The 67,033-nt window shown below is 50.1% G+C and overlaps 3 protein-coding genes across 8 annotated transcripts in view; all 3 read left to right on the forward strand.

Annotated features, from left to right (window-relative positions):
• PDGFB (platelet derived growth factor subunit B) overlaps window positions 1-1,718 on the forward strand; it is a 20,466-nt gene extending 18,748 nt beyond the window's left edge. The window contains exons 7-8 of the mRNA XM_054813075.1: window positions 195-364; window positions 1,542-1,718. Coding sequence (XP_054669050.1) covers window positions 195-331 — 137 coding nt within the window. The 3' untranslated portion in view covers window positions 332-364; window positions 1,542-1,718. The remainder of the gene's footprint in view (window positions 1-194; window positions 365-1,541) is intronic.
• A 23,882-nt stretch (window positions 1,719-25,600) lies between these two features.
• On the forward strand, window positions 25,601-47,437 carry CBX7 (chromobox 7). 5 transcript variants are annotated; one of them, XR_008577951.1, is made up of 9 exons: window positions 25,602-25,941; window positions 27,352-27,395; window positions 31,960-32,025; window positions 32,550-32,616; window positions 33,225-33,564; window positions 35,596-35,730; window positions 36,195-36,314; window positions 44,713-44,861; window positions 46,972-47,437. XR_008577951.1 is itself a non-coding variant. In XM_054832678.1 (7 exons), exons 1-7 carry the CDS (start codon window positions 25,873-25,875, stop codon window positions 36,227-36,229), a joined length of 753 nt encoding a protein of 250 aa, XP_054688653.1. In that variant the 5' UTR covers window positions 25,601-25,872; the 3' UTR covers window positions 36,230-42,662. The 5 variants fall into 5 exon arrangements, 4 of the variants coding, with proteins under 4 accessions (XP_054688653.1, XP_054688642.1, XP_054688668.1 ...); XM_054832678.1 differs by lacking the exons at window positions 44,713-44,861; window positions 46,972-47,437 and having other exon boundaries at window positions 25,601-25,941; window positions 35,599-35,730; window positions 36,195-42,662; XM_054832667.1 differs by lacking the exons at window positions 44,713-44,861; window positions 46,972-47,437 and having other exon boundaries at window positions 36,195-42,662.
• Window positions 47,438-47,536: 99 nt separating this feature from the next.
• On the forward strand, window positions 47,537-60,719 carry CBX6 (chromobox 6). 2 transcript variants are annotated; one of them, XM_054827068.1, is made up of 5 exons: window positions 47,537-47,651; window positions 47,787-47,830; window positions 47,991-48,056; window positions 48,261-48,327; window positions 56,371-60,719. In XM_054827068.1, exons 1-5 carry the CDS (start codon window positions 47,583-47,585, stop codon window positions 57,286-57,288), a joined length of 1,164 nt encoding a protein of 387 aa, XP_054683043.1. In that variant the 5' UTR covers window positions 47,537-47,582; the 3' UTR covers window positions 57,289-60,719. The 2 variants fall into 2 exon arrangements, with proteins under 2 accessions (XP_054683043.1, XP_054683034.1); XM_054827059.1 differs by having other exon boundaries at window positions 47,539-47,651; window positions 56,317-60,719.
• The last annotated feature ends 6,314 nt before the right edge of the window (window positions 60,720-67,033 follow it).

Here is a 67,033-nt window from a genome sequence, read left to right on the forward strand (position 1 = left end):
GAGAGGAAGGGCATCGTGGGAAAAGGGAAGGCAGAGATTGTGGAGAACAGAGGACAAGGGGCAGAAGAACAGGAGACTGAGGCCTTGTGGCCCTCCTGTTGCAGAGGTTTTTGTTGACAGTGTGCGGAGAAAGATATTTCAATGTGACCCGGCTGCCCCTTGCTGTACAGACACTCTCCCCTCTGTTTTGGCAGGCTTGTCACCATCGTTCACCACAGCCGCTGTCTCACAGAGGCAGCGAGTACGCCGGCCGCCGGCGCAGAAGAGGAAACATAAGAAGTACAAGCATGTCAACGATAAGAAAGTGCTGAAAGAAATCCTCATAGCATAGAAGTGCTGGCAGGGGAGAGAGAGCACAAAGCAGGTAACAGCAAGCTGCTTTTCCAGTCAGGAGAAATGCTCTTCCAGAACATGGTTCTGCCCGTGCACCTCAGACGCTTCCTACAGCACCAGCTGCGCATTTGATGTGGGGCTACTGCAGGGCCTGGGCGTGATAAAACCTGGGTTGAAGGCGAGGGAAGGACTAGGCTGGGACCCAATATGTGCGTCCTATTTATGGCTTTATGCCTCTTTGCAGGGGTGGAAGGATCATGCTGCAACCCCACTAGCTCTCGGGCCCTGCCTTCTCCTTTCTCTGCCTCCCTGACAGGCAGAGAATGAGCCTGACTTCTCTCGACACCTAAATCCCCTCAGGGTCCATGTAATTCATCTCTTCTGTGGAGCAACTCCTGTTCTCCTTTCTCTATTGATTCTCCGTTGAAAGCAGAGAATTAATATTGCTCTGGGGATCCCTTTTCCTTTTATTTCATTAGTTGAGTTGGCAGAAAGACTGAAAAGCAGCAAGACTTTTGGTTCATCTCTCTCCTAGCGGGAAGCCTGCGTGCATAAGAAAGGTCATACCAGGGGAAAGGAGAACTGGAATCTCTGGCAAGAGATCTGGACTTTGTCAGTCCAGGGTCTGATTCTTCTCTCCCTGACTTGTGTAAACAGGCGTAATTCCCTCGTCATCAGAAGAATTTCACTGGAGAATAAGCCCTGGTTCCCCATGAGAGAGGGAAAGGTGCAGAAAAGGAAGAGCAGCCAGGGCGCAGAGCTGGGGGGCAGAATTTGCAGAGAGGCGGCACAGGCTAACAGGGAAAGCCCTGGCCCATGACTCAGCAGTTCCAGCTCTGCTGCGGTCCCTTGAACAAGCCTGGGCCAGGCTTCTGCCGTGCGGCGTTTCAGGAATTGGGGACGAGGGGCACCAGGCAGTGTCTTGGGATCGGTATTCCCACGGTTAGCACTACGAGGGCTCTGATTATCCCAGGATCCTCCTGGCCAGCCCAAGGTTCCCAGGGTATAAATGATGCAAATGCATGCAAATCTCAGCTCTGGCTCGAGCCGTCCAGGGGAAAAAATAGAGAAGGTCAAAAGCCCTCCTGGGCTTCTAATCTGGTGCTTTGACACAAACATTTCCAGAGGAGAAAACGGGAGAGGAGGGGAGTTGCAGGGGCAGAGGGTTACATATTCTAATGCCGTGTCTGTTTTTGTTTCACTCCCAGGTTTATTTAATATATTTGCTGTATTGCCCCCATGGGGTCCTTGGAGTGATAACTTTTCCTTTTCGTCCGTCTGCCTCGACGTCTGATTCAGACGGCAATTGGTGCTTCCCTTTCCATCAGCGGACCTTCTCCCACCAAAGCCTCTCCCTTCTTTCATTTATTAGCATCATTTTAAAGTTTTACACACACAAAAAAAGGACAAAGATGACCTATATATATATATCTATGAGAAAAGAACAAAGTACAAATAAAACCGTGAACCCCGACAGCCACGACATGCAAGGAGGGCAGGACAATGCCTTCCCTGCTCCAGACGACAGGATGGAAAATGCGAAAAGGAAAGTGGGTCCAATCTCTTCTGAGAGGAGGAGAAAAACAAATGGACAGAGGGCGGAAGGGGAATATTCTCCCTTCCCTTCGTGTTTCTGGTAAGGCTGGGGGGCCCAGCTGAGATCAACACTTGCACTGGACCTAACATTTTGAAAACAGGCGTATCTCAGATTGTGAGCGGCAACCAATGATGGAAAATGCACTAAGGACTTTTATCGCCCTACCTGGACAGTTATATATTTTTAACGTGCGTGTGTATATTTTATTTTTAAAAAGAAAAACCAAAACCACTAAGATATACAACATCTCGGGGAACAGAACAAAAAAAAAAAAGAAACAAAACAAAGAAGCCAAATGCATTCCCCCCCTCCCTTTCCCCTCCTGCTCCTGGTGCTGACTGGAAGGTGTTTGGATCGTGGGGAAGGAGCAGATGGTGGCAGAATCGTCCCCACGCCCCTGGCCCCCACCAAGGGGAGCCATCTTTGCACATGCTGGTGGAGAATTCAACTTTCCAGGCTCGGACTCAAATTATTTTTTAAATTTGCTCCGTATGTGTGCGCGTGTATATCTGTGTGTGTATATATATATATATACGTGTGTGCGTGTGCGTGTGTGTGTATGTGTATTTATACATACATATATAAATATATATATATATGTTCTTAAATGGATTTCATTCCCCAGCGGCAGGAAGCTCGGAGGCACGTGCGTGCATCAGCTTCATTGGGCTGGCAGAAAAGCGCACTGTTGCTGCAGCGTGCCTGCGAGGTCCGGGCCGGGACAGGCGGAGACATCATCTGATCTCTCTCTGTCTTGTTGCCCTTTTCTCTCGCAACCCCCCCAGCACAACTTCCTTGCAGGAGGCGAAGTGACACTGCAACAAGACCAACAACAGCCAAACTTAGGAGCATGACTTAATCTTGGTGAGCTGTCCTTGCCTGCTTTGTGGTCCTGAAAGCAGAATCATGTCATTCCCCTGAGGTTTTTAACCCCTTCATGGTGTCCTGCACACCATGCCTTCACTGCTCTCTCCCTGCCAATATCCTCGCATCTCCCATCTGTTTTCCTCATTTTTTCTCTCTCAAATTCCTTCCGGATTTTGCCCATTAGATGTTCCAAGCCCACCTAGCTTGGTAGTTGGTCCAAGATGTCGGCAGCTCTGTGTAGGTATAGAGAAAGAAATGAGGATGGTCTTTGCAGGTGGCAGTGGCTGTCTTAGACACAAGCCTTTCTAAGTGAGGAGGACTCAGAGAACAACTGGAATGTCAGTTGCAGAGTCCCTACCGGGCCACTGCCTGCTCCGGAGGAGGGAGGAGAGGACTCTGCGGGCAGGGGCTATTTCTGCACATCCAATACTGTCACCATTAGCAGAAAGGTTACGTATGATGGGAATTTTCAGAGTCATCTCGGAGTCCTGAGCTCAGATCTTGCCTTGCTGGGTGCTGCAGAGTTACACATGAAGAAAACTCCAGCCCAGAACTAGTACAGCAGACCCCCCCTGCCCCTCCTGCCTCCAGCCGCTTCTCCCCTTGCACACACACGCACCCCTATTGCAGGGCAAAGGCCCGGAGGGAGCCAGGGAAGGAGGCGAAGCCACAGCCTGGGAGCTGTTACAGGTTGTGGAGGGACCCAGCCCTCACCTCCTGTAAACCCAGAGCACTTCTCGTACCACTGCCAAGGTGGCACATTGCTCCCTTCCTCCATCCCCAAGCACTTGAGTCTTAAGACACTTTGTTTTCCTGTTCCAAAATCTGTTTCCTTTGGTTTGTAAAGATGGTGAGGTTTTATTTTATTTTAATGGCTTTTTTTTTTAAATGTAAGATTAATTTATACTCAATACTGTATTTAAAGTTGTAAAAAAAAAAAAAGAAAAAAAGGAAACCAAACTTCTGAAACAACATTTTCTCTTTCTTTTGTGAGCTGAATGAAATGCGGAGACCAGACCAGCTCACCGTCTGGTGGGCAGAGCGAGATTCTCAGGGCCTCTAGTTTTGTTTTCAGGACACTTATTCTGAGATTGCAGAGAGAAGTGACCAATGCTGGGAAAGTCCTGGGAGCACAAGCACAGCCCTGTCCATGGCTGGCAGTGCCATGCTCCTCCTTCCCACCGGTCGCCCGGCGCTCGGGCTGGTTTGAAATGACTGAGGTGCTGGGGATTTCATCTCAAAGAGGTGCCCTTCTCCTTAGCTGCTCTGTTCGGACACCCTGTGCTTTCATCTGATCTCCAGATTCCTCTGCTTTGAAGGGCTTGGGACAGTCGGCACTGTTTACACTCCCCAAAGCTGTACAAACAGTCGGCCCCTTCCCTCCTTAGTCACATCGTCTAGACGACGGCGGTCCTTCCCTCTGTCGGAAAGGCCGTTGCGTTTCCCTTTCCTCCCAGCAAGGGAGGTATCGCACATCTGGCACTCGGGCACGAGGCTACGGGGAGTGAGGGCAGCTGCTGCCCTGTGCCTCAATTTTGGGTTCCCTGCCTGGTACATGCAGAGCACCTCCAGTCCGTGGCTCGTAGACCTGAGTTGGGGACTTGTGCTGTGACGGTGAACCCGGGGAGCTCGGTGTCTGAGTGTGCTCCAGGCTCGAAGGACAAGCCTGGCACTCCTGGGTGTGTACCTCGCTCCAATGTGGCTCATTTTGGGGTAAGGACACATTTTCCCTGATTCTCCAAAGGGAGCTGGAGTAGGGGTGAGCTCTATCTGCCCCCGAGGGTGGAAAGCACAGGCAAAATTACAGCAAGGATAATAATCACATCCCTGCTCTGATTTCCTTGGGATAATCCAGAGAAAAGAAAGATTTTGGGTGTGAGACTCCTTTTGGCTTGAGGGTCTGTCTGCAGGGAATTCGGGAAGCAAGGGGTGCAAAGAGGGTTATGAGGCACAGGAGGTGTGGGTGCATCAGCCTGGATGGGGGCGGGTGGGTGGAAGGAAGGGCTTGGGCGTCCCAGGGGGCCGGTACGCTGCCTGGCCACGAGAGTCCCGGGGGAGGCATGCAACCCCGTCCGCAAGTGTGCGCCTGCTTTTAACAGCTCAAAATGAATAGGTGCTGAAAGAAGCCGCAGGCCCAGGCGCCTGCAGCTAACACCTCCGCAGCGCCTGGCGTCCGCTCGCGGCAGCTGCTCGGGCGTTCGCTCGAACACCGTTTGCTTGCAGCGCCTTGGCGCGCATTCAGCACAGGTCAGCGTGGGGCGCAGGAAGGTGGGATCCCGCGCCGCTTCTCAAGGCTGGAGCAGGTGGTTTACATACACACCCTGTAAAGCCAAGCTCAGGAAATAAATCCTGAAATAAGCCCCGGGAGGGCTGCAGCATGCCGCTGGAAAGCATCTCCTCTGCGCAGGGGTGCCAGCTGGGCTCGCCCAGTGCTACAGGTGATCTCGGAGGAGCCGGGGAGCCTTGGCAACTCTCCCCAGCTTGATTGCTCGACTGCTGCTTTACCTAAAGGCCCAGCCTTGGGATATGTCATTCAACGGGAGGTTCAGCTTTTGTTGGAGGAAATGCATCCAGCCTTTGAGGCGGCAGAGAGGCTTTGACAATGGGTCCTCCTGCGAGAACACGGCTCCCAAAAGTGGTAGGCACACAAGAGAGCAAGCTGAATGGCACATTCAGGTGTAAAAAGCAAACCTCCATGCTTTAAAGCCAGGCTTCAGGCTTTTTAGCATTGAGGGTTTGCAAAGCTGAAGCTGTTGCATGACCAAATGAAGTGAAAAATCAGTTTGCAAGCATTTCTTCACCGAGCCCAGGAAAACCCTTGTCTGTTTGCTTATTTTATTGGCACTCAGGAATGCAAATGGCTTAAGCTCACCCCCACACCTGGCTGTGGCTCAAAGCAAGAGCCTTCTTCAGCCCAGCCATGTGGCACAAAGCCCACACAGGCATTCCCTTCCCCGTGGCTCGGCTTGTGGCTCCATGGCATAAGCTGTGCCCCCCACGACAGCCGCCCCGTTCTGTTGTCCAACCTGCCTGTCCTCCGGACATGGCTGGGAGAGGGCTTGATGGGAGATGTTGCCATCCCACGGGATCCTGAGGTGGGACGGGGATGTGTCAGAGGGTGGCCCCATCCCGCTGTCCATGCACATGTGCTTGGTGGGCCCTGGGGGCGGAGAAGCCGGCTGTGCCAAAGGAAAAGCCCGGTACAAAGAGGGAGGAAAATATGAAGAATTAAAAGCTATTTAGGAAAAAAAACCAACAAAACCCCCTTGTCCAAGCATGCAGCTGTTCCCCACTTGCTTTCACGCAGCCCGTGACCAAAGAATGCTGCCCACCCCCTGCAGCCGTGATCTGCCCGTGACCAAGTGAACTTGTTGCAGGCTTGGGAATTTCCCATCTTAAAAGACATTGCGAGGAAGCCAGGCAGCCTCGGCTGTTTTCGGCTTTCATCGCAGGGTTAAAAGAACAACAGAGCCCCCAAAAAATGAGCAGAAGAGGGTAGGAATTGGAGGGAACCCAAACGCTGGGGCCTCCCTCCAGGTAGTGCAGGCACTGGGTTAACACAAGAGCCCCAGTCACAGCGATGGGTCCACGGGGATCTCGGCAGAGGAGCCAGGAGGGCAAAGAGACCAAAAATATAAAATTATGGCAGGGTTCACCTACCATTTTTGCCCCTACAGCCAGGCAGATACCAAATGGGACTCTCCAATGCGATGGACTGCCTTGGGTTCACAGCAAAGGTCGTGGCAAAGCCGGGAGGAAAGCAGCCTCGAGGGCAACAACCCACTTGTAATTACTAACTCAATAAAAGGAGCTGTTTGCAAGTGATTAAGCAGTAATGGAAACATGGTGGGACCCAGGCAGCGGGGAGGTTTGTGGCTTGACAGTCGATAGCGTTTCGAAATGTTTGCTGTGATTTTTTTTTTGCATGCGTTGCAAAAACAAGGGATGGACGGTGCAGAGATGCCGGGCAAGCAGCTCCACTGCAGGTCTTGCCCTGGCAGCTTTGGAAACTCCCAAGTTCCCAAATAGCCCGACCTTCGGCCCTGGCCACTGCTGGCTGATGCAGTCAGTGAAGGCCAGCTCTGCTCCCCAAACCCAGGCCCTGCTCGGGTGTTTTCTGCGTGGGGAGAAACTATTTTTCAGGATAAATCCTGGTGCAGACCTGGGGAAAAGCAGAGAAGATGTTAGCTACTGTTGGTCCCTGCAGCCCAGAGTCGACTGCAAGTGATGGCATCAGAGACAAAAGCGAGTGAGGTCAGTGCAGAAAAAGCAGTGATTAATCAACCAAGGTGTGCTCCAAGAGAGAAGCCCTTATTCAGACACGCACACCTAGTCGCAGCCCAGGGCACCCAGGAGATGGCTGCCCAGACCACTCTGGATGTCCCATACGTGATCTTCTCCCCCAGCAACATCAGGCATCGCCCCGTGACGCGTGGGTGTACACGCGTGGGGCCATATGTGAACCACACCTCCCAGAAAGGAGGGCAGCGAGGTTTGCTGTGACCCGGCGCACGCTGGCTTGATGTGTGAGAAGGAAAGCCCCAGGAGGTGCCTGCGCTCCTGCCAGGTGCCTGCCATGTCCCAAGCCCTGGGCTGGCTGCACGTGTCCGGGTAAAGCAGGACGGGGAACAGCCACCGCCGTCCCGCTCCGGTGTGGCCCCGAGAGGACATCTCTCATGCCGGGGGGGCTGTGCAAAGGGACCTGCACCTTTAAAGCCTGCAGAGGTATTATTTAGGTGGAAAAAGTGTTTCACCATGATGATGGAAATTGTTTGTATTTCACTAATTGACCGAGGAGAGAGAAAGAGAGAGAGAGAGAGAGAGAGAGAAGACCTTCCTTCCCTCTGACAGGTTCAGGAATTTTTTCCACTAATCAAGAAGAAAAACAAAACGCTTGTGCCGGGAGGGGGAGGGGAGGAAAAGAGGGGTCTCCCTGGTGTCCCATAAACCCGGTGGCCATGGACAAAACACCGCAATTGCAGCATAGCCTTGCCCTGGAAAGTTTGAGGCAGCATTGGCCGGCAGACCAAAGGGGGGAGAACACCTCTCGCTTGCGGGGGACCCCACGTCAGAGCATCCCAGGCTGGGCAAGGGGCAGCTCCCTCCCAGAAGGATGCACAAATCCAAATGAGGCTCTTGGTCCGTGAAGGGCAGGACCGGCATCTGCTGCGGCAGGGCGGACAGCCGGTGGTGCCGCTTTCTCCCCTGGGAGGGACGGGGGATGGCTCTACCCATCAGAGCATCCCGCCGGCTTTGTCAGCCGGCTGTAAAAGGGCTGAAATGGGCGCGCTTTGCCTTCAGGTTTGGCAGGGATGAGGCTCTCCTGGCTCAGCTGAGGCTGGTGTGAACAGCCTGGTAATCGAATAAAGCATTTTCTCATCACAGCCGCCTTCAAGTGCGTTAAATGAAACAGAAAGGAGCAGCTGAACAGGATTTGCAGTTTTTTCCCCATGATATGTATTTTCCCTTTTCCATGGATAGTCCCACCGGGTACACTCCGACCTATTGTTGTACTTATTTATTTACTCAGGTTTTGTAGATGGTTTCAAATCTTGTGGCCAGGAAGGAGCAACCAGATGCTGCTACTGTGCAGGATAGAAAACCTGCCCTGGTTTCCCGCTCTGAACGCAGACGCAGAGCCAGGTGCAGCCCCCAAACCCAGGGCTGAACCCCGTTCCCTTCCCTCCCTGCTCTAACCCAGCTCACAGAGAGAAAGCGGGATATTTGATTGCAAGTTCATCCTGTGTGGTTTTTTTTCCAAACAAGAGGTTAGCTGGTTGGAGTGGTTTGGGTTAAGGAGCTTCTCTTCCTTTTGGAGAGAGGGCTGGGTTGGATGGAGGGTGTAGGAAAAGCTCTGGGAGCTTGGAGGCTTCCCACTGCCACGGGGAGGAAGAGCAGGGTCTGATACAGCACTGGTCCCCGAGGAAGGCCAGCCAGCAACAGGGGAATTTTTGCCAGCTGGAAAACATGAATATTTATGAACCTGGATTAAAAAAACCTCTAAGGAATCTGGGTGCATGTGAACACCCAACTGGGAAGCGGAGGCCCTCGGGCAGCAAACGGCAGGAGCTGGCACGGTGTTGCTGTGCCCACCGTGCTGCTTCGCCTGCGCGGCGAGTGCGGCTGGGGAAGGACGTCATCACTGCTGGCAGCGTCCATGATGTTTGGGGTGCCCGTGGCCACAAAGCCAAAGTTGTCACAAGCTTGACAAGCAGCCACCTTACACCTCCAAGCCCAGGGTCTCGTTCTTGGGTCACAACAATTGAGTGTGGCAGAAACAGCCATTTTAGTCAGATATGGTGCAAATGCCAGGGTCTGGAGGAGACCTCAACTGGTTGGGTTTTTCACAAGCAGAAACGTTTATGTGTAGGTCACTCTACCTGCACAACCAGGGCCAGAAGAACCCAGCTGGGTCTACAGCACCTGGGAAAGATGCTCCACTGCAAGCTCCCCACCTGTGTTCAGTGGGCTGGTGTCCCCTGAAGACCAGAAAGTGACAACTTCTCTGCCAGGCCTCCTGCCGAGCCCTGGGTAAGGCAGGCGTCCCCAAACCTCAAATGTGATGAGTCCTTATTGAATTGGACCGGAGGGAAACAAGACTGTGGTGAGACCTGGATGCCTATGCTCAGCTGGAGCTGGTACCATCTGGGACTTTCTGAGGGCTAAGGAAGGGTGGAAGCGGTCACTGCAATGCTTGAATTTGGGAAAGCAACAAGCTCTGCTGCTTCCCAGTGCTGGTAGGACCTGGCTGCCTGGGCCGTGTGTTGCTGGATGGGAGAGGCCACAGTGCCAGTATCAGAGGTGCTCTGGGTACGGGCATCTGCATCTCAGGTCTCCATCACTCGTATGGGGTGGCAACAGTTCCCATCCACAGGTTTGAAAATGGACCTGAGAAGTTTGTGAGGAGCTGCAAGAACCAGCTACCGAGAAGCAGAGTGAACTTGTAAAGGAGTAGGAGGGTGAAGCTAAGCCCAAGAAAGGCAGGAGGTGTTTTTGGGGAGCTTTTTCTTTCACTCCTTTCCACCCCTCACACAAAGACCCCCCCTCCTGCTTGCCAGGAAGCTTGGTCAGGGCAAGCATTTTGCCACCTGGTTTATGCACGCACCAGTCAAGGAAACAATTCTGCAATTGAAAGAGGAAATCTCGGTCCTGGCTATTTCCAACCTCTATTGTTTGTTACTCAACTCATACAGGCCTGTAAGCAAAGCAAGATTGCAACACTATGCATGTGCTTTTAGACATTTAATTTTAGCATTATCGTATCGAGAAAGCCCAGTTCTAAGGAAAGAGGAAACTTGTGATTCTGATTTGGACCATAAAAGGAAGCAGATCATTTGAGTGACCTAACAGGTTTAGTCATTTGGTCTGTAATCCTCTGGGAGTCCTGAGGATCCCTGCTGGGGTTTTCCCATTCCCAAAGGCCTGGGTTGCTTGGGACCCCTGGGAAGGGCTGAAGTCCTGAAGTGACTGGAGCTTTGTGCCTCGGATTAAGCTCCTGATCTTTGGACCTTTGCTCTGGGCAGCAGAGGACTCACGCACACCCCTTCCTAAGCAATCTCGGTCCAGGCTTTGCCAACAAGACCTCGATGCCTTTCCTCCTACAGACCCAGATGTGTCAACATGTTGTCCAAAATCCTCCCACCTGTCCCCAATACCAGGGCTCTCCTCAGCTGCATGCGTAAAAAGCTGTTTGAAAAGAAGTTGAATTTAAGGGATTTAGGAATAAATGGAGCTCCCTCAGGAGCTCCTGCACAGCAATGGGGGCTGAGTTCAAAGTGCAGAAGCCCCCTTTACCTTGTCCTTTACCCAGCGCTCTTCTGCAGTGTGGCTCAGTCGCCTTCCAGTGGAGGGTAAAAAGGCCCTCCACGCTGGGAAGAAAATTGGGACTGATGCAGGGTAGCTCTTCTCTGCAGAGACAGGCCCTGAGACAGCGAGGATCTGTGTCCATGCTGAGTGAAGGCAGCTTATCTGGTGGTGACTGCAGTCCCGCAGATACCCTGACTCTGTGTTTAGGGGATTCACCACCAGAAATACAGCAAACAAATACACAAATCTACCTAAATCGCAATGGTTTGGTGGCAGTTTCCCCCCGCAAAGAGACAAGTACCAAAGAAACCCCAAACCTCACCAGCTCCTCACCCCGCCGCTGCCAGGGCAAAGGCACCAGGCGCTGGGATGAGGCTGAGGTCCCTGCTGCACCCCCAGCTGCAGGCTGAACCTGTGCCCAGCGTACCCCAATTTTCTCCCTGATGGCCGTGGGGAGGGCTATCGCTGGGACTCCCTCGAGAGCTTCCCGCAAGCCTGCCTAGGCCTCGGGGGTATGGCTGTGCTGGCCGTTTCCTAAAATGCAGAAGCACCCTTGGGGTTTTTTTGAAATCTTGCAGATATAACATGCTTTCAATTCCTCAAACCCAGGGTTCTGCATGTGACCAGAGGCACCGTTCTCTTTCCTCCCCATCCCTTCCCCTTCCACCAACACATGTGTGTGCAGCTGGTGTGATGGGAGCCGGGGAGTCTCTTTCTCCTTCTTTTTAGCAGTCGGTGGGGCTATGGTGTGTGCCTGTTTCATTGAGTAAGTTACCAAAGCCCAGCAGGTCGTGAAAGGAGAAAGCGGGAAGCTGGAGAGGGCGGAACAGGGGTGCGTTTTAAAGAAAGAAAAGTGGTTGTGCAAGACCCTGAGGATCTTGATTTGACCATGAGACAAAACCATCATGACGTAGTGCTGGCCTAGGTTCATTGGTGGCCCTGTTTGCTTTGCCGTGTCAATGAAAAAAGGGGAAAAAAAACAAGAAGAAATGAAAGAGCTCATCTTGCTGCAGCACTTGAAATAGCTGCATTGGAGAGCCTGGCTCACCTCTGCAAGGGTGGAGGGGTTGGGACCAGGTCCTGGCAGCCAGCTGAGAGGCACCCCCAGGCTCTGCACTTTATCTGGGGTTGAAGCAGGGCTGTGAGTGCTTTCCTGCACCTCTGAGAGCTGAAGCAGTGCCGATGGAAGGAGGGTGTCCCGCAGGCTCCTCCATTACCATGCTGGTTCCTGACAGCACCTTGAGAGCAGGGGAAGCGCTGAGCATCCTTCGCTTCTCTGGACCCAACGAGAAGCCCAGTCTTGGGGCTGGGAGTCAGGGACTGTGGAAGAGGAAGGGGCAGGAGAAACGTGCTTATTGAGAGCTAAGTTCAACTGCGCAACCCAAGATAACTTCTACTCCTGTATATGCCTGTCCTCCCCATGCACAGCACCCCAGCGGGGAAGAGAGCGGGGCTTTCACATCCAGTGAAATCCCGGACTGTGAGACCTGGGCATGAAGTCCTTGCAGTATGCCTTTGCCGGTCAGCCAGGGCAGGACACAGGGACTCGGCGAAACCCCGCAGCCTTTCATCCTGAAGCAGGTGCCCCTGATACCCCGGTGCGGGTTCACACCGGTGTGCCCTGCTGTAGGGCTGGAGCGTGGGGGCCGTGCCGAAAAGGCACTCCCAGGACACAGCCGGGAAGGTCAAACTGAGGGACAGGTGCCGGAAAAGGGGCCAGGACCGCCAGGGAAAGAGGAGACGCTGAGGGGGCCAGGCTGCTTCCATCTAGGGACCTAGTGGCCACAGAGGGGTGGCCTGGGCTGACCCCTCACCCCCATGCTGCGGCCAGGCTCGCCGGGGAGGCAGCAATGGAGGAAAAGCGTGGGTGCGCAGGTGGCCAGGGTGGCCACCCGTGGGTGCCCTGTCCCCCCCGCTGGGCTGTTTTGCAGTCCACGGCCAAGGCAGGAATGCCAGGAATGCGAAATCCCGGCACACTGCCCCGTCACCCCCCCGCCGGCTGCCCCTCGCTTCTCCGGCCGTCGCAAGAACAGGATATTCACCCAAGCGATGTACACTCACACACGTCTTGTTATCAGGAAAAAACACTCAGTCAGCGTCTGGAATGGGCTCTGATTAACCGTGTGGCCACCGGGGCTTCCTCATGGGGCCGTGGGGAAAGCACCCGCTTGCGACGGGGTATGGGCAGGCTCACCAGTGGGTCAGAGTCGCCAGGGTTGCCGGCATGGAGGAGGGCTGGAGGCGAGTGTTGAGCACCGGCACAGCCCTGCCATCGCCCAGTGGTCCCTTGCCCCCTGCTCTCCCTCCTGGCAGAGCTGCAGGGCAGCAGGGCAGTGCTCTGCAGAGGGGAGCGTCTGGCCCCATGGTGGGGGTTCACCCCCCTCCTCGCCACAGTGAAGCCAGGATCCCCAGGCCAAGAGGTGCCCCCAGCCCTGTCTCCCCACATCAGTCGCCCTGAGTCGTGTCAACACGTTCCCGCTTCCAGCACGGGCTCTGCAAAGACGTCCTGTCTCAGGTAAACAGGATCTCGCCGCGCTGCGTGACCTTGTTTACCTCTCTGAAAGAATTTGGCTGGAATTTTTTTTATTATTTTTTTTCTTCCTAAGGGCTGGTGAGTCACCCTGCAGAAATGTGCGCTGCCTTTGCACAGTGACTCACCCCCGCTGTCCAAGCTCCCGCTTCTCCCTGCTGCCCCCTGGCTCCAGGGCAGGCGAGAAGCCCCCGCTCGTCCAGTGATGCAACCTGCACGCCGGTGCCCGTGCCGGTGGCCGTGGTGGTGGCATCTCTGCTGCAGCAAGCACGGCCGAGCACTTGGGCAGCCCCTGTGCCAAAACACAGGAAGAGCAACAAGAAATTACCCTGTGCATTGTCAACTCTAAAAACACCAAAGAAAACAAAACAAAGCAAAAAAACAACCAAAAAAAAAAATTGACCTCACTAGAACAATTGCCCAGAAGAAAAGAGAAAAAAAAAAAAAAAAAAAGAGGCCAATGGACCTGGCCCTGTGCCAGGACCCTTGTTTTCCTTTCCCAACACAATGCACGTTAAATAATACTTCCTTCTCGCAACAAGGCCCTCCTGGACTGGTTTTTTTTTCCTCCCCCACCACGCAGGGGTCGGTCAGTGCAGATGGCTCCCATCACGGCAGCATCGGCACTTTGGGGCTGCTGCTCGTCCATGCCGCTGTGAATCACCCCGTTCCCAGCCCTGCAGTTGGGGTGCCCACCACCCCCTGGCTTTCCTGCCAGGAGCAGGGGGCTCCTCAGCGCTTCTCCTGACCTCACTCACCCGCTGGCAGGATCCAGGTTTAGCCGCTTTGCAGGACAATATCTCTTCAAGGTAAGCTAGGTAGCCATCCCAAGCCACCCCCATGTAGCCATACCCAAGCTGCGAAGGCATCCATGCAAGCTAATCATGGCAGTCATATCATATATGTTGATTTATCGCCATATTCAATAAAACAGAATAACAAAAAATATACGTCATGCGTGGGATGAATGGTTTCATGACATTTCTGGCCAGGCTTCCAGGCTGGGATGAGGGGAACCCCTGTTATTTGCACCTTGGCTCTTCAGTTCCCATTTGGCTTGAGCTCAGCTTGCTTTTCTTCAGGATTTCTCTTCCCAATGACAGTGTCACTGGCACCCAACCGACTGTATTTAAATGTCTGTGTTGCAGAGGAATCCAAGTAAAACTGTTTTTGTTTATTCTAGCTTCTTTCCTGAGAAATTTAGCATCTGAGACACCACGCCTCTCGTTTGTTGGCGGTGTCAATCAACAGTCTTCAAGGGGCTGATCAGATCCATATCTGTTTGAGGATTATTGGGATTTCTGATTAAATAGCAGGTGCAAGAAAGGAAGGAGTTTCCCTTTTTTAAAAATTAAAACAGGGTCTTTATGCACAAAATGGCATTACTTCAGCTGCATACGTGTCTCCCTAGATTTCTACTTTCTTACACTGGGCAAGACGGACCCAGTAGTTCTTGGGTGCTCACAGCCACGGCACATCTCTGTGACCGACAAGGCTCAGCGCTCAGTCAACAGCATGCACAGCTGGCCAGCCTTGTCCTGGCACCAGAAAAGAGGGCCAGACTCTGCAGTGGAGGAGCGGATGGCAGGTGTAAGTAGGCATTTGACGTACATGTCCACTGACGCCCTATGCTGAGCAAACTCATTTGTTTCAAGGATTGACTTTGCACACTGACATTCCTGAGGCAATCCAGAAAATGCAGATCCAAGGTCCCACCTACCTGCATTGTCTGGGCTCAAACGTCAGGTCCTGCCTCTGGGTGATGGATTTGCGTTCTGGGTAATAGCAGTAAGCGCATCTGTCTGGCACTGTTTTGGTCTGTTCTTCTCTCGCCCAGAAGATAAACTTGTCCCCTGCTACAGGGTGTATGTAGATGGTCAGTCACATCAGCAGGCAGGATAATCTCTTGGTCTGAGCAAACGTTGGTCATGTCAAAGAGGTTTTGGAGATGGATTAGTGGGAGGCCATTAAGAAGGAAACTGGGGCAGAGCTGGGACGCAGCGTGCAGCCCTCCAGAAAGCTGTGAGCTTGTGCTTTCCCTTTGCTTGCTGTGCCCTCCATGTGTACTCAAACACATCCACGTGTGGACGGGGCGTGTGCCTCACTGGGGCAGAAAGCTCATCTTCTTGGCCAACGGTGGGACTCACCTCACAGCAGACATCTAAACACTGGCTCTGCAGCAACTCAATTCCCTGGCTTAATTTTTTAAGGTTGGGATGAATCGTGCTGTGACAGTGCTCAACGCTCTCTTTGTCTGGAGAAGGAGACAAGGGCTGCTAGCGTTTGATGGCTTCATTTTCAGTCAGCTCAATTCAAGGTGTTTAATTTTTAGCTGGCAAACACCAAGCGCAGCGAATCCCACCTCAGAACAATGTGCCAGTGTATGACAAGCAGCAGCAAGTCCAGGAACACAGCTCCCGTCTTGATTTATTTAACAACTACAGTTAGCGCTAAAATTTGATCATGGGAACCACTGCCTCAGCAAAGTCCAGCTTGCTCAACATGCAGAGCATGCCTCATCCTCCAACAGCATTGTCAAAGAATATGTCCCTCGGGGACCTTGAAACATGTAGGAAAGAGTTGCTGGGGCTTACAACTTGTTTCTGAGCGTGGGGTTTTCCCTGGATCTGGCACAGCACTTGTTTTTATCAGCCGCCAAACTTTTGGCAATTCACCAGCTGCTGATAACACAAGTGGAAACCTGGAATAGCCAAACTTAAACATTTAGCTGAAATCACTGCGTATATGTGTCCTCATGCCTGGTGGGAGCAACCAGGTTGACCATATTTGCCTCTATGTCCAGGTCGCCCCTGTGAACAGGTCACAGGGATGATGGAGAGCAGCGCTGCTGGCAGATCTCCCTCCTGCCAGTGAGAACTTGGTGGAAACTTTTATCCAGCAAAATGTTTGTTGCTTGGCCTCCTCTGCTAAGGGAGCAGGTGCTGAAGGTGTTTGGCTAGCTGATTAAACAAATCCCAGCATTTCCTGCCAGACCAGGTGAAGTCAAGCCTTTTCAGCTGCCTCGTCCGTACGAGCTCATGAAGCAGTATTCAGCAGCTCAGTTACTGCTGAATATTCAGCTTTGAGGAACAGAGTGTTGTTCTGGCCGTAGCCCTGATGACAGCCACTTCAGCTTTGAAACAGCTCTTGGAAATGCTGCACAATGAGGATAAACAAAGGGGAATAGTCACGTCAGGATAGTCCAGGTTGTTTCAATATTGCTGTGAAAGTGCTCTTCAAACCATTTTTAAGAGTCTTCAGGACTCAAGCTTGGAGGCCTTTGTTGATAAGTGATGGGCTTGGCTGGTCATGGGACACCTTGCATGCGAGCCTGTTGAAAGCTGCGTCAGTGTCGTACCAACTCACCAGACTGAGGCATGTTCAAGGTGACTATCAAAACGATCAATTCCCATAGCAACCTGTCTCAGGGAATATGAGCTATTTTGATCGGGAAAGTCCATCCATACCTCTGTTTGCTCCCCCGCTTGCACCCAATTTGTGGCTGTCCTGCTCCCTACAATGGCAAAGTCCAGTGAGATCCTATTTTGGTTATGGAGGCAGGTACACATCTAGGATGTGTGATGAAAACCCACCAAGTTGATGTGCATCACAGAAAGTGGGAAGCAATGGGGGTGACATCAGCCATGGCCGAGTGATGAAAAGTCATGTGAACATTTTTAAAAGGAGATGTAAGACACTACTATTTGGCGTGTCCCAACTCCACTCAGGTATGAATCTCCTGCAGATGATACCAACCCTACATTGAGTGAAAGATTGCTAGTTCAACAATCCATCGATCACTGCCCTCGCCTTCTGTGAAAAGAGATGTTACTGGAGATATTTTTATGCTCCTCATGCAATATGTGGCCTTACTCAGTGTTTCCATTACCAATTCTTTTGTACATCCCCCTTTAACAAACTACCCACTCCCAAAATCATTGGCCACGGTCATGCGGAGCTGCAGCAGGCTGCTTTGGGATGAGGCACATCCATAGTGACTGCTTTATGGTGACACCTATAATATTGATTGTCTGGTTTTCCCCATATTTGAATTATTTACTTGTTTATCCTATGAAATAGTCCTATTGATTGGCAGCTTTCTTTGCATGAACTTTTAGGTGTGATGATGACTACTGACTCTGTAGAGTCATACATCTTTTAAGGGGGTTCAATTATCCATTTGACCAAATCGTACCAAGAGCCATCTTTCTGCTGGGTTTTTGCAAGCAGACAGTCCTGTATCTGTCAATCAGGCTGATTTCCTCTGCAACAAATTTAACTACGCTGCAATTTCAGGCTCTTAAGAAAACTTTCTGAAATGCAGTCTAAGGCTGTATCATTTTAGATGGGAAGCGTAACTGCCTACTGAGAAAAACGGGAACATATGCTCCATTTTAAGACCATTACAGAAAAGAATTACTTAGAGAGTCACGCGGATGCAAAGCTAATATCATCCTCTAGATAGCAACTGCTGCATCTAGTACTGCTCAGCAATGTGCAGAAATAGAAGTGGACAGAAATCTACCCAGACAAAAGCCAAGATTTTTTTTTTTCTGATGTCATTTGGGCTCCCAGACATGGCCCCCAAGCTGTGAACATCCCGTTGGCCTGACCGTGTCCCGGTGCTCCCACCTTGCCCCTGTTCTCCCAGACACCTGCAGTTTTCTTTGAAGTGGGGGCGTGGCGAGCGTTTCCCAGAGACATGTCAGGACGCAGAGGGAAAAGCAGAGAGATGGATTCTATCTGTCAACTCGTGATGAAATACAGTGACACCCCACCCCCCCAGCCCCAAAAGAAAGCTTAATTTTTTCTAGTTAAAAAAAGTGTTTGGCTCAATCCCTAGACCAGCTGCTTCCTACATAAATAAGAGGCATGCACGGTGTACAGAAAAGAATATTTGACATTCCTAATCAATTAGATAAGGGGAAAAAACAGTCCATTTTCCTGTTCAAAATAAAATTATCATGGTTACTTCAGATTTCAAGGGCATTTATCTTTCAGCTTCAGACAGAGGGGCACTGAGTAGGCTGCAGGTTACTGACCCGGGGCTGGAGAATGACTAAGCTGCCAGCCGGGATGGAGGAGCCCAGGCCCGGCTCTAGCGGGGTGCTGGGACGGGAATAGCCGCAGCAGTTGCCAGCCAAGTCAGGTGTGCCTTGGTAGAGCCGGGCTTTTGCGAGGGCTGAGCCAGGCCTGGAATAACTGGCAGTGCTGGAGGAGGGAGTTAAAACACCTCAAACCAAATTGTTTAAGGGAAGCACTCCCGGATCTTGCCCGTGCGCTCCCTGGCTTTGAAAACTTGTATAAACATTTACCCAAGGAAATGCCAAGGAAATCAAGGTGAGGAAGAAGGTGGCTGGGAGGGCTGTAGGAGAACACAGGCACCTTCCCTAGCCCAGTTCAGCTCAGGACAATTCAGTGGAAGAGGTACAACCTGAGACGTGTTGAGTGTCTTCTGCTCAAAACCACAGGAGGCTCCAGGCCCTGGGGCAGGTGCTGGGCATCGCTGCCAGCCCACAGCACAAGTAGAAGGCATGGGCACAGAGGCATGGTGTCCTCTCCTCAAAGACCAAGCGTCTCTCTGGATCACCAGCAGCCTTTGAGACCTCTCCGCAGACCGCTGGAGAAATTACGAGATTTTTGAGAAGCCAGGCTCCGCTGTCGCCTGGTTCAGAGGAAAGCAGCAGCCCCACAGCGCTGCCCTTTGCACTGCCTTGGTGCAGCCAGGGCGGGTGGGTGGACTGCAGGTCCTTTGCACAGGATTTACCCCAACCAGCTCCAGGCTCCCCTGTGCTGTTCCTGGAGACTTCAAGCCCAAGCGGCTATATCGGAAGTCTTGATTGCTGCTGCTTTGCTTTTGCAATACCACTTCTGTATTCTTCCAGGATTTGTCAGAACAGCATGTTTCCCCAGGAAAAAAAATACGTAAATAGGGTAATGAAGCATCTGAGCCTACAAACCCCTGCTCAGTCCCAGAGGAGCCCTCTGGAGACTGCTCTCGCCCGTGAAATCCTGGGCCTGTAGTGCCACCTAATGAACAAGCGCCGTTCACAGTCCACAGGCATGCTGTTGTGTGCAGGGAAATGAGGCGAAGGGTTCCTTAGGGCACTTTATCCCTCTCTAATGCCTTTCATCCTTCTCCCTGTGCTTCAAATATGACTTATTCGATCCTTGCAACTCATCTGTTAAGCAGCAGATAATACTTATCCTGTTCTGCGGACAAAGCACAGAGCAGCTTTTTGCCAAGCCCAAATACACAAGACAAGTTAACAGTGGTTGAGTAACAAATTAGAGTAACTCCTTTCTCTTCATCACTTTGGAAAATCCTGCCTCCAAGGGAGAGGCCAGAGAGGTGACACAGTGCAGTGTTGCAACCTGCACCCTCCTCCCGGAACTCATCAGCTTGTTCCCCGTGCACCAACAGGACCCTCCTGAGATAGAAGCCATGAACTCCCATTTTTAGGAGGCAGAAGTTGGGCTCCGTTTGTTTGGTGAGGACAGAGGTCAGGCACAAAGGATCAGGAATGGCTCTAAAGGGTCTAAAGGACTTTTCCTCAGTAAGAAACCAGCTGGTGCTTGGTTTTTACATAGGAAATCATCGAAGAGGAGAACGAACGCTCCGCACAAAGTGCAAGCTTTCTGCTGGTCACAACAACTGTCTTCTCAGACACAGAGAGCAATACACTGCGGTTCTTCTCAGGACTGCGTCCAGGTTTTTGGCCTCTGCAGATACAGAGGCTTCCCAAAGGGCAAACCATCACCTGGGGCAGGGAGCTGCCTAAAGGCAGCAGGCAGAAAACGTGTGAGAACTCAGTCCCTCCCTAGATCTCAGGAGTTAGAGCTGTGCATTCCTCTTCCTCCATTTACTTTCTTTGTCTTGATCTCAGGTCAGACCCATGCCACCTTGTAAAGGTGGTGTCACAGAGCACAGCACGTGTGTAAATGGTAGCTGTGTGGTCAGAGCCCTCTCCCAGAAAGCAGGAGGTCTGAGCTAAGTGTTCTCCTCAGCCTGGAGGGACCGTAACACACTCTTTCCACCAGCCTAGCCTGTTCTACACCGCATGGCATGGCAGAGCATGGTTTAACGTGGTATGTCTGTAATATGGATGAAGAGCACCTCCTAGCTTCTGCATCCCAAGGGGACAACCCCGATGTGTCCTGCCATGAAAGCTGGGTGCCTGCTTCCGGCACCAAGGCAGGAGATCTGAACACAAATGCCAATCGCGTCACAGAGTGCACAGATGCTGAACCCTCAGCTAAGTGTGAAACAGACTCTGGCCCCATACCTGGTTTTTAAGTCTTTCAAAATTTCCAGAGCGCTTCAGGCACGAAGAAAGCAAGCACTGCAACTCTGGCCCCTTCACAGTAGAAGGAACAGGGGATGCGCACTGTCTCACATGGAAATAGTCCTCTGTGAAAAGAAACATTTTTAGGGCTGGATGCTCTACAGGCAGGAGGTGCCATTAGAGGATCATACATGAGAGTGAGGGTCTTTGGAAGTTTTAAGCAATGAACAGCTGAAGAAGTTTCTGTAGAGCATGTTGGAGCCAGGGCTTTTCAAAGACATATCATATGTCCACAGATGGGCAGACTTTCACTAAAACAACAAAACTCAAATTAATTGAAGCAACAAAACTCAATTTCATTGAAACCACAAAAATATGAAAAAAAAAAACCCGAACACAAAACCAAACAAAAAAACCACAGAAGCACTTATTTTCCATTGCCCACCCACACTTCAAGTCTAGGCTTCAGATCACTGAAAATCCTACTACAGCTTCCCACAGAGGAATTTATCTGAACTGTGTACTTTGTGTACCAAACCAGCATTACTTCACTCATGCTGTGACACAGAAGTACTCAGTGGTCAAAGTGGCCCAGAGAGACGGAAGACCGTTCCCTAGCTAAGTGTTTATCTTGGAAAGAGGAGATCGGCATTTCAGCACCTTCACTAGGACCCATTCAGGTATTTTGCATGAGTTGGTGGGCACTGGGTAACAGTCAGGGACTGGGATTGGGACACAGATCTCCTCTTGCCCAGGAAAATAACCATGAAGATGAGCCGTGTCACACCTGTTCCCTGGCCCAGGGACCTCTGAATTTGTCTTGTACTGAGCAAGACAACTTCAGTGGGTCAACATGTGCTCCCCTTCCTCCTGAGATAGATAATAATCTGGTGTTTGGGGAAGTCCTCCAGAAGATGGGATTTCCCAGCCCTGAAGACAAAAGAGGTACTGGACCTTGATCACCAGCACTGCTGGGTGTGTGCTATAACTGCTGAGCTATCATTTAACAGGTAAGAAAACAAGTCCTCTTCCAGCGGCATTTTCAAAGAAAAATGATAGCTGCTACTTTCTACACTGATCCTGCTCTGGGAAGTAGCTGAACTGTTCAAGCAAACCTGGGAAGAAACACCTACCTGGCAGTTCCCAGTCACACCAGAGTGTCAGCCAAGGTGCAGAGGAAAACTAAGCTGCCCACCAAGTTGAGGTGACACTAAGGGACAAGTGCCAGCTGTGTGGTGTTTAGAGGATCACAGGCTGGGATTCAGTGCTTACCATCCTATTTAGATGGTACTCCAGGTGCCTCAGATCTGTGCCCAAGTCATGGCCACAATGAAAGAGAAATTCTGGGTGCTCTAATCTAAAGGCTGAAGTAGACGACTGTCATGTACACCTTGTAAGGGGTGGAAAAACCCATGCTGGGAAAAAAGCAGTTAAAGATAGAAATGAAATGGCATTGAACCCACAGAAGGTATTTTTCTTCATGGCAGACCCCAACTAGAGCTCCCAGGGGGACCTAAGCTTGGGCCAGATGATCTTTCCTCCACCCTCTAGGACTAGCTCCTTCGGCCAAGACCAGGGGACTTCCATGTTTGTTTTCCTTGTGCGTGTTGTGTAACCCCCAGAGGCAGAGCACTACTTCGCGTTGGGGCTGTGGCTCACTGCCCATCCACTGTCGGGAAATCCCTGTGCAGGGAGCAGATCACAGCCAGGTGAAGAATGCACAGCAGAAGCGTAGTTTTAAACACATCCTTCGCTGGCTGCTGTCGCAAGGGCTCCAAGTGAGCCGAGGAGCTGCCAACTGGCAGCAGGGGGCAGCTGCATTCTTTCCGTGGGTTTTAAGAAACTACAATTAAAAGTACTAATTGATATGGGCATACCAACAGGGTTGTTTTTCTGGTGCCTTTGGGCTTAACTGCACTGATGCCTATACCTTGCTGTGCTTCCAGCCAGCTCAGGGGTCTGAGAGGGTGCTCTCCTGGGCCGGGGCAGCACTGACCATGCCCACTCGCTGTCCTTTACTGCTGTGATGAGGCTGCACACCGAAACCATGATCTGTGTATAAAATGGACCTGCACACAGAGCAGCAAGATGAGTGCCATCTACTGATAATTAAACATACAGCACCGCAGAGCGGCAGGTTCACCCATCGAGCCAGCGATACATAGCAAATGGCATCAGCAGTACTGTTCTTCATGGCTGCCAGCTCCTGTGACATAACGGAGTTGTGGCAGCACTGTGCTCGTAGGCTGCCAAGGCTTGCTTCTGCCCCAAGGTCGTTTCTTGAAGCTTCATCAAGCAGCATTTCTTCAGGGATGTGCTGGGTTGTTTTGAAGCTGTGCTGATCTTTGCTGCAGTCTTCTGAAAAAAAAAAAAAAATAGAAAGAAAAGCAAAAACCAAACCAAAAAGCTTTGGCGGGATTAAGCTTGGTAGAATATAAATGACTATTAATAAATTTTTAGTGTTAATGTAAGTACTTATATCAACTGGAAGCTGAATCGCTTAATCAGGCTAGTAGCAATTAAAATGGTAATTTTTCTGTAGTAGATTCTGCTTGCAATTTTTACTCAAGTAAAACTCTTTGAAGTTAATTGGAATTTTGATTAAAGGCTCCTGGATCTGGGTCTCTGAATTTGTACTAAGGAAGGTTCAATATTTACTTTGGTTTTCTGCACATTGAGTTCACTGCTGTATATTAGTGTGACTGTACAATCAGTCGTAACAAGAACAATAAAGATTGCTGTAATCTAGCTCTTGATATACTTTAGAAAAGGGGTTTTTATCACAGAATGGCTTTTAAAGTACTGCTAAAACAGGCTGTAAGATCTGAAAAACTTGATCACTTAAATTGTTTGTCTTAATTATTTCTAGTCCCTATAAATGGCTTAATAACATTCACTTAACAGTAATTCAGAACGTGGGATGGGGTGAGAGAGACGTTCTTGCTCTTCAGTTTCTGGTTGGCAATGGAAAAAAAACCCCTACTCAAATTACATTATAACCATTCCTAGAATGAAAAGTAACTGTGGTGTAACAGCTTCAAAAAGTAACATTTTTGTCCAAAATGTTGCAAAAAAAAAAAAAAAAACAACCACCCCAAACCCAAACAAACAAACCCTCTGTAAAAAAACCTGACCAGACTATCGGGAGATCTGAAAAGTAAAATGAGCCACAAGCAGTGTGTTCTGGTATTGCAGAACCAGAGGAGCATTGTCATTGTAGCAGAATAAAGCCCCTGTGAAGGAAGGAGGACTTGCACGGAAAAATCCCCCAGCAAACAACGAAATTCTGTTATGTCGTGGGATTTGCCTGGAACTTTGCTGCATGTTGATGTCATCTTGTGGACAGATTTCATCACTCATCCTTCCAGGCAAAGCAGTGCCACGCTTTTTCAAAAGCTGTGGCATAACTGATGCAAATATTGCTTAAACTTCACTTGGGTCAATTGCTGGTGTGAGAAAAGGGAAAAGCAGAAAGAAAGAAGGGAATAATTGTGCAGAAATTATACTGATGATATCGAGCATGTGGGGTTTTGTTGTCTAACTCTATTTATAAGAAGAGTATTACAGCTTGCAATCAAAATGCAGGTTGATTTGGGTTTTATTCATTAACAAAGTTTCTTTAATTTTGAAAAAAAAAAATCTTTGACCTTAAAAAGACACATTAAATAACAAGTTGTAAATATCCTCTACTAAGAAGTGCAACAGTTTATCAATAATGGATTTGTCTGCAAGTTTGTTGTGACTGTGGGATTTATTTCTGTCCTTTTATCCTAAGGTGGTCATTGGAGCACAGTTTCTTCCATTTTCTGGTTCAGCACCACAGTAATTGGATTCAAGTGCAAGGAAAGGGATTAAAAACAGATTGTAGCAATTCAGAGGAATGTTCTAATCTTCGTCTCTAGTTTTTCTGAAGCTCTTAATTTTGAGATACAAAGTAAATTTTATCTTAAATATTTTTCTCTATTCCCTCTAAAACATAGAAGCATAATACAAGAAAGGAAGGATTAAAAAGAAGATCAAAGCCTTTTAGATTATTATTATTATTTTGCAATACAGTACCAAAACCTTGAATATTCAACGGCTATGCTGTTACAGAGCCAAAACTACATTATAAACTGCTAGGTCTATTTAATGGTTAGCTCAACGATCACAATTCTCAGCAGTGAACTTTGAGTTCTTAAATGGCTGTGGCAAGAACAAGCACCCTGCCAGTTACGGCACCCACACATATGGTTCGGGTATGTTGTATGAAAATTAACACTTTCAAACTAAATTACTAATATATATTAACTTGCTCTCACTGTACACTTCCTTTTTGTATAGTATTTGCCATTTGTACAGTAAGGTTCATCCCATCTCAGGCTTTGCATACAAACAGCATCCAGTGCCATGCAGTCACAGTGGAGGAGCAATTGAGCACAGTTGTGGGAGGAAAGGTAGCTACACGTGTAGAAACGCTCTGATGAAAAAATGTCTTAAGAGACTTAAAAAAAAAAAAATTTTGTTTAACGCAGTGGTCAGGAAGCAAAAGCACATTTCTGCATACAGGATCAGTGCGCAAAGGCGCCTGGACACTTCCATGCTGAATGCCTGCTCACGATGTTCCTATTTTCTCCTGCCTTACCCAAGCAAGCATTGGCCACCTCGAAGAGGTGGCCTTAGGTTCTGCCTGTTTCAAGATGTCAAATAATTACGTGTGTGCTATGTCCATAAAACCCCTCAGCAGTTCATGAGGAAGCACTTGAAGCGGGTGCCTGGACAGACAAGCCACACGGAATTTCTTCTGCACCGGTCCGTGCCGCCTGCCTCTCCTGCCCCAACGCTTGGGCACCTGCTCGTTTCCCACCCGCGGCCGATGACACACGATCGCTGTGGGCCATTCCTGTGCAAAACACTCGTAAATACTACTGCTTTGCGGCGGCTAGAGACCGTGCCGGCGGCGGGCAGAGCTCCCTCACGGCGCCCCACCCCGCAACCGCCGGGGTGTTGGAAACCGACGGCCTTTTCCGTGAGGAAAACGGGGTGCCAGCGGGAGGTTGGCTCCCGAAGAGGGGAGGGGAGGCCGAGTGCCGGCCGCGGGGTGAGGCGGAGCGGCGGCGGGAAGCGGGGGCTGAGGCGGGGAGGCGGCAGCGGCCCCTCAGGCAGTTCCCGCCCAAGCCGCGCCCCGCCTTCCCCCACCACCACCCCGCCCTCGCGCGCGCGCCGGGGAAAACGTTGCGCAGGTTCTAAAGCGGGGCGGGGGGAGGGGGCGCGGCCGCGCGCGAGGGGGCGTGTGAGGGGGAGCGGCGGGTAACGGCCGCCAGCGGGCAACGGCCGCTGCCGGGCCACCTCCCCACCGCTACCGCCACCGTCGCCACCGCGGGAGGCAGCCCCCCCCCCCCCCCTTCCCGTCCTCCGCTTTGCAACAGCCGGCTTCCCCGGTCACCGGGCCGCGCCGCTGTCCCGCCCGCTGCATGGAGCTGTCGGCCATCGGGGAGCAGGTGTTCGCGGTGGAGAGCATCCGCAAGAAACGCGTGCGGAAGGTGGGCTGCGGCGGGGCGGGCCCCACCGGGCGGAGGGGGGGGGGGCGCACCGGGACACCCCCCGCCCCTCCTGCCTCGCACGAGCGCGGAGGAAAGGGGGGGGGCGTGGTGGGCGCGCGCGCGCGTGGCCGCCCTGCTTTCTCCCCCCGCGCGGAGTGACGGGTGTTCTCGCGCTGCCGGCGGGGCGGGGGCGGCATCAGCACCTGCCTGGGGCCGGCGGGCGAGGGACGCGCGTGTTGGCGGGAATTGCTCGTGGGGTGGGTGGGTGCTTGGGGGGGTCTCCGTGGGTGTGGTTCTGGGGCAGCCTGGGGCCGGGGGGAGGTGTCATTGCTGAGGCGGGGGGGTTCAGTTTCTGCACAATCAGTGCTGGTGACAGCAACCCGGGTTTGGAAAGGTCTGGTGACCAGCTTAGTGACTCAGTTTCCCCAGCTGTGAAAACGCTCTCCGTCCCCACAGGCCGTTACGAGGATTAATGTGTAATCACGCAGTGTAGAGATTTTCCGGTAGAAAGTTCCTCATAGGGCAGTGTTTTCAAACAGTGGGAAGCTGATGAGCTCCCTGTGAGGAAAACGAACCTGGGTGTCTGGCTCAAGTACCTGAGTGCTTTGCTTGCTGTGCTGTTGTGTAAAGGTGTCTGCAGCTGCAATAGTGGTACTTCAAGGGGTGGTCATCCTGCACGCACGAAGGCCTCTGCCATGCTTTGGGAAGTGCTTGACAAGCCCCTCAGTATAATATTAGAGATTTTAATAGTTGCATGCATTGCTCATGGAGCCCTTGAACGTGGTTTCCAAGCACTACACCTTTTTTTGCTTTTCTTGCTTTTTAAATCTGGTACTTAGAGTGAACAAATAAATGGATAACTCTGAACTTCAGCTGTGAACCGCTGTCTGCTTGGGTCAAAAGGTTGAGTGACTGTGATGGATGGAACAGTGTTTGAGTAAAGCGTGTAGCAACTGGAAGGGAACATGCCAAAGAGATGCTTCATAGGTTCTGAAATACTGTTTCTCTCTGCTTAAAAAAAAAATCCTCTGGCACTTGCTCCTGGCGTACATCTCCCTCTTGCGTTTATGCGTGCTGACTTCTTGTAGGCTTGCCTGTAAATGCAGGAATAGATGCAGTCTTGCTTTCTGGTTGGCTTTTGGGGTTCTACCTGCTAGGCTTCTGCAAAGGTATGATCCCAAGCTGATGGTAGTTCAAGCACACTTAAATACCCCTGCGTGCCCATTTTCTGGGGGAAAAGGTGTAGCGAGTGTAGTTGAATGAGGAAGTGGCTTTGTTTTGAAAATAAAGTGATGGGAAATGAGCTTTTCAGTTGCAGAGTTTAGTCCTGTTGATTGGTTGCATCTCTTACTGTAGCCCTTATTTGGTTGCGGAATTCACCAGTTTTCTTCTTCCTTTTTGTGCCCTTAGGGTAAAGTAGAATACCTGGTGAAGTGGAAAGGATGGCCCCCAAAGTAAGTTGTATTTTACTTGTCTTTTACTCTTTTTCTTTAGTATTTGGTAATGGCTTACACTGTATCTCTGCAACTGAGTCTGAACGAGTAACCTTTTGTGCCTCGTTGCAACAACAATAAACAAAGAGCCACAAACCAAAACTCCATATTTCTGAAATGGCAGGTGAGGGATACAAACCATGTGCCAGTGTACTCTGACTGGTTTTGGCCATCACTGAAATAGTCCATTGAGATGCTTTCTAGATACAAAAGTTTTTAAATTCATTATGAGTTCAACACGGAACCTTGATTCTTCTGGGTTGCACCCAGCTCTGGGGTCTCCAGTACAAGAAAGACATGGACCTGTTGGAGTGAGTCCAGAGGAGGGTCACGAAGATGATCAGAGGGCTGGAGCACCTCTCCTATGAGGACAGGCTGAGAGAGTTGGGATTGCTCAGCCTGGAGAAGAGGAGGCTCCGGGAAGACCTTAGAGCAGCCTTCCAGTACCCAAAGGGGCCTACAGGAAAGCTGGGGAGGGACTGTTTACAAGGGCATGTAGTGATAGGACAAGGGGTAATGGCCTTAAAGCTGAAGGAGGGGAGATTTAGATTAGATATTAGGAAGAAATTCTTTACTGTGAGGGTGGTGAGGCACTGGAACAGGTTGCCCAGAGAAGCTGTGGATACCCCCTCCCTGGAAGTGTTCAAGGCCAGGTTGGATGGGGCTTTGGGCAACCTGGTCTAGTGGAGGGTGTCCCTGCCCATGGCAGGGGGGTTGGAACTAGGTGATCTTTAAGGACCCTCCCAACCCAAACCATTCTGTGATTCTGAACTTGGAATGGCGCCTGCTTTCTGAGTCAGCACCAAGAGGACCCCACGTTATTTTTAGGGCTATATGCAGTCTTTTAAAGTAGAAAACAAGTTGATGGTCTTGTCTTCTTGTCCTACTGCTTCCCCTCTGCAATTCACAAATGGAAAGGAGCAATGTTACAAATTTATTGATTGTAGCCAAATGCAGGTGATCTTTGTCCCTTGAAAATTACCACCATGCCTTTGTTTCCTTATCCGAAACCTTCTGTTGTTTTGAGTGCCTTGTCTGCTTTTGCTGTGGTTGCTACATTGCAAAAAAAAAAAAAAAATCGCAGCATTGCTGTGCACTGTTTACAGATACTTCTCTTATTAAAATGCAGCTGCCTCTGAAGAAGAGTAATTGCTCTGTGCCTAAGCAGTCTGTAAAATGCTTTGAGATTAAAAGGATTAGGTAACTGAAGAATATTACTATGTTAGCTAGCAGTCGAATAGAACAGCCTCCTGGCCAACCCATATGGGGCCCTGTCTTTGCTTTTCTGTTTGTAACTGTGTGTGTGTACATACACAACGTGCGTGGGTACAACTACATTACATGTGCAGCAGCACTGCATGTTGCTAAGCAAAGGGGGCTGCGTTTACTGGTTCATCCTTGCAGTTGGAAAGTGGGGGCCCACTAGGATGTGGTCCCGACAGATTGTACCTGGCATCCAAGAAGTTGAAATGTGTTCCTGCATGCCTAATCCTTGTGCTTATAGGGCATGTGTGAATATAAGCAGCTTCCCCTCTCTTGGTGGTGGTGGGAGAGGGTGACTTTGTTCTTGACTGTAAGTACTGCTGTCAAAGTGTCACCTCGTGCACTTGTTGAGCACCAGTTGCAATGTAGTGTGGATCAGTTCTTGGACCGGTTCAGCCTCTTAAGTAGCCAAGCCTAATTGAATTTCTGGTAGAGATTGGGAAGCATGTTTGTAGGCTGTGAGGCACCATCTACCATCTCCTTTTGGCAGAATACTGATGTTTATCCCGTTCTCCTTTCAAAAAATGCATTGAGGTCCTTCTCTTGTAAAGTCACTTGCCAAGAAGGTGGGCTGAGGCATGGCATAATGTTGCCTTGGACAGAGCAGCCCTTATTCTTACTGCTGCCTTTCCTTGCCCTGTGCCTTGGAACCCTGCAGGAGCCAAGAACCCTCTTTTGGAAATTAAAAGCAGAGTCTTCTGCCCAGAGAGCAAGAGGATGTCAAGGTTCCCTTCTTTTGATGCTGTGACATGTCCAAACACCTTCCCTCTTCCCCCAAACTCTAAATCTGAAGAGCACTGATTTTTTTTCTCCCTGCCTCCCTCCCCCCCCATTTTAACTGTTCACTCAGTGGTCTGAGTTGCTTAAAACCAAGATGCTTTGAGCATTGAAGTCACTTTCATCCTGCTAGCAGTTTCTGTTCCTTGTTTTAAACATACACATGCATGCCTGTAATGGCATGCAACACCACAAGCTGTTTGCTTCCAACATATTCCGTTTCCTTGTCCCATGTCATATTTGTCTTCATTCCTCTCCCGAACCTTGATGCATTGCTCTTTGTGATCTCTCTACCAGTTATCCCATGATTCCCTTTGGAGGCTTCATGGATGGGAATAAGGATAGGTTAGTAGTTTGCTGCTTTCCCATGTAATTGATATTTCACTTTTTTTTTCTTTTTAATAAAATATTCTCGTTAATGCCCTGTGCCTCAGATTTCTGGATTGTACTGCTGGAGCCAGGGAATGGAGGAGTTACAATCTGATTCTAGCTACAAGCTTGTTTACAACTTGTGTTGCAGTTAAGAGGGGAGGGGGAAGAGGAGGAGTAGAAGGAGGGGGAAGGAAGATCATATGATCTATGTTTTCCAGAGTGCCTGCTCTCTGCAGTTCTGCTGCAGCCTGGGCTGTGTGTACCCGTATACATAGCTCTGTGTGTGCGTGTGTGCGCGCGCGCGTGGCAAACTGAACCATGGGGTTTTTTTACATGCAGTGTTTTGCCACTGCAGTGAAGCCAGAAACTGAGCTTCAGAGAAAAAGGCAACACCCACCAGTTTTTGTGTCCTTTTTTTTTTTTAAAGCAAATCCCCTTTCTTCTCCAGCCCATGAAAAGCAATCCAATGTCTTTTTTTCCCCCTTGTGTTATTATTTTTCTTAAATTTGTAGAATAAGTGCCAGAATCCCTGAAGCTGGGAGGAAACCTTCCTCTGTTGAAACAGCATCTTGGCTTTGACAGCTCACAGTCAGGTTGCTGCGGGAGGCTTCAGCAAAGGAGGGAGGGATCAGCTGGTTATGAAGACATGTCTGTTCTTAACTCTCTGATGTACACTGCACCATGGGATATCTGAATTTCATATTTTTGTTTTTCCCTTTTGTAAAATAATTGTACTTTCATTTCTAGAACCATTCTCCAGGCATGCTCCTATATTTCAGTACCTTTCTTCTGTCTAATGGAGAGATGAAATGGAAAAGCATGCCCAAACCCCCTCCCCTGTGTCCATATATATGCATGTATTGTGTGCCCTCATGAGCAGCCTGTGCTTCATCCAGAAATGTAAACATCCTAAAATGCTTTCCCCCTGTTTAAAGACACTGATAGAAATGCACCCTTGCCCACCTGCATGTGGCTCCTCTCTGGCCCTCCTCCCCAGAGGCTGGGAGGGGCTCTGCCTCCAGGCCCTGGACCTCACATTCCAGAAAAATTAATGTTCTGAGGCACTTGAGGTTTCAGACTTGCTTTCTTGCCTTTGAGCTTGTATGGTAGAGATATGCCACCCACTTTTTCTGGGCAAACATGGCCCCTTAGAAACAAAAATGCCATGAGGACTACCTTGTGATCCTTTCACCTTCCACAATGGGAGTTTCTGGCTGCTTCTGCCTGGTATTAAGTGCAGGTGTGCCTTTTGGGAACCAGTTTTGGTGTTCCCTGCTGCGTGGGTTCAGTCCTTTCCTGAGCATCTGACTCGTGTCACAGCTGCCTGGCAATTGAGGAGGGAGATGGGGCAGTGAGTGACACTGTTCACAGGCTACTTTCAGAGCATCAAGCTTATTTTGAGTAGTTTTGGTAGCCCTGACCGCAGTTCCAATGGGTTCCTCCTGTGCAGGTACAGAAATAGTGATGACCTCTGCTAGATAGAAATAACCTGCAGGGGGAGTCGAGCAAGAGGAGGAATAGTTGGAAAGTCGCCATCAACTTGCCTCAGGGCCCAGGTCTAAACATGTTTAGTTGAATGGCATCAGTGGAGAAAAATTAAACTCTTCTTAAATGAATACTTTCAGCTCCAGTGATTAGAGGTAATTAATAATGCAGGTGAGAAAGCATACTTACTCTTTAAGCACTCTAAATTAAGAGAGACCTATTTTTCAGAAAGCTGTATCAGATCACATCTCATTCTTCGTGGGTTTTGTTGGATTTGAGGGAGTGCTGCAGATGAGACCTGTTTAGGCGTTGACTTAAAATCAGTTTGCAAGTGCCTGCACAGGCTTTGCAAACAGTGTGGAGGGGGCCCTGGGGAGGAAAGTCTTCCTTGTTCTCCTACAAAAGCTGCTTGATGCTTGGCCCTGCCTGTTTTGGGAAGGGGAGGTGGTGTCTGCGGGAAGTGGGGAAGGAATGGCTGGGATTCCTCAGAGCTCTCGCAATGTTGTGGCAGGCCCCACCGACCCTTGTGAAGACAGTATCCAGGGCCGCAGCACACTGGTAGCAGGCCTGCAGAGAGAATATTTCATTAAAGTATTGTTTACTTTATATTCCTTGTGTTTTCCTTCAGATACAGCACGTGGGAGCCAGAGGATCATATCTTGGACCCTCGCCTGGTAGTGGCTTATGAAGAAAAGTAAGGGTGCATGTTCTTTCTCTCCCTGGATGCAGGAGAAGGAAATAGTGTCTTTATTTCATAGTGTGCATAAAGTGCCCCTGTTGTCCCTACTTCAATCAAAGATGAGATGTATAGCGATGAATCCTGCTTGATCTCTGTACTCTGGTGTTGGCTGAAGTCGACAAGACAGGGTTAAAGCAGCTTTGATTTGCACTGTTCAGGGAATGAGGCCAAGAACAAGTAGCACCGAGCCAAAGAGCAATCAGTCTTAGGTTTTAATCAGGTCCAGGGCTGGACTGGAGTGATGCGAGGTGATAAGTTTCTCTAACCCATCTTTGATCAGCTGAGTCAGAGAAATTCCCTTATTGCAAGGCTTTCACTCCTACAAGAAGCAATTCTGGGATGTTTTCCAAGCCCACACTGGTCACCATTGGGTTTTAATGAAGGATTTAAGGGAGCTGTGCTGCAAAAGGTAGAAGTCCCAACTGGGTTTTGTGCTGTGGTATTTAGTACTCGGTTTGATTTGTCTTCCTCTTTCACAGGGAAGAGAGAGACCGTGCATCTGGGTACAGGAAAAGAGGCCCCAAACCAAAGCGCCTCCTACTGCAGGTAGCCTCTTGCTCTTCTGTGTATTTCTATCTTGTTAGCTGCTGTGCTGCCCCTCTGCTCACAGGGAGGTGGAAACTGTCCATTTGCTGTTGCATGGACCAAATTGAAGGTAACAAGCTAACACAACAACACGAAATCAGTGGGTAGGCAGATAGCTTTAAACTATTAGCTGAAGATCCAGCTAACTTGTTTTTAAAAAAAACAAAACAAAAGAACCAAACAAAAATCAGCTCTTGCTCTCTGAACTAGGATTTTATAAACTTTGGGCTTGGGTGGTTGCAGGTTACCTGGTTTGCGTGCTTTTTTAATTTCATGTTGGGCTTGGACTTTCCATCATGTTAAAGGTAGCCACTGGTTGGAAGCGGAGTTCCAGCACGCTTTGACTGTTGCCAAGCAAAGCAGCCAATCCTAGGAAGCACGTATTAGGAAGAGCTTAGATGGCAGTTGAAGAGGTGAGAGAAACAGTGTTGTAGAAGCAGCACAACTTATCCTAGCTCATCTAGATGTTCAGGGACTGAACAAAGAATAGTTTCCTGGCTCCTAGGTGGGAGCCCTGACTGCATTATCAGATTGCCGCTCTGACCTTTGCTGCGTTGATGTCTTGGCAGCGGCTGTATGGCATGGACTTGAGGAGTGCCCACAAGGGAAATGAGAAGCTGTGTTTCTCTCTTGCACGGAGATTTGGAGGAGGAGACAGCAGCCTGCCAGGGGCCAAGCCAGGGCAGGCAGAGTTCTCAGAGAAGACTGGAGGAGCAGTCCTACCATTCTCTCTCCGGAAGCAACGCAAAAACCAGAAGTACCTGCGACTGTCAAGGAAGAAGTTTCCCCGCATGACGAGCCTGGAGAGCCGAAACTGCAGGCATGAGTTCTTCCTGAATGATGCAGTGGGCCTAGAGGCCAGGCAGGGCCCTGAGGACTGGGAGGCCATGCAGCACACCAGCAAAGAAGGTAAGGCCAGACCCCCCTTGGCTGTGAAGTTCTGGGGCATGTGAAGGATGCTCTGCATGCTTGCTCCTTGCTTGCCTCATCCTGGGATTGTGGTTTAGGTCGGGTCCTCAGAGCAGCTCTCGCTGGCTTACGTTGTGGCCCTCTTGTCTGCACATTCCTATCATGTTTGGACAAATAGCGCAGATTAATCTGCTCTTTTGGTGCTGTTGCCTCTGCAGTCTTTATCAGTGACACCCCTCCAAGTATTAGAAAACATGCGGAAGATACTGCAATCTCTTGCAGTGTTACTCCCCTCTTCCAGTTTCCTCCCAGCAGAGGTGACAGACAGGTGTGATAGTGATGAACTCTGCCTCTGTCCACATATCCACATGTTTTCAGCCTGCTGCTCTGCTAAAAGGAGCTTGGCTGGCAGTGGACAAGCTTGGACACTGGCACTCCTCTCTGCTCTGAGGAGCCTACAGGAATGCTGCTAAGAACCTATAGTGCATTCCTCTGCCCCCTCCTTCCCTTTCCTCTCCACACCCCACATCCTCTAAAGCCTCTTGCTATAGAGCTATGTGAGAGGTGGATGAGAGAGATGAAGTGAGGATGGTAACTCCTGCCTGATCCCACTGAGTAGGCAGCATGAGTGTAGGCACGGGAGATGTCCAAGCACACTTGGCATTTTGGGGTGGGATACCAGCATCTTGTGCAGGAGGGCTGTGGGATGTGTGTGTTGCTCTGAGTTACCAGGGAAACTCTATCCCTGCATTATTAGAGCTTCTGAAGGCGTAGCTTTCCTGAGGAGTGGAAAACCGGGTCTTGTGCTGCTTGTAGTAGCTGAGGGAATCCTGTTACTCCTTGCTAGGAGTAGCTGTTAGCCAGGCTGGATTAGGCAGGATTTTTGGGAGAGGGCTGTGTTCTGGGAATCAACACTATCATCTCCCCCCTCCCCTCCCCCCTAACTTTCTGAGGGGGACTCGAACAGTGCCCAAAATCCAGGGAGGCAGCAGTGGGGGTAGCAGAGAGGAACCCAGCGTTGCATCCTGGCAATGGGCAAATGTGTGTGGGTCTTCCCCTAGAAGCTCTGGGCTCTAAAGCACTTGGAGATCAGAAGAGTGAATGGCACTACAGAAATGTGAAACTGTTTTTGTTCTCCCCTTGACACACAACGATTGGACTCTTTCTGAGGTGAAAGTAGGCACCCCAAGTATTTGAGACAGAGGCCAGGAAATACACTCTTAACCGGCCCTTGTTCCTTGCCCAGGTCGGGACAACAAGGTGTATAGTGACAGGGACAGGGTATGTTTTCCTTCCTTTCTCTGTGTGTTTTTGTGGCTGTCCCTGGGGGCTGGGGGGAAGTGAGGCTTTGGGTGGCAGAGGGACTGACTTACAGTGAGAAAGTGCAGGGATGCTTGGGTTTCTTGTGTGGAGCTATCGGGGAGCAAAGGAAGGATATGAGAAAGGGAGAACAGCCTTTCCATGAAGCAGTATTGATGGATTTTTGAGACAATCACACCCAAGCACCAGACCCTCCATTTTGCATCCCTTTGACTCCCATAGGAGTATCTGAAGAGCATGTGTAAGAGTTTGTGATTTTTGACTTTTCAGCAGGGTAGGGCATTTATAAGCCGGTGAGCTTACACCTGCATGAGTGTGCTTTGCTGACACAGAGCCAAATTAGGGGCTGAGATGGGGTGAGAGGTATCAGGGAACTGTGGATGGTTAGATGAGCTGGATGGTGTTACAGGGTCTTTTGACTTCTGTGTAGGCCACTTTGATGCTGGTGTGTGCCTGGACACCTTTGCTACTCTATCCTTTTCCCATTACATCCTGCAGTGATCTTCCCTTTTCCCTTAGCCTCTGAGGGGAGGGCTTGCCCATGCTCTTTCTTGCCTTGTGGGTGCAGACTTGGTACAGGCTGATTTTACCCACCATTTGTCAGAAAGAGGGCCCCTTTTGTATTCTTCCCTGCCCTGTCTTCTTCCTACTTCCTTCTCCCTCACCCTCTCTCTCTCACTAACATGCTCTTATCTGCCTCTCCTTCTGCAGCAGATGTGGATGGCAGTCTCCCTTGGATTCCCACCGTGCCCCCCAGCGAAGTGACAGTGACAGACATCACGGCAAACTCCATTACCGTCACTTTCAGAGAAGCACAAGTGGCTGAGGGCTTCTTCCGAGACCGGAGTGCGCAGTTCTGAATCTGTTTTCAATGCTCCCCAAAACCAGTGCTTTTAGGGTGGGGCTAGGGAAGGATTATTTTACCCCTTAAGAAAACACAAAAAAATCCAAAATGTCTCCTCTTAAAATGTTTACAGAGACTTTTTTTTTTCCTTCTTTTTCCCCTTTCAGATATGCAAAAAAAGGGCAGCGTAGGGGGTGTGTGTTTGTCATTGCTTTGTCCATCTGAAAAACTGACAGCCCTTTCCCTGGCAAAGACTCCCCTCCTAGATGCAAAAGCAGCAAGCTGAACAATTTGCCTTTTATCCTGTTAAGTGGCGGCAGCTGCATTTGTGGGGAGAGGGCATGTGGAGGTGGAAAGAGAGCTGGATCTCTAGCCTGCCGCCTTGTTCTGCAATTGATATCCCTTGGATAAAGATACTTCTCTGTGCATTGCTCTTCCCACCTTCCTCCTCCCTCTCTTCCTGCAGCAGTGAGAGGCGATGGATCCTACCTGTGTAGATAACTCCAGCCTGTTAAGACTTTATCTCCAGTGCTGTTTTCCCTGTGGCCTGCTGTCAGGACTTCAGAACCGTATTTGCCTGTCTGTGGTAAGTCAGTCTTTGCAGCACGGGTCCGTATAGACAACGGAGGTTTCTCCCTTTGATTGTTGATCATGCAGAAAGACTGAAATGCATCTCTGAAATCTAGACTGGCGACGTAAATTCAATTTGGCCTCATTAAGAGCTCAGAAACCCAGTGCAGTCGAGACATACCATTCTGTATATGCTAAATGGGATTTTCAGGCTCGTCTCTGCTGTGTGAGGAATGCGTTATGGAAAGTGGGGTGTTCTTAGCCTTTGCCAAATTCAGTATTAATAACAAATGCTGCCCTGAATCTGTGGTAATAAGTTTGTTGAAAACTGACTCCTCTGCCCTGGGAGGAGGGGGTAATAGGACAACTGAAGCATTGCCTGGCACTGCAAAGATATCCAAGATACTGTTACAGGCCCAGGACACAGGAATTGAACAGAACTGAGCTAGAAACGGATCTTGATTATCAGCAAGTTCTGTTCTTGGATCCCATTGAAAAATCCAAGGTAAACAACATGTGGGGAAGGCATGTATTAGGTTTGAGGAGGGGAAAAAATTTCTTATTTCTTAGCAATGAGAATTCTTGGATTGTACTGCCTGAGTAATATTCTTCTGTGACTCCAGTCTCCTCACAGTATCTGTGATCCTGTACTACTTTACTGATGGGAACTTCCCCGTGGAAGGCTTAAAAATCTTTGCCAAGGAAAGTGGTCTGCATTTCAATAGACCCTGCCTGATCTTGCACTTAAAAATGCCTCATGCTGGACTGCCTGTGACACTTTTTTTTCGAAGAATTGCTGTATTTTGGGTTGGTAGTTTAGCATAGGATCTGTTCTTGCACATGCATGTTCTCTTCCATTTTTTATCAGCAAATTTTATTTAAATGACTTAAAACTTTAAATATAGACCTTTTCCTGTGGAAAGCAAGAAAAGTAAGCTAGAGTCTAAGGTGGGAACTTCAGGACAGAGTGCTGCAGGGTAACATGGGCTACCATCATGATTACTGTCCTTAAATCCTTTCTTTCCTCTCCCCACCCCACCTGAAGCATCTCTTATCTGCTGTATTTATTCTAAATGAAGCTACGAGCCTTCTGAGGTAAAGATACCTGTGGAAATCCTCAATGTGTTCCTTTGAAGGGCCTGGCTGCTGGCCTGCAGAATTTGGGAGCTCTGAGGCTTCTGGTCCTCCAAACATCTACTTTTTGCAAAATGCTTGGACTGCCCCTACGGTTTTTATTCAAAGCAGTTTTTACCTCAGATAGGATATGGCAGCTCAGTGTAGACTTAGGATTTCCCCTTCCATCTCAGAGCTGTTTGAGCAGGCCTGTCTTCCGCTGTCACAGCAGTTTCAGGACCACTGGGAAGATCTTGAATTTCTGAACTAACCTTTTGTCTCCCAAAGAAGTGACATGGGAGTTTTGTTATGGAGAAATCTGAGAAGGTGAGAAGTGGAAGCTGGGGTGGGGATTATGTGGTGGGAGGAAGAGTGAGTGGGAAAGAAGTCTGCAATAGCTAGCAAGGGCAAATTCATGAGGTAAGCGTACAGGCTCAGGATGTTTGTTGAACGTGGGTGTCCACAGCGAGGCTTTTGTACCTGGAGTTGCACCCTCTTTTGCAGGATGTGGGGTCAGGCAGTGTTGTCATTGTCACCCCCACACACACACATGCTCTTCCCAATACCTGCCAAATGTGCTGAATACCTGCATCTCTCTTTCATTGTGACCAGTGGACACACCACATGGCTGAGCCCAGTCTTGAGGGTTTTAGCAGGTCAGGTAGTTATGGCTGCAGAAGCATATTTTAGTTTATTTTTTAAAAAAAGTCGAACTCCAGCTCATCCTGCTAAATCTTCATGGCATTTATTGGATCTAGCTTCTTTATTCTAATGCAGCTACTGCTGCCTTTGTCCTGTCTTCATCTCAGTGTACAAATACACACAAAAAGCTTCCTATTTACTAAGGTTCTTGGCTTTGGCTGACATCGGAAGCAATACCAATCCTGTGGCAGGAAAGAGCTTGTCCTAATAAACTGGATTTCCGTCCTCTGCTTTTCTGTCCACTCATCAGCTGAGACTTCTCAATGTTTTGTTTTAGCATTTGTCTTTAAACATCTTTTCTTCCTCTATGCAGTGGAGTTTCCAAAGACCTGTGGTGGTCTTTCAGAGAGGATCCACCCACAGCTTCGTATCTTAATCATTTTTGGGATCAGGCTAGCTTGTGTTCTGCTGGTGACTAATCATCTCACTTCTCAAAGTGTTTAACAAAGTACCTGGCTACCGTGCTGCTTTGTCTACAGGTCAATGAGGAGTTAACCCTTATCAGGTTAAGACAGTTGCATATGCGTGGGTTTGGTTTGTGTGTGTGTGAGGAGGAGTTTGTGGTAGGAAACTAAGCAGTTACTGTGTTGGGGTGGACTTTTTTTTGACATTCATGAATCCTTGCTTATCTTAAAGATCTTTTTGAGAAAATTTTTCTCTTGGTCTTTTTAAAATGTGGCTCTGTTCCATATTGTCTGGTGACGTATCATAAACTTCCTTGGTAGAGCTGGCCTTCAGCGACTTTAAAATTAGCTTTATTCCACTTCTGCAGGTGTAGAGATGTATGGGGGTTTTACTTGTGATGGCAAGAGAGGTTGTCTGGGTTTACTTGTCTCTTCTCCCCAGTACTGTCCATCTGCCAGTTCAACCCAAAATCTGAAAATTGAATTGGGACCTCTTGGGCTAACGTATCATGAAAATCAGATGCTGTGCTCGGAGCTTCATTAAGCATTCCGTTTGATTAGAAGAGCCAGAATAGTATCCAGCTGAAGCTGAGTTTAATAATTCTATTTGAAGCACAAGCCAAGAATAGAAATGGGCTAACTCTCCCATACCTCCTTTGGCTCCATGGCTGTAAACAAGAAAAACAAACTTCAGCCAGTGGAAATTACTGAACTGTATGCAAGAAACAAACTTCTCAAAGAACAACTGTTCTAACAGTCATTCTTAGAAATGTTCCCATGTGAGAATTTACCAGCCATCTTTGGGGGACGGAAGTTTTTATTTCGTAGATCTTCTCACAGTGAACTCACTGTATGTGATATGACAGAACTTAGGGGTTTTGTGAGATTGGAAAACCTTTATTGTTAACACTGTTTAAAAAAAAAAAAGAAAAAAAAAAGGAAAAAAAAGAGAGACTGCCTCTGTTCCTGGATGGTTGTAAACTAGATGCTGTTGCTCTGATATGTAAGTGATGCCTTGGAACAGTAAGTTTTAACACATAAATAGTGGCATTAAGAAGCCTCGTAGCTCCTGCATGCTCCTTATTGTCTTGCATTTGCTTGGGGCCCCTTCTGCTTGTGAAGTCAGATCGAGGTAGTTGGGTTTTTTTCTTTTGCAAGCAAGACCAGGATATTATTGAGAGAACACCCAAAAAGCAGTTCCACTTGCCAAAATAAGCCCAAATTTGTTAGTGAATTGACCCTTGCTTATATTGGAGCCTCAGACAGAAAGAAGCTTATTGAGAAATGAATGGCTTTTTTTGTTGTTAGTGTTGTGAAACTGTCCAGAATTATTGTTCTGGTGTTTTGTGACTGAATGTATAAAATTGTTTGTTCACCTCACAGGGGGCCCTTGGCACCAGTACTGTTTCCTGCTGTACGCCAGCTAGTGCTGTTCGATGGTTTCACTGGAATAGAAAAGGGAGGCCTCGCACAGGTCAAAAAATAGGGTAGCTCATGCAAGACCCTCGGTGGTAGCCACAACAGAGGCTGGGGTGCGGAAGACAGCAGCAAGGCTGTCAGCCACATCCATGTATTTGAGCAAAGCTAAATCTACCACCTCTCCACCCCTTCCTCTCCTCTCAAGCTTTAAGTTTTTGCTTTCTGAAGTAGGGAGAGTGCAAGAACCTCCTTTTTTTTTAAGGCTAATTGGCATCTACCAGTCTTCTGTTCCTCCCTTGCTTACCTGCTGCCTAGGAAGAAGAGGGCAGTGGGCCTTTCTAGGAAAATAGTAGGAGCAGCTGCTTGTCAGGGAAGGAGTTGCCTCAGGGTTGCTTTTGCTAGGGTGTTGAGGGCAGCCTTTGGGTGAGCTGGCAGTTGAAAGAGAAGGCACAAGTGCAAAGGACTTGTGGTGAAACTCATCCTTTGCATCAGCGGGTGGATGCCCCTCCAAGTTCTGAGTGGGCCCTGTGGAGTGGAGATGGTCAGTGCTGTGTTTGCGTATCTGTTTTTTACCATTTGGGAAAGCAAGGGAGATGTGTATGTTAACAGCTTACGTTCTACATGGGAATGTAAAGGTACAGGTAAAGGGAATATGTCGCTTTTGCCGTGCTTGTCTTCAGAAGAGTTGTCCTCAAGGACATGGTAAATTTGTTTTGAGACAATAGCTTATGATCAAGAGACCATGTTGTCTTCTGCCTGCTGACCTTACTGTCCTTGCAGAGAAAGCGTGAAACTTCTGGGTGTCGAACCACCTGGATCCCCCCCACAAGCAGCTGGTTAAGATGGGAAGGCCTACAAAACTGCCCCAGGACAATTGGAAGGAGAGAGAAGCAATCACTTAAAATTGAATTCAGACCCTTTGAATCCTTTGCTGTAACAAGCACTTCCTGGGGCGATGACCCCTTTTTCTCTTCCAGCTCTCTTTCCCTTCCACTCTGAATTTCTTAAAGTACCATGGCTCAGCAGGGAGTGGGTGGGGGATGATCCCCAGTTAACTGGGAGTTGTAGAGAGGGGGAGAGCTCAATGGGAGCACGTAATGGCTGATGGGGGGAGATGGATTGCTACCAAGTTGGGATGGGTAGAAGCTTCGCTGCTGAGGTGGTTTCCATCTGCTGTGGGCTGCTCTGCAAAGATGTAAGGGGTTCTTGTCTGAAATGCAATGTGAGTGACATGTGGGAGTGCCAGTTGGACATTGAAGGGGAGAGCTCATAAGACTGTTCTGAACCTCTATCGCAGTTTGTCTCCTTACTGGGGTAGCAGAGTTTTGACTGGGAGGGGGACTTTGGAGGAGGTGGAAAGCCCTCATTATTATTATTATTATTATTATTAAAGCAGAAAATGTAGTGTCAGCACAAAGAAGCTTTTTTGCAAATCTATCAAAATGTTAAGCAGCTTTTTTTTCTTTTTTTTTCCTTTTAAATCTGAAGTACGTTTTGAAGCACTTTGGAAATGCAAAGCACTAGGAGTGCTAAGTACTCCTTATCGTCTGTCTAAAAGTGGCATTTGAAAAGCAAGAAGATGTATCTGTTTGGGGCCACTGGCTGCTCCTTATCATTTTTCCAGAGCTGCCACCCAGCCCTTTGCCTCCCTCCCATGGCTGGAGGGGGAGTGTGCTCCACTGTGCCAAGTAAAGGAGGGCTCCCCAAGGGAGCAGAGGAGACGTGCAGAGTCCCTCGCTTGCCTTCAGGGTGCAGGTTGGCCTCCTCCCTCCCCACCTCCTTTGTCTGAGGAAAGGGAAAAATGAAGTTGAGTTTCAGTTTGAGTGGTCCTAGTCTGGAATTAGGACCGCTTCTTCCAGCTCTGGAGACATCTTTAGAGAGTTTCCTGTCTGAAAAATTGCACCTTATTAGCTTAGTTGAAGAACAGGGAGATATCTGTCCTTCTGCAGGGAGTGGGGAGAGGAAGGGAGGGTGAACCAGGAGCTGTCTTCAGTAGCTGCTGGATTTTTCCAGAGGCTGTTTCCTCGCCTCATCTCCAACAGAATGGCAACAAAAGAACTAAAATCGTTTAGATGAAGCTTTTGTTCTGTGTATCTCAAGAACCTTTTGAGCAGGCTAAGATGAGAGAATCTTTTTTTCCTCACCGAGCCAGCTCTACAGCTTGGGGGAACCCCAGTTCTCTCGCTGGATTTTCAGCACCAACCTTTTCCCTCAGCACACGCACATCGTTTGGACTCTTTTGCACACTGACTCATCTAATTTGGTATGCTTCCTTTCTGTTGGGGGGAGGAGATGGATGGGGTCGGTTAGAAGGGAGGGTCCCCGATTATTTTTTGTTCTTGTCTCTTCAGTTGTTGCTGTTGTTCCTGTCAGCACGCTAGAGTATCTGAGTCTTTGCACACAGAAAGCTTCCTTTTGCACAGAATGAGCTTCTAGCTTTTGTACAGACTAATTGAATGTATTTGGGGAGGGGGGGAAATAGGGAGTAAACCAATTCCAAACAAACCAATCAGAGTATAATGCCTTTTCTGAGCGAGTATGTGCTGTAAAAGGAGATTGTAATAGCAAAGGGAGGGCAGGCTCAAGTATAATTTGACACAAAGTGTGGTTTTATTTTTGTACTGATATGGATAAGAGACTGTACAGCATCTATTTATTTAGATGATTTATGTGGTAAATGTTGCAAACAAAATTATTAAAATATTAAATATGAGAACTGACATTTACCTAATGGTTTGTTTGTGTGGTCATTTACCTCCCCTTGTTTTAATTCTATGGCTGAATTATTTTCCACCAGTCACTTCTGTTGCTATAAACATGCAGCGTGGCTGGAAAAAGAATGGTAAACGCATGTGTGCATGCGTGAGAAAGATCGGTAAAGAGGGATCGATAAAGAATGGAGCCTGCAAAAGGCTGTTTCTGACATTACTTATTACTTTGATTCAAGGAGGTTAGGTTTTTATTAATTTTTAACACACTGGGTAAGTTAGACCTGGGATGGTTGGTCTTTGATGGATCAGAATTTGAAGAGGAGAATGCCGATGGCAGGATGACTGCTGCTCTGGGTTTGGGGAGTTCTTGACATCCTTGCGCAGTGCCCCAGTGCCAGGACAGCTCTGCCGGCACCAGCCGGAGAAGAGCGCTGGTGTGTCCCATATCGTTGGTCTCTTGTGGGAACAGAGAAAATCCGAAGCAAGGCCTGGGCTGCCAAACACACTCCACACTGGTTGCCAGCGGGGAAGCCCGCTGTCTTCCAAACCAAAGCCTCTGGTGTGTTGGCCTGCAGGGCTTTCAAGGAGCTCCTCAGGAGCCCAGCAGTTCCTGAGTGGCATTTGGCTCCCAGTTCACTGCAAGTAACTCGGGAGGAGTCAGCTGAGGAGCCTGAATCCTGGGACTGCGGCTATTCCATGGAGAGAATCTCACAGTGTCATTTAGTCCGCTTTGGTTTCTGACTTGCTCCCTCAAGGTGCGTGCTGCTCCATCCTCTGTGGAGGGGGAGGATAGCCATTAATTGAGGTACCTCAGCAAGCGAATGGGGCTGGCTGAGACGTCTCTAGATGTAACGTGGGGGTGAGCCCTGCATCTGAACGCAGCTATGACGTCAATCACAAAAGCATGCAGAGCAAAAGCGGAGGGGGATGGGGTGCATTTCCTGAGTCGGTCATGGCTCAAGGCAGCATGGTTAGGTCTTGCCTGTGTTACCAAAGCACAGCCAGCGTGCTTGCCCTGAGCCAGGGAGACTGGATCTGAGTGATGGTATCGGGGCAGGACTCCAGCCAGCCTCTTACTTTCTGGCAGCAGCTAGCAAGTCAGATGAAGTTGTAAGAAACTGCAGTGCAGTTATGGGAAAGCCTGCTCCGGAGATTTTCTTCCTACCCCTGCCAATGCCGCAGAGGCTGCCTGGCACTAGAAACTCGTAACGGCTTGTCCTTTTGCATGCATGTGTTGGTTGGATTAAAGGTTAATCTGGACAGTACTACTATTTTTTTTTTTTTAAATAATCTGTTGCTGCACTGCCCCTCTGATCCATGCAGTGCAGCTGGCTTGCCTTGCGCAGCTCTCCTGATAGGATGCGTTAGAACAAGGGCAGTCAGCTGTGCCTCAGGACGTGCCCCTGGGCCTCTGCTATGGTAGGCAGCACCCGAAAGGGGAAGCCACGTGGTCTGAGTAGCTCGGGGTTCTCTGAGAACCACGGAGTGAAATGCAGCGTGTGTGGCCCCTGTGATGGCGAATGCTGCCAGGAAACAGGCAGCCACCTCCTCTCTGTTCAGTGCCACTTGTCTTCCCTGCTCTTGGTCCTTCTCTTCCCAGCGTTTTGCTCACTGAGCGACTGTTTTTTGAAGCAAGGATGCTAGAAACCTGGGGGGCTTGTGTAGTCACCCCAATCCAGTTGGGGCAGCCTGGGCAGTTGGGCCTGCTCTGGGAACTTGTAGGCAGGCTCCAGGGGTACTGTACTACCCTCAGAGGTGTGGGCACCGCATGAACCCCCATGGGCCTTCTCCCTCCGCTACATCAGAAAGTCAGTGGGCTGGAGGGGTGGTTGTTGTGGCCGCTGCTTGGGCCACGCTGAGCCACCCATAACTGCTGCATGGGGAGGTACATGGTCAGCCTTTGCTCTTGTGTGTTTCAGAGTTGCAGCTGGGAAATCTCACTGTGTGTTGATATGGGTGACCGTAGCGCCAAGGGTTTGCTGAAAAACCGACGCAGCGTTTGCTTGAGGGGCTGGGATGTGTGCAGCTGCCCAGTGTAGGCAAGGGAATGACCATTTCTTTACAGAAATCTGACAGTGACCTCCCTGGAGCAAACAGCAGTGGAGTCAGTTGATCAACCCTTGGAGTCGTTCTAACGGAGATAAACGCTGCTACTTCTGCCAGGTCATGGGTCCACAAAAAATGAGCCTGGAAGCAGCTACCAGCTTTGAGCAGGTGAGTTTCCCATTATCACGTGGCATTTAAAAAAAAAAAAAAAAAGTTCTTGCACCTGCTGCTCTTCCCCCTATGCTGGTACACCGCTTGCTGGTGATTCTGATGAGAAAGGTATTGTTGCTCCCCCAAAGCTTATTGCTTCCCCATGCAGGCTTCTCAGTGCTAGCATGAAGCGCTATGTTGTAGCCTACGACAACAAGGTTTTGCAGGCAGCAAGGCGCCAAAAAATATTTTATTTCAGTGTCCGTAGTGAACAATAGCTGTTCTGGGAGAGCCATCTTCCCAGGTTGTTGCGTTTTTAAAGTGTTTTACTGGAAATGTGAATGAAACAAAGGAAATACCCAACAATACTCTGAACAGCTGGATATTCTGCTGCTATTTTGCTTGGTGAGAGTAAAAGTTAGATGAAAGAGCCCAGGGTTGGGCAATACCTGTACAAGGGCTGCTCGCAGTGATTCGAGCAGTCACTGTGGCTGAGAGAAGGTCCTGCTGACAGCTGGAAGGAGAAAATCACAGGAAAGAGCACGTGGAGCTCTCTGAAATGCTGCTGCCCCTTCTGGGTTCGTGGATCGGAGGTGCCTTGTGCTCCTGCCCCGAGGTCATGAGGTGTGATGCTCCTGACCTGTACGTCTGTTTGGGGACAAGGCCATCAGTCACAGCCGCTGCATGTGCGTGTAGCTGTGTAAGGACTCTTCCCCCATTTGATTTAGGAGCGCTGGCTTGTAGAGTGGAAGATATTGGTGGTTGGAAGGTCAATTATTTGACACTCAGCCACAAGTGTAAAAGCAGTTGTTTAAACAAAGTGAACAGTGACAAATACACCAATTTAAATGTGAGCGGTGTTAATGAACACAATGTGCAAAGTTAAAAGCAGTTAAAAAAGTGAAAAGCAAAATGCAAGGGGTGTGATCAACTTGTTCTTTTGAAGTCACCTTCAAGCATTTAAAGAATTGAGATTAAAAAAAGCGGTGTCTAGAGAAAGGGGGTAGTCCAGAAGGACTTGTTCCATTCTAGGTGAGAGTCTTGAGTGAGATCTGTCTGGGGTTTTATTCTCGGTTGGCCTGTGATGGTAAATACCTGAGAAAGGGCCTCTTACAGCCTGTTCTCAAAAGGAGTGATACGACCTAAATGCGGAATTACTAGCAGTGAAGTACACTGTGGTTCAGTCCCTGACCTCAGAAACACCTTGTTCTCTGACTTGGTCGCATCTCCTGAACCGGGGTCCATGTCACTGTCCGTTTGCTGTCTCTTCTGTCAGCATTTGGCACGTTCTCCATCCACCCCCCTTAGCTGCTAAGGTGAGAAAGAACAAAACACTATAACAGATATTGTCTGAATCCCAGGCAGTGAGGAAACGGCTAGTTCTACCAGCCCGCCTTGATTTTGGGAAATCCATCCCTGCTGGTACTGATAAATGTAGCCATTTCCAGAATATCCTCATTCTGGGTGGAATTTCTGAGCCAGAGGTGGAAAGGGGAGGTAAACAGCAAACAGAGAAAGGGTTAGCTGTGAGTGCTCTCCACCAGGCTGGCTGAACAGGTAGCAGAGGGGTGGCAATGCTCCACAAGGTAGCTGGTGAGGTTGTGGTAGGTTGAGAAAGAGCAGCAAAAGCAGGATGGCCATTGCCTACGGCCCTCATCATAGCTTCCCCTTCTTCCAAAGGGAATCACGCTGATGAAATGCACCGCCTACTCACCCTAAAAACAGAGATAAAGCAGAATAGGCTGTTCTGCTGTGCCAGGTGGTACCTCCAGGTAATGGAGGACCATGAGCTCCACACGAATACAGCTGCAGGGCCGTGAGCTTCCATTTTGAATCACAATTATTTGTGACTGTTTTTTTTTTCTTTCTGTCTTTTTAGCACCTGCAAGGGAGTGTAAAGCACACTGCAAATTAAATTGGATTGTGCAGTAACACTCAGGGCAGGGAATTCCTCGAAGTGACTTAACATTTTTCTATTTTTTTTTTTAAGGTTTATGTAGCATGTTTGGCCCATTTACCTTCAGTACCTTATAGTGGCTCAAAAATGAGGGCACGTACAACCGCCAGCCAAAACGAAAAAAAAAAAAAAGGATTTAAGTGCCTTCATTGTCAGTTTTTGCCCTGATAGGTACTTCAAGACCCCCCGGTGCCACCCCGCTGACTAGAGGTGGGTGACGGTGTGAGGTGACGGTGCACCTGCGTGTGCAGGAGAAGGAGGAGGCTGAGCGGCCCCCGCTGCCGCCATTGTTTCAAGTAAAAAAAAGAAAAGAAAAAAAAAGGACCCGTTCGGGCGGGAAGGGGCTGAGGCGGTGGAGACGCAGCAGTACCGCCGCCATGCTGAGGGTCTGTCCGGGCGGGCTTCTCCTCCCGCTCCCCCGCGAACCTCCCGCCACCGGCCCTTGGCCTCGAACGCCGTTCTAAGGGGCAGGGGCCGCGAGTTCCCCCTCACGGCGGGGGGGGGGGGGCCATGGCGGGACCCTCGCCCTCACACCACCCGCCGCGCGGCCCCTTTAACGACCGGCGCCTGCGCGCGACCCCCTTCCCTTAGCAACCGCTCCCCCACCACCACGGGGGGAAGGGGGGGGGGAGGAGGGTCACGCGCGGCCGCGGCGGGAGGGGGCGCGCGGGCGTGCGCGAGCCGGCGGCGGCACGAGGAGGGCGGGGCGGGGGGGCAGGGGGCGGGGCCGCGCGGACGGGCGGGATTATTATGGGCTGTGGGCGCCGCCGCCGAGGAGCAAGATGGAGCTGTCTGCAGTGGGGGAGCGCGTCTTCGCCGCCGAGTCCATCATCAAGCGGCGCATCCGAAAGGTGAGGGGCTGACCGGGGCGGGGGTGGAGGGGTGGTCGCGGGACATCGCTCTCCGCCGCCGGGCCCCGGACGCGCCGGTCGCTGGCCCGCCGGGCCCCCGCCTCACCTCCCCCTTCTCTCCTCCGTGTGTTGCAGGGGCGCATCGAGTACCTGGTGAAATGGAAAGGCTGGGCCATCAAGTGAGTGCATCCCGGCGGGGGGGGCGCCGCCTGCGGGGACCGCTACCGAGGATGGGGGTGACGGGATGGGGAGGGCTGTCTCTACGTGCGGCTGAGGAGGGGGGGTTCGGCGCTAACCCCTCTGCTTGTGTTCCCCCCCTGCTACCCGCGCCCCCGGCAGGTACAGCACCTGGGAACCCGAGGAGAACATCCTGGACTCCCGCCTCATCGCCGCCTTTGAGCAGAAGTGAGTGCTCGTTCTCCACCCCGGGCTGGGGGGGCTGCAGCAGGTTTGGCTTTGGGTAGGCAAGCGGGAAAGAGTGTCCATGCTCCCTTCTTTCTTTTTTTTTTTCCTTCTTTTCTTTTTTTTTTTTTTTCTTTTGAGCTTGTGTGCTTCTGTTTCTCCCTTTGGGAAAAGTTTTAACTTCTTGACAAATTTGACTCCCTAAAGGGAACGAGAACGTGAGCTGTACGGGCCCAAGAAGAGAGGACCTAAGCCTAAAACTTTTCTCCTGAAGGTAACTCTTATTTGAATAACTTAGGCCTAGCCAAATGTCTCTGAAACCTAGCCGGTTTGTGCCCTTGGAAGGACTGGACTTTCAAGTGACTTGTGCCTGCCGCCTGGCTCTGGGAACGTGGGGACAACCCGACGGGAGGGCGGGTGGGGGGCAGGGACACAGAAGCGTGTGAGGGGAGAGCGTGTGTGCGTGCGACGGGTGCCCCAGCAGGACGGTCGGTACACGCAGATGTGCACGGTGAGGCTGCAATCTCTTTTTCAATATCCTCTCCCTCTTTACGGCCTTCTGCTGCCGCAGTGGAGAGCCAGCCTGCCCCGCTCCCTCTTCCTTCAGCAGCCTATTCCGTCCAGCCCCTGCCCTGCAACTTAGCAGTATGCTGAGCAATCGGGTAGTTGTGGCAGGAGTTCTGCTGCCACTTGTGCTCCTCTGATTGTGTTTCAGGATGTAGGAGCTCCACAGGAGTGTCAGGAAGGGTTCATGTTTTGATCTGTAAACTGTAGACTTGTTCTGCCTTTTTTTTTTTTTTTTGAGGGTGGGGGGGAGGAGGAGTGTTTCACGTCTACGTAGGGTAGCAGCTGAAGTTTCCAGTTCCCCTCTTATAGACCCAGCATCTCTGCAAGAAGGTTTTGTCATAGTATCTCTACTTGCTTGCAGTGACAAACGAGTAAGGTAGTCCCTAGTGCGGTCCTCTCTAATTCTTTTTACTTTTTTTTAATTAAGAAATTTGGTAGCTGTGTGACCGTTATGTGAGCTCTGTGGATTTATTAGTCTACAGGCAAAACTCCTTGCTTTGCTCCCGTCTTGCCCTCCTCCCTCTCCAACTAACTTAATCTCAGACTTCAAATGAATGTAGAAATACAACACACCTTTGTACAATTAAGGCAGATGAGGGAGTTCACAGCTTCCCTGGTTTTGATCTGGTATAAAGCTCTGGAACAGCCAAAGTGGACCCTGTGGTAAGGCATCACTATCACTAAGTCATCCTATGGCTTTGGGCAAGTCATTTAGCCTTTGTGCATGTTTCCCCATCTGTGAAACAGGTTAATACTTTCCTTTGCCTGACAGCGGTAGGAGCTTTACTCAAGTCAGTGCAGCACTTAACTGTATGAGCACCGGAAAGAGTGGTGAGGGGTAGGGTGTCACCTCTCCTCTGCTTTAAGAGGACATAATGAAGCACACAGAAGAAATGCAGGAACAGGCGTATTCTGATGCCCTGAGTGAAACCTGGGGAACAATGGTAATCCTCAGAAAGTCCTGCTGACAGAACTGTCCTTCTCCTTCGTTGCCTGTTTTTCTGCAAACAGTTTTCTGTATCTGCAGACTGAGAACTACAAACGTAACTGATTTGTACTACCTCTTATGCTTTATTCAGGGAAACTAGACTAGTTAGGTTTTCTCTTTCTGGCAGTCATGCATTAAATGAAACCCTTGTGTTTAGGTTTCCAACAATGCAGAGGAACGTTTAAAGGGAAACCACCAGCTTAAAATAGTTCTCTGCTTGAATTAAAAAATACTGGTATTTGTAACACCTGACATTGTTCAGAGCGGTAAAGAAGTGTTTATGCTGTGCTTTTAGTGTTACTGTGTGTAATCAGTTTCTTTTCTGTTTGATTCTGAATGTGATACGGCAAAATGCACTGCCAATTTTTCACTCCCTTAAAAAAACAAAACCAACCCCCAAACTCAAAAATAAAACCCACTCGTTCCTCCTCTTCTCCCCTTGCCCTTTAAACTCCCCCTAAACTTGAAACCTGAATTATTCAACAGCATTCTTTGAATCACGTCCCTGACACGTTTCTGTGGCACATCTTCCTTCTGCCAACTTCTCAAACGCTACTGAAAACTCGTAGGTTTGTGGAGTTGGATTGGTACTTTGTAGAAGATGGATCGGGATAGGGAGCGAGATGAGCTCTCCTGAAGGCTGGTGCCACATTGTGGGAGAGGCTGGCAGGGCAGAGTGCTGCCACTGCCGCTTGGTTTGCAGCTCTGGGAAGTGGAGCTGGTGGAACTGTTAGCGCTCTGACTTGCCGTTTTTCTGTGACTTCGGATCCTACCCTAAAAATAATACCCCAGGCCAGGCAGCAAGAAGTAACTCTATCTCAGTTAGCCCTATCTGAACTTGTTTGAGTTCTGTTCAGGCAAACCACTAGCAGCGCAACTGCAGCGAGAAATGTGACAGACCAGCATGATGGTTTGTGATGTATGCATCTCTCCGTCAATTCTTCTGACCTGCCAAAGACACAAATTCGACCTCTGCTAGCCCTGCAGCACCAGTGCCACTGCAGAAGGAGTGGGATTCGATTCTGCCTTGTGCATCGCTAATAATGTTTTTGGTTCTTTCAGCTGCAGAATCTCTTGCCAGTGAGAATTTCGGAAGCAGGGGAAGAAATTTGATTCTTGCATCCCAGAGGGAGCCTTTGGAGTTGGCAGTTAGAACAATATTCTTTTTGATCTGTTAACTAATTAGGCCTGGATGCGACGATGTTTAAGCAGGAGTCTGGCCTAGGACTGCTTTGGTAGACTAGTCTGCCCTTGACTTGGTGGCTTGCTAGGATTTTTCACGTGTATCGATGCTTAAAATTAGGCTTCTGAGTGTCCAGTAAGGCATTGAAACAAGTGCCCCGATACGCTGCTCAGTCCCCGGCCTGTGTGGGTGTTTTAGTTTGCAGTTGGGGCTAGGTTTATCCTGGGATTAGTTCTCAAAAGCTGCAGATAGGCACCCAGGGGGATTTGCAGAAAGCATTCCAGCAGGTTAGTGGACCCACGCCTTTGGAAAAGCTTTGAAAAGCTGCATCTTTGGCCACCTGCTGCCTTTGTAAGCCAGGCTTCTGTTGCTGAGAGCTGTCTCACACTTGCCCTTTCGATCAGACTGCAAAGGGAAATTACAGTCCAGGCTTTGTAATATCGCTATCAAGATGGCTGGTGTTGAAAGTGACCCCTGCAAACTTCAACTGCAAAGTTTTGGGCAGGAAATGGGTCTTTATCCTTTGCATACTGGGGGCAAACTTTCCCACAGCTGAGATCGAGCTTGGCGGGACGTTGTAATTCTTGTGAGGCTGCTGGTATGCTGCAGACTTTGTGCTGAGTGTATGGGAAGCGGAGTCCTTGGCCTGAAACGGGCAGCACTGTACGTAAGGCTCTTACCTTACTGCTTAGGTGTCTGGCAGAAGTCATCCTTGAGGACAGGCTGAGACATAACACATGCTATAGCGATCTTCCTCTTTTTCCCTGCTCAGTTTGCTCTTTTTATTTTGCTTTTCCCTTGGCACTCTGCTGAGAGGAATGCAAAACTCGCCAACTAATTTAATAAAGTCTAGCAAGTGCTATTAAGAGACAGAGTCCTATCTGCAAGCTCAGTGGGTGGCTAGCAAAGACCCCCTAGTTGGGATGGCTGTAAATACCAAGGCAAAAAGACTGGAGAAGGTTAATGGGGAGGAAGAAGTAAGGGAGAGCCTTAGGGGAAGCAGGGGGGGGAAGGGGTGAGCAGTGTGGTGTTCTGTCACTTCGCCCTTCCTTGAACTCTAAAGTTGGAGTTGGGTTTCTTTTGATCTCCTCCCTGTTCGTAAATTATCCCGGAGCGATTTGAAAACAGACCATTCGCCTTTGTAGCATTTTGTTCCCCATCCAGTAGGGAAACTTTAGTTTATGGCAGTGTTGCTTGGGAGAACTGTGCTATGAGCTGGCTTGCTGTTGCCTTGTCACTTGGAAGACTGCAGAAGAAAGAGGGCGATAAAAAGGCAGAATAGCAGCCAAAAAGGGGAAAGAAGAGCTCTTGCGAATGCTGTTTGGAGCAAGGACTGTGGGAATGCAGGTGGAGAATAAAAGACAAAGCAGAACCAGTAATTTATGAGAGAGTAGCGCTACTATGGTGCAGCAGTGCTACTGGAATGACTTGATTTTGAAATAATTAACTAGAAATCCGTTGCTTTACAAGGTCTTTTTTCTTTTTTTTTTTTGTCTTCCAAATTGCAGAGGTTTTGATACAAATCAGGTAAGAGAGGCTTTTCTAAGCACGTGTCGGTGTACGTGCTTGTGTGCCTCAGTGTGTTAAGGGAATGAATGAACAAATATGCTTGCTGGGCCTCAAGGGACATTTAGTCAGAAATAGTAGGGAACAAGGGAGATACGCTAATTCCCAGGGGCAGTGAGGGAAAGCTGTACAAGCTAAATAGAGGTGATACCTATCCCAAAGGGGAAGAGGGGGAAGGGAAGCAATCCTAGCAATTGCCTTGCTCTCATGACAGAGCACTGCAGCAAGCCTCCAGAAGCTGCATCCTGATATAGTTTGAGCTGTAAGCAGGGAGTGAATTACTTCATATACATGCTGAGTACCTCTTCAGCAGTGAGCAAATTCTGCAGGTGAAAACAGCAAAAACCCAGAAAGGTAGTTTCCATTTGGAAAACTTCTGAGTTAAGTAGCAAACTGTGGTGACACAGCTGAAAGGATTAAATAGGTTTGTTTTTCAAAGACCTCATCCTTATACAGCTTGTGTGATCGAGTAATGGATCTGTAGCAGGGAGAAGTAAATTTCCAACAGATAAAACTGAATGCTGAGTCTTCTCCAAACCAGAGATAGCAAATTACTTTACATTAAGTTGGAAGCAGGAGACGGAGAGCCCAGAAAATTTGCTGTGCTCTGCAAGGAAGAGACTTTGTATAGTTGATGCCTGAATAAACCTGATCCTGTGGTAGGAATACCAAGCTTCACAAGTGAGAGGGCTCTGGGGGCTGGTCTTAGATAAAGCATCTGATACTATTTTTCTTGAAACCTTACCTGGAAAAACAAGCTCAAGGGAAGCTGAATATTTGCATATTGCTCTTTGGAATTGGAGTTGAAGTTGGTCACTGGGGACAGCAGAGCAGCACCTGGAGGGGGGACTGTTGGGTCCCAGCTTATCCTGTCTCTTAATCTGGCCAAAGAGGTTGATGGTGCATGTAGTCTACCTGGAGAATTTAATTAATGCAGAGAGCTGAAACATGAGTTAGAAACAGCTTCAGCCTTGAGGAAGTGCTCCAGAAGTAACTGGAAACACAGACGCATAGCAAGTAAAGGACACCTAGTGGTTCTGGCGTACTGGAAAAGTCCTAGCTGTGGACCAGGGCTCTGTGTAAGCACAAAACCAAGACAGGTGTCTCTGCTAAAACAGGTTAGGAGCTGATCAATGTGCACAGGCTGAGAAAGTAAAATCAGCAGGATTATGGAAGCGGCTGGGCAGTGACCATTCTAGCATTATTACTTTTCATTTAACATGGTTGATGGGAAGCTTTTCTGAGGAATTTTGGTGCATATAAGGCAACTGTGGTTCAGGGAAGATGTGGGGGGAGGCCTGCTTCTTTCTCACGTGGGTAATGGAAGGCAGCGCTGTGGGCAGGCGGCAATTAGACTCCACTCCGAGCAGGGGGACACAGAGGGGGCAAAACTCACTCCAAGGCATGATTACAGGGTAGGGAATTAATCTAAAGACATTCTGTGTTGGTAGCAGGAGAGGATCTAAAGGATGACTGTGTCTATCCACTGAAGCTGTGGATCAAGGACTTTTACCTGTGCATCTGACTGTACCCTCAGCCTGGCTTCCCTGTCCTGTGTTTTGGACAGTGGTAAATTGGCAAGAAGCCCAGAGCATGAGAGTGGCAATGCTGCAAGGGCTGACTCTGATGGGGAAGCAGGGGGGGAGGAGGAGGGAAAGAAGAATAAAATTGTTAATCCAGGCTGTGCTGGTATCTTATGTCAGAAAGCAAACTGTAGCTTGTCCTGGTGTTTGCCATCTGCCTCAGAGGGATCTGTGAAGAGAGGGAGCAAGCACAACCCTAGATGTGCATCTGTCTGTGTCTGTGACCTGATAGGATCTGTTTGGGGGGTTTCTAAGTTGTGGATCACTGGGATGGGAGGGAGAGAGTTGATGTGTGGTACAGGGAGTTCATCTGCTGCTGTGCTGCAGCCTGTAGGATGCCTGGGATGGGAACTGTGTCTGTTCATTTTCTGAATAGTTTGGGGCATGAGGTATGTGTGAGGCTGAGCAAATAGAAACTAGCTGGACACTGGGATGCTTCCTGCCACAGCAGGACATGTGGGGGTTTTTCTGTGCTGGGGATGCTTCCCCCTAGCTAGGTGAAACAGCCCTGTACAGCCCAGGGTTAACTTGGAGAGGGTCTGTGCCTGCCTCGGCAGTCATGTTACTTGTCCCTGTTAGTCAGCTAATACAAAGTCTAGGGTCCCTGGTGCAGATGAGCCTTCAGTCTGTGTTTTCACACACAGCTGGGGAGGGAAGGAGGTCTCATCTCTGCAGTCCTTTTAAAGCCTGCACACAAGTAGTGTCTTCAGGGCAATATCTAGCATTAGCCAGGGAGGAACAAAATGTCTTCATGTCTCTCTCCTCTGCTCGTTCAGGATCTCCTGCAGTTCCCATGGGGATCGTGGTGGGAGAAGAGGGGCACTGGGTGACAGCAGAGTTCTGGGCACGTAGGGCCAGGGCTTTTGAGTTTATTGTGCAAGAGCTGGCCTGGGCCCCTTGCTTAGATCTGTTAGATCCCTGCCTTAACGCGCACATTTTTTCCCCAGGCGTTCCTCTGGTAGGAGGCACAGCCTGCAGGGTGACAAAGGAGATGGTGTTGGAGTGCTTAAGCTCTTAGCTGGCAAGAAGCCATTCTGATCTTGGCGTGTGCTAGGGGGCAACGGGATGGAAAAGTTGGGGAGGAAAAGCAGCTGTCATCTTCTAGCACTGCAGTTCTTGTTGTGCCCAGGAGATGGGGGAAGCTGCTCACTAGATGGGCAATCAGAAGCGGGCTCGTCTGTCCCTCCAGGCCTGGGTGACTTCTGCCTGTGACCACTGCTGAGAGGGAATAAGGAAGGGGGGTTGTTTGGGCAAAGAGTGGGGTGTGGGTGTCAGAGCAACTGTGCTCTGACAGGGCATGATGTAAGAATACACTCTGGGTTTCCGTGCCCACAGGGTCTTCAGGTCACACTGCCTCAACTTACTAATGAAACTGTTTTTTTCTGCTGCCAGAAAATGTTCCCGTCTCTGGTGCATGAACCAGGGCAGGTTTTGGCACTATTTCCAAGCACCAGAAGAGCTTAAAAGTTCCCCTGCCCTGGCTTTCAGGGAGGGCTGGCACCAAGCAGTTGAAACAGTGCTGTTCCTGCTCTGTTTTATTAGTAGCTTTCAAACAAGTGTGGTGTTCAAAAGGACAAGGCAATCTCTTCTTTGGAGATGCAGTTAAACTTGAGTTCCAGCTGGCCTCATCTCTGGCTTTAAACACTAGACCTTGCTCCCACAGCAGAGTTAAGGATAAGCAACTTGGTTGTGGTCTCTAAAACTAAGCTTCAGGTCCCTGCATTTCTTGTGTTTTGCTAAAACAGCTCCATCGGACCACCCTTGCCCATCTCCATCTATGTTCCTCAAGACCTCGTTCCTACTATGCTTTTCAGAGCAGATGAGTCTGGTTTTTGGAGAGGAAGACCAAACCGGATGCATTACTCTTCCTCTCCTCCTTGTCTTGCGCTCATTTTGTAGAGGACCGGATACAGTTCCCTGTCTTGGGACTCGTACATAATTTTGGATGCTAACTCAACAGTAAGAGCCCCAATGCTGAGGAGAACACTTGGCTGTTTGGCCTGCAGTGGAGGGTTGTGCTCGTTGGCTGATGATGGCTGAGAGGGAGCCTTGAAAACCATTAACTGTAACCCTGAAACGTGGCAGGAGGGTGGCAGCTTCCTCCTCGGGGAAGCACGTGTCAACAAGGGCAGTGCCTGGGGAGTAATTAGGTGCCCAAAAAGGATATAGACAGTGCCCAATGCTTGTACGGGGGCTGTGCCGTAGCTATCAATAATCCATAGGTGCGTGCTGTCATTAATGTGGGTATAAACGTGGCATGGCATTGCTGGTAAGCGCTTGTCCTGAGGTGAGCAATGCCCAATTTGAGATTTGACTGCACTTAGGTTGCCTCTCTGACCCTGGTTTTTTTTTTTTTTTCTCTCCCCACCACCGCAGGCTCGGGCCCAAGCGGAGGCCCTCCACATTGGGGATGTACACTTTTCTGTCAAGCCTGGTTCTAGCACCTCCTCTCCCAAGCTCCACTCCAGTGCTGCAGTGCACCGGCTCAAGAAAGACATCCGGCGATGCCATCGCATGTCCCGGCGTCCCCTTCCCCGTCCAGACCCCCAGAACGGCGGGAGCGTGGGTGGCGGGACTGGCATCCGTCCTCCTGTCTCGCCCTTCTCGGAGACCGTCCGCATCATCAACCGTAAGGTGAAACCCCGTGAGCCCAAGCGCAGCCGCATCATCCTCAACCTCAAAGTCATTGACAAAGGTGGGAAGCCAGCCAACGGGGCCGGGGGCCTGGCTCGGCCCAAGATCCCGTCCCGAAACCGCGTCATTGGCAAGAGCAAAAAGTTCAGCGAGAGTGTCCTCCGCACCCAGATCCGCCACATGAAGTTTGGCGCCTTTTCGCTCTACAATAAGCCGTCCACTGCGCCTGCCCCCTCTCTGGAGGGCAAAGGGGAGGCTGAAGGCTCCCAGGCAGCCTCCTGTGGGCTCATTATGGGTTCCACCCCCTATGATGCCCCCAGCTCCAGTTCCTCTGGCTGCCCGTCGCCCGCCCCCCACTCCTCATCCGACCCAGATGATTCCCCTCCGAAGCTGCTCCCCGAGACCCTCAGCCCAGCCATCCCCGACTGGCGTGAGTCGGAGGTCCTTGACCTCTCAATCCCACCCGAGTCAGCCGCCACCAGCAAGCGTTCTCCCCCAGGAGGGTGCAGTGGGGGGCAGACACCCTCCTTGTCCCTCTCCTCTTCTGATCCGGAGCAGGAAGCTGGCGACTGGCGTCCCGAGATGTCCCCTTGCTCTAACGTGGTGGTCACGGATGTCACCAGCAACCTTCTCACCGTCACCATCAAGGAGTTCTGCAACGCAGAAGATTTTGAGAAGGTGGCAGCGGGCGGTGGTGGCGGAGGCAGCAAGTGAGCAGCCAGGTCCCCCCACTCCGGGGGTGTGGGGGGAGTTCTACCTGCGAGAAGTCGTGGTGCGAATGGCTGTCCTTAGTTCTCTCCTTCTCCCCTTGGCTGTCCCTCTGCCCTCACTGCCACCCTTCCTCTTCCTTTCCCCCTGCCCATGCCCTCTTGCCTGGAGGCTGGAGTGTGTCAGTGGGGGGGAGCAGGGGCACCCACCGTTCCTGGGTGTCGCTGCTGCTGGGAGGAGAGGCAGGGAGGGTCGTGGTGGGGCTGGGGAGTGGTTGTTTGTCCTTGAATGTGGTGTTGTCCAACGGGCAGTGGAGCCTTTGGGGATGAGGGATGGGTGAGCGCGTGCCTGTGGGGGTGGTGGGGAAAGTGCTCTTCCCACTCCTTCCCCAGTCATCTTTGACAAAAACCGAAGAGGAGCTCCAGACCCTTGAGGGGAGGATGTAGGAGGATTGGAGCCCTCACCCACTCCCCCCAAGCCTTCTCCCATGTGCATGCAGTCTCTTCCATTCCTATGTTTCCCCCTTGTCATGACTCTGATCCTGCCATCCTTCCCATTCTTGGCCTGCGGCCTGGATCTGCTGCCATCTGTACAGTCTTTGTGGCAGTGGCTAGTCCAGATGCCCCCGGGGTGAGAGGGAGAGGGGCAGGTGAAGCGTCATGCCTGGAAGGTGCTCGAGACAAAGCTGGGGTGGTTGGGGGGTGCCCCATGCAGCATACACCCCATATTGGCTTCCCCTTTCCTTTGACTATTGGTGCTACCTTGGCAGTTGTATGGGCGCTTTCAGGTGGCCTGGTCCCTTCTCTTCTGCATCTTCCAACTTGCTCAGCTTTGCAGGGGAAGGGAAGAAAAGGGGAGTCTGCTCCTGGTCCAGATCTTCCTCCTGGTGTTCATCACTTGCACTTGCTTGGGGGAGAGGGCATGAAATGCCCTTCCCCGGCCTTTCTGTGGTGGAAGTGGGAGTGGGCCATGCATCCATCCTTCAGTTTGAGGGAAGATATGCTGACAGCGTGAGGCTGGTCTCTCGCCTTGCACGTAAGCTTCCCCCAACCTTTTTTGCTTCCCCCCGCTCCCTTGGAAGGAGAGAAGGATGGATGCTGAGGTGGGTCTTTTGCTCTTCCTGCTTCCTTTTGTCTCTCCTGCTCTCCCCTGCAGTGGATGGCCTGGAAGAAGGTTCCCCTCTGTCTTTTTAGCATCTGAAACAGCCCTTACAACTGTCAATCAAAGGTGCTAATAAGAAATAACTGTCTCTCTTGCATCATATGCATGTGCGCTGGATCTCTTCCCCCAGAGCTCCTGTGAGGAGATGTAGAAATTCCTTCTCTTCACCCCTAGCAAGTAGGAGCAAGCAAGACCACAGCTTGCTGTTCTTTACCCACAGCTCCTGCTTTCACTGACCACCTGTGTTCACATCCAAAATAAGCTCTTTTGCCTGTCATTTCTGGTTTGCTCCATTTCTGTGGAGCTTCACAGTGAGATGCTGTTCCTTTGCTCTCCCTTCTCCCCTTACTCGCACAGGACTAGCCTGTACGGGCAAGGAAAAGAGGTGCTGATCAATTGGTGGGAGAGCTTCAACCTCTCAGCCCTATCCCTCATATTTGGAATGGGGCAGAGGGGTGTCACTTCTACATAACACGCTGCAGAGGTGAAAAGGGTGGAAAAAAATTCCCCGTGCAGGGGCTCACCTACTTACAAACCTGCCCTGGGCGGGTGAATATGAGTGGAATTGACCCCTCTGGTGCTTCCACACGAGGATGCTCGGGAGCTGCTGGCTCAGAGGAGTGCTCTCGTGTGGAGTAGTGATTTTGTGGTTGTAGTGGTCTGAGGGTAGAAGAGAGGCAGTTTGTGGGAGAGGTAATATTTGTCTGCCCAAGGGGCATCATCAGGGCGGTAGAGGGATAGACCAGCTTCCGACCTTAATTAGGGCTTCTGTGCCCAGAGCTCGTCTTTTCCCCGCCTCCAGCGCCTGGGTTGGTGTAATAAAATCTTTGCTGCCCTCCCCACAAGCCTTGCCTCGCAGCGGGTGGCATTCAGAGCCGTGGGGCACAGTGAATTCACAGCAGTTGCGGTTGGGTGTCTGCGCAGACGGTCCGAGGGGGATTCCAGGTGCTGTTAGCACCACCCTTTGCACACCTCTTTCTTTTTCTTTCCTTGGTTAAAGAGCTTAGTGGCCTCTTTGGGGATGTGGTTGCATTCACAGCTGAAGCTAGGGGCAGGGAGAAAGAGACTTCTCTGATCCATTCACCAAGCTAAGGCTTCCTATAACTTGTTGGACTTGTGTGCGTGTCTGTATTAATACCTGCCTGTATTTTTCGTGTCTCTTTTTTTTTTTTTTTTTTTTTGCATCTTTCCTGTGCCTGGTACACCCAGGGATCCCTTATTTTAGCATAGCCTATCCATTTGACTGCAGCTTCAAAGATGAGGAGTTTGTAGACATAGGGAAAAGCTCTTTCTTAGGGAAATAGCGAGGAGATTCTTCTCTTTTTTTCTCCCCCTTCTCAACAAGAACTATTCTGTGGCTGCAAGATAAGAGGAGCTTCTTTGTGGGGTGGATGCAAACTGGCCAGTCACTTTAGGCTGTTAAGTTACTGTTTGGTGTGTATGTGGTGATGTGTTTTGTTTCGTGGTATTGAGGTTCTGGAAAAAAAAAATAAAAATTGAAGCGTTTAAGTGGGAGATAAAAGGGAACTTTAATAGGAAACTCTTGATGTGTTTTGGCCAAGATGTGTTTGCTTGGCAGAATTCTTTTCCCCAGTGTCTCTTGTATGGTGTTCTTTGGGGGCAGGGGGCAGGAATTGTTTAATCGAAGGGGTTTTGCCTTTCTCCAGAGTTACAAGTAAGGGGACTGTCTGAAGAGCAAAACAGTGGGTCATTGTAGGGATACTCCATGAGGACCTTCTTCCTGTGGTGAGGTGATGAGGGGAGTTGTTGCAGCAGAGGAACTCGTGCAGTAGATCCTTTGTGGAGGAAGAAAGGAGTATGATCCGGCTTGCAGACACAGCTCGACTGCTTGTGTGACAAATCTCTCCCTGGGTAGGTTACCAGGTGGGAACCAAACCCTGAACCTCTGGATCCAAAATTAGGATCCTGTGCTGTTTTGAGTTAGAGGTTTGCTAACTTAAACGCAGCAGCAGCCTCAAGTTCCCTCAGGTGGACGAGACACTTGAGGCTGACTAATGTACCTTCGTATTCACGTGGGTTACACTCTTCCTTCTGAATTTTTGCCCTTGCTCCTTAATGGAGATGGGAAAGAAGATCCATCCATGCCCTTTAAAAAGGGCATGGGATTGAGGGAGGAGTTTATTTGAAAGTATCCCCTTCCCTTCCCAATAACCCCTAGAAAAAAAAAAAAACAGGGAAATATTCTCTGTGTCTGTGCCATGTTTGTTCTCTTGTCGTCGTGTTTTTAGAGGAGATTTTATGATGGAGTGGAAAAAGTGAAATGATTAGTTTTGCATAAAAAAGAAAAGTTTAAAAAAAATTTCTACAGGGAGAGAGCGAGAGAGAGAGAGAGAGTTTAAAAATGAATAATAAATGCAGTGATTGCACAAACTGTAGTGGTATTAGATGGTCCTTAGAGAAAAGAGTATTTTGTAGTATCGAAGCATGTGTGTCTGGGATGGTGTTTGGCTTGCTTGAACTGGAGGGAAAGGCATTCTGGGACTAAGCAGCGATCTCTGAGCTGAAAAGGCAAGTTGCATGTTGGAGGAACCCTGTCTACAAACCCTTCCCGTCCTTGCCTCCCAAGTGTTGGAGTGAGTTCCCTTCCCTCCCATACCTCTCCTGTGAGCTAAGGTGGAGTCTCCAAGTGGTATTTCTGGCCAAGTGGCCCTCAGAAATGGCCGGTTGCGTTCTGCCAGAACGTGGATCAGGCCACCAACATGGAAACAGTTGACTTACTTTGCATGCACAGCAAGCTGCTAAGGTTTGGGGTTGGCATGTATCTTTCCTGCCACGTCGCTGTCTCTTCTCTTTTCCCTCCCCCATATCCAAGCAGGATTAAACATGGTGGGCTTATCTCCTGGGAAGTAGATACACCTCCCCTCGTTAGGGTCTCTTAGCTTCTTCCAGCATCAGGTGGGGAGTGGCATTTTTCCATATAGGATTCACCACATCAGGACAGAGAACTGAGTCCCATCTGTCTGTAGTCCAGCGTCCCATCTCTGACAGTGGCTGGATCTTCAGAGGCAGATGAGAGAGCTGCCTTGTGTCCTCTGAAGGTGTTGCTGAGTGAGACATACCCTCTTCTTGAAGCCAGCAAATGCTGGATGTTTTGGGGTGGGGAGGGGAGCGAACACCCCGATGGGACCCCTACAGCTCGAGTAGGGCTGCTGCCTTCTGCTCCGTCTTCCTGTAGGGTGCGGGGGAAGAGTTGCCCGAACGTTTCTTCAAAGCGAGGAGGCAGCTCTCACATGCTGGCTTCCCTATCCAAGATGTCGCTGCTGGGTGTTCATCTGGTGTGTGGGAGTGACTGCAGAGAAGAGGGAAGCCACCAGGTGTTGGTGTCTGAACAGAAGGTGGCAGGCAGGGGACATTAGGACAGGTCGTCTTGTCTGGATTTCTCTGGTGCCCTTGGCTTTGCAGTGGCAGGTGACAGATGTCTCGATGCCTCCCATAGCCTGGGCTGCTCTTGGGAACTTCTCTGTCTGCCCATTGAGCTCTGTCAGTGCTTCCCATGGCCTTCAGCTTGGAGCGGCAGCCTCATGCCTCGTGCTCTCTTCTCGCTGGGCAGAGCGGGACTGGGGAGGCGTGAAGCTAATGAGATGCAAGCTCCTTTTGGGATGGAAAACAGAAATAGAGCGTGGCGAGCAGGCCTAGCTGTGGTGAGCCACTGCTTAATTTCTGTTTTCAAAAGAGAAAGGGAGCATTTCTCTGTGTCTGCCCTTACTGAAGTTCCCAGGGAGATTTTATTATATAAAAAAAAACCAATCCTGCTCTTTGCCAGGTAGGAGCTGTCTCTGAGCTGAGTCTTCCTAGGGATTTCACTCCCTTTCCCAGCCCCTCTTTGTAGAGGAGGTTTTGGCAGCTCCCAGCGTTTGGAAACGATCACCTTCCTGGGGACCTCCTGGCAGAAAGAGGTTGCCATGCTGAAGGATGGTGTCCCGAGTCCCCTGTGCTTCTGCCCACCCCAGGTTGTGGCAGTAGTGGGTCTGCTCGGGAGCAGGCCCTCTTTCCCAGGGAGGTGTAACAAACCTGGAGTGCGTGTCTGGCTAAGTGCTTATTTTTCCCCTCGCCTCCTTCCCCACCTTCCGATGAGACCTTTTCCTCCTTGCCTGGCGCATCCTTTTACTCCAATGTCGCTTGCTTTTGCTGCATTTTTCAATTGCCCAATAATCGTGCAAGAGCTGGGATCTTATTTACTTTTTATATATAAATATATAAATATAAAAGAAACCCTCCCCCCTCCCTTCTCCCCCCCCCCCCAATCTCACCCACCATCCTGTGCGCAGCCTTCCTGATCTCCGCTCTGAAGGTGGTGTGCTGTAGAGGGTTGATTTGGGGCCGGGGATTTGGTGCCTCCTGGGTTTTGTTCCTTCTTGGTTCGCCGTGGCCTTTCTGCCAGCTGCGTCACTGCCCTGTGCCTCAGTCTCCCTCGTGCGAAGGGGGCTGTGGGTGGGTGGAGGGGACCATCCTGCTGAGGGTGCTGGCAGCCCGACTCCCGTGGCGTTTGCACAGAGCCAGAGGAGTGCCGAGTATTGCTTCAGAAATCCCCCTCTCCCTGTCCGTGCTTCCGTCCCCAGATAACTCCAGCAGGTATCTTCATTTCATCGATGCTTTGGAGTTGAGCAAATAAGCGGCTTTATTTTCTTTTCTTATTTCTATTTTTTAGGTCCGTCCCCAGAGCACAATGTGTATGGTTTCTTTTTTGGGGGTATAGATGGGAGGAGACGTTGGGGTCTATCTCCGTCCTTACTTCTGCCCTTCTGTCCTCTTCTACTCTCCCCTTTTGATGTTGCCCTGTGTCAGACTGACGTGTCTAGCGGGGATTGCACCCTTGTCTGTGCAGGGTCAACAGCCTTGGCACCAGCAGCTTTGCATGTGTTCTGCATGGTGCACCTGAGGTGCCCTGAGTCCCACCTGCCTCACCTGTAATGATGTCACAGGGCCATGGGTTGTTCTTTCTCCCATTCTATGTATTCCTCCTTCCAGGAACAAAGGGAGGTGTAGTCAATTTGCCCTTCCCGTGTTGGTGGGCTGCCTCCGGCAGCTCTTCTGTCCCTTGCAGCTTCTGCATGCTGGGAAGCAAAATGTCTCCAGAACCATCCAAAAGCACGGTCCTTGGGGTGAGAGTCCCTCCACCCCAGGTGAGCGCTGTGCTTTGAGCCCTCTCCCTCCTCTCCACTCACTGAGAGTGCCAGCAGAGACAGCGCTGGGGATGGAGCAGTGGGGATGCCCTCTGCGCTCCCGGGCTGAGTGGAGCGGGGAAGTGGGCACCAAGTGCCGTGCTGCAGCGCAGAGAAGAAGTTAGGTGACAGAAGAACGGCTTGGTGCAGTCAGGGTGATGCCAGCTTCCGTACCAGCTCAGAAAATATACGTGGTGGGAGGGAAGGGGCATGGTTGGACAAGCAGCTGAAGTGTTAATGCCCATTGTGGGGCCCCGCTTCTTGACTTCGGTCCTTGTTCAGCTGAGCACTTAGAGCTTGCACTAAACCGTAGGAGGATGGCTGGGTGTGTCAGAGCACTTTGGGGGGCTTTGGGGCCTCGTAGGACTAGCGGGGCCCTTACGTGCTCCGGAGCAGCCCCCCGGCTGCACCCCGCTTGCCAGGGGTGCTGAGGGTTTCCTTCTGGGCGGAGCAGCAGGTAGGTGCTCTTTCGCAGGTAGGTTGCTCTTTAGGTGTCCTGGAGGGACCTTGCTGCTTCTGGCCCCCCGGCTGCAAAGGGGGACGTAGTCTTAGGTCAAGTTCTCAAACTGAAAAAAAAAACCATTGTGATGAGTTATTTTAGAAAAAAGTTTTTGTGCCCGTGCCTCCCCCAAGCTAATCAACGTGGTATGCTGTCCTCTCCTCCTCTTCTTCTCTCCCCTGCCGTTAAGCCTTGTACGCCTCTTAAGAATGGAGGACTCTCTATTTTGGGATATTTTTTTCCTCCCATTTGTTTTTCTTTTTGGATAGAAAGTTGTCCAGTGGTGGTGGTGGAGGACAGGGGCCTGCCTCATCTGTTCCTTCCTTTCACCTTCCCCAGTGCCAAGCTTAGGCTCAATCCTGTAGATTCCTGCAAATACTGAACTTTGAGCAGGCGAGTTACCCCGCTGAGCTCTGTGGTACTCGGGTGCTTCAGATTCTGCCTGCGCTTGAGTTTTGGCAGCATCAGAGCCTTACCCTTTCTCTTAGAGAAGGTCAGACCTAACTCCTAGAGTGCTGATGGTTCTGGTGCAACCCATTTGTCTCTTTATTTCCCCTCACTTGGCATACAGAGTGAGGGTGGTAATTTTTTTTTAATTTAAAATAAACCTAAATATGTATCTTGTAATTTTTTTTATTTTGAAAAAAATGCATTTAAGGATTGTGCACGGATGAATTGTATATCTATATATTTTTTGTCTTGCAATTTTCATTTTAAATATAGTGTTTGTTCAGTTTTTGTTTTTTTTCTTTTTTTTTTTTAAATCCAGTTCCCAGCTGGCTAAACTCTGTCTAGAGCGGATGGGTGGGAGGCGTAGCCATGGGAGGGGCGATTGAATCACCCCTTCCCCTGGTGCTTCTCACAAGAAAATGGTTTGCTCCAGGTTTGGGGGTGGGGGTTGTGCTAATTACTCTTGTATTCTTGTACATTTTGTTCTTTCTGCTGCTCTTGAATATTGTATCAATGCCAGAAATGGGGAGTTAAAAAGTAAAAAAAAAAAAATTAACCCCAATAAATTGTTACATTCCGAAACCTGTTGTCTTCCTTCGGTTCTGCTTTGGGTCTTCAGGCCTTTCTGGACTGAGAAGCTCCAACAATGGACAAGCGAGACTTCTCCTGTAACACTGAGGGAAGAGAGGGCACTTTGGGAAGGCCAAACTGTAGCAAGCAGAACCTGAACATGCTCCTCCAAAGTGCTTTAGAGAACCTCCCATGGGTCTCCTGCATGTTTTCTTTTAAAAATGAAATTAGATCTGAGCACAACCTAGGACTTGGTGGCTGAAAAATGCTTTAGGCTTTTTCTAACTCCAAGATATGTGCCTAAATGCATGCTGATCTAAGAAATACAGTGAAAAATACTATTTAATGTGTGGAATCAAAGCCTCGCATTCTCTCTGTTAGTCTCTCACCCATAGAAACATATAAAAAATGGTTACAGCAAAATTTGGGATGGGGAGGTGCTGCCGGCAGGAGAGGTGATGGGGAAAGCGGATGGGGTTTGGGTGAAGTGGTGCTCTTCAGGCAGGCGGGGAGAAGAGCGGGAAGTCGGTACTTGTGGGTACTGGGACAGGGCAGGCGCTTGAGATGCATCTCCAGTGTCTGAGGCTTGGAAAGCCGCAGGAGAACCTTCTCCAGCAGTGACGTGTCTTGGCTGGCCGGGAGCAGGGAATGCTGCCCGCTCAAGCTGACCACGGCCAAGGTGGTGTGCTATTTGCGTGGTGCCATCAGGCTCGCCTTGCCCTCTGCTGCCAAAATGCCTGTGGGGCCGGCGCTCTCTCCCTCGTCCCTGCACCCTGGTTTTGCTGAGAGGTGAGCAGGCTTTTGGCCGGACCCAAGTACAGCAAATTAAGCCACCTCTGACCCATGCTTTCTGGAGCTGGAGGAAGGCTGGAGAGGCAGATGCCAGCCTTGACCGGAGACATCCAACAAGGTCTTGCATCAGTGTGCTGGTGCAGGCAGACCTTCTAACTGGGGCGTGGTGACACAAGCCACGTCTGTGGGGCTGTGAGACCTGGAAATGAAAGAAGCCGGGATTTCCATGCTATGTGGAGGCTGCAGATCCCTGAGTGAGATGGACTGAAGGCTCCTGGTCCCAGGTACAGCTGGGTCCATGGTGTGGCAGCAGCGGAGGAGCCCTTTTGCCTCATTAGGGTGGCCCTGGGTGTACCCCTGAGCTGGGCGATGGCCCGGGGGGGTGAATCCCCCACCCCAGAGGCCCCAGGTTACCCTCCCCTGGGAAAAGGCTCTCCCCTTTCCTCACCCCCACCACCCTGCTGGTCTGACCATACCAAATGGACCAGGGCTTCCCCCCGGTGGGTAAGGGGCTGCCTTGTTCCCGCCCGGAGGGTCAGGCGGGGGCCGTGCGTCCACTGGGCTCAGAGCAGGCTGATCTCCTTTCCCTGGTGCCAGCAGCCTGCCCGAAAGTCCCTCTGAGCCGGGGCCACGGCAGGGTGGCCCCTTGGCCTGCCTCGCCACTGCCCACGGCTGCCCCTTGGGGACAGCTGCCAGCCCAAGACAGTTTGGGCGTTAATTAGATGGAAGAAAATCCCTTAATCGCTCCCTCCCCGTCCCTCTGAGCTGAATCCGTGAGCTCTAGTTAAAACCAGCTTCTGTCACCAGTCCTGCTCAAAAACAGACTCCCAAAAGATCCCCCATCGCCTCCCCCCACCCCGTCGCCCACAGGAGGGCAGGGTTTCGGCATCACCGTGTCTTTGCAGAGCCGGCTGCCCACCGAGCATCTTTGAATCGTTATTCACAGGACAGGGAGGCTGCTCTGGCTACTCACCAGTCTGAGTCATCGCCCCCTGCGAAAATCTATTTTTGCCGTCTCTTTGTCTCCGGGAAGAAGTTGTGGTCCCTGCTGAGGGAGAGGCAGAAGAGGGATAAGACCCCGGAGGTGGTGAGCCTT

Source organism: Grus americana, chromosome 1, assembly GCF_028858705.1.
Source record: "Grus americana isolate bGruAme1 chromosome 1, bGruAme1.mat, whole genome shotgun sequence".
Lineage (NCBI taxonomy): Eukaryota > Metazoa > Chordata > Aves > Gruiformes > Gruidae > Grus > Grus americana.

Excerpts from the sequence above, each read along its gene's own strand:
- CBX7 (XM_054832667.1), top strand. The coding sequence starts at position 25,873 with ATGGAGCTGTCGGCCATCGGGGAGCAGGTGTTCGCGGTGGAGAGCATC. Across the intron at positions 25,942-27,351 it reads GCAAGAAACGCGTGCGGAAG|GGTAAAGTAGAATACCTGGT; the intron begins GTGGGCTGCGGC and ends TTGTGCCCTTAG. Across the intron at positions 35,731-36,194 it reads GGGCTTCTTCCGAGACCGGA|CAGTGAGAGGCGATGGATCC; the intron begins GTGCGCAGTTCT and ends CTCTTCCTGCAG.
- CBX6 (XM_054827059.1), top strand. The coding sequence starts at position 47,583 with ATGGAGCTGTCTGCAGTGGGGGAGCGCGTCTTCGCCGCCGAGTCCATC. Across the intron at positions 48,057-48,260 it reads ATCGCCGCCTTTGAGCAGAA|GGAACGAGAACGTGAGCTGT; the intron begins GTGAGTGCTCGT and ends GACTCCCTAAAG. Across the intron at positions 48,328-56,316 it reads CTAAAACTTTTCTCCTGAAG|GCTCGGGCCCAAGCGGAGGC; the intron begins GTAACTCTTATT and ends CCACCACCGCAG.